Genomic DNA, 72,089 nt, shown 5'->3' on the forward strand with positions numbered 1-72,089 from the left:
CAGAAGACTGCCTCTAGTGCTTATTTCCTCACCTCCCTGGGGGCAGGGTTGAGCATCATCTTCCAAATTCCCACAAGTCCCCCCTCACATCTTCCACTGCAGTCACAGAACTCTGGATATTTGCTTATGTATTTGTTTTTCTAGGTTGACTTGGGATGCTTAAGAGCAGAGATCACGTTTTAGTTTCTTGACTTATTTGGCCTCTCATTTTCACTGCCTGTAACATAATAGTTAAATAAGTTAAATAAGCAGGGTGACAATATACAGCCTTGACGCACTCCTTTTCCTATTTGGAACCAGTCTGTTGTTCCATGTACATTTCTGACTGTTGCTTCCTGACCTGCATACAGGTTTCTCAAGAGGCAGGTCAGGTGGTCTGGTATGCCCATCTCTTTCAGAATGTTCCACAGTTTATTGTGATCCACACAGTCAAAGGCTTTGGCATAGTCAATGAAGCAGAAACAGATTCTCTTCTGGAACTCTCTTGCTTTCTCCATGATCCAGCAGATGTTGGCAATTTGATCTCTGGTGCCTCTGCCTTTTCTAAAACCTGCTTGAACATCTGGGAGTTCACGGTTCACATATTGCTGAAGCCTGGCTTGGAGAATTTTGAGCATGACTTTACTAGCGTGTGAGATGAGTGCAATTGTGCGGTAGTTTGAGCATTCTTTGGCATTGCCTTTCTTTGGGATTGGAATGAAGACTGACCTTTTCCAGTCCTGTGGCCACTGCTGAGTTTTCCAAATTTGCTGGCATATTGCGTGCAGCACTTTCACAGCATCATCTTTCAAGATTTGAAATAGCTCAACTGGAATTCCATCACCTCCACTAGCTTTGTTCGTAGTGATGCTTTCTAAGGCCCACTTGACTTCACATTCCAAGATGTCTGGCTCTAGGTCAGTGATCACGTTATTGTGATTATCTGGGTCATGAAGATCTTTTTTGTACAGTTCTTCTGTGTATTCTTGCCACCTCTTCTTAATATCTTCTGCTTCTGTTAGGTCGATACCATTTCCATCCCTTATCAAGCCCATCTTTGCATGAAATGTTCCCTTGGAATCTCTAATTTTCTTGAAGAGATCTCTTGTTTTTCCTATTCTGTTGTTTTCCTCTATTTCTTTGCATTGATCACTGAGGAAGGCTTTCTTATCTCTCCTTGCTATTCTTTGGAACTCTGCATTCAAATGCTTATATCTTTCCTTTTCTCCTTTGCTTTTCACTTCTCTTCTTTTTACAGCTATTTGTAAGGCCTCCTCAGACAGCCATTTTGCTTTTTTGCATTTCTTTTCCATGTGGATGGTCTTGGTCCCTGTCTCCTTTACAATGTCACGAACCTCCGTCCAGAGTTCATCAGGCACTCTATCTATCAGATCTAGTCCCTTAAATCTATTCCTCACTTCCACTGTATAATCATAAGGGATTTGATTTAGGTCATATCTGAATGGTCTAGTGGTTTTCCCTACTTTCTTCAATTTCAGTCTGAATTTGGCAATAAGGAGTTCATGATCTGAGCCACAGTCAGCTCCTGGTCTTGTTTTTGCTGACTGTATACAGCTTCTCATTCTTTGGCTGCAAAGAATATAATCAATCTGATTTTGGTGTTGACCATCTGGTGATGTCCATGTGTGGAGTCTTCTCTTGTGTTGTTGGAAGAGGGTGTTTGCTATGACCAGTGCGTTCTCTCGGCAAAACTCTATTAGCCTTTGCCCTGCTTCATTCCGTGCTCCAAGGCCAAATTTGCCTGTTACTCCAGGTGTTTCTTGACTTCCTACTTTTGCATTCCAGTCCCCTGTAATGAAAAGGACATCTTTTTTGGGTGTTAGTTCTAAAAGATCTTGTAGGTCTTCATAGAACTGTTCAACTTCAGCTTCTTCAGCGTTACTGGTTGGGGCATAGGCCTGGATTACTGTAATATTGAATGGTTTGCCTTGGAAACGAACAGAAATCATTCTGTCGTTTTTAAGATTGCATCCAAGTACTGCATTTCGGACTCTTTCGTTGACCATGATGGCTACTCCATTTCTTCTAAGGGATTCCTGCCCACAGTAGTAGATATAATGGTCATCTGAATTCAGTTCACCCATTCCAGTCCATTTTAATTCACTGATTCCTAGAATGTCTATGTTTACTCTTGCCATCTCCTGTTTGACCACTTCCAATTTGCCTTGATTCATGGACCTAACATTCCAGGTTCCTATGCAATATTGCTCTTTACAGCACCGGACCTTGCTTCTATCATCGGTCACATCCACAACTGGGTATTGGATTTGCTTTTGCTCCATCCCTTTATTCCTTCGAGAGTTACTTCTCCACTGATCACCAGTAGCATACTGGGCACCTACTGACCTGGGGAATTTCTCATTTAGTATCCTATCATTTTTCCCTTTGATACTGTTCATGGGGTTCTCAAGGCAAGTATACTGAAGTGGTTTGCCATTCCCTTCTCCAGTGGACCACATTCGGCTGTGGTCCATGTGATCAGATCAACTAGTTTCCTGTGATTATGATCTCAGTGTGTCTGCCCTCTGATGCCCCCTCGCAATACCTACCGTCTTATTTGGGTTTCTCTTACCTTGGTCGTGGAAAATCTCTTCACAGCCGCTCCAGCAAAGTGCAGCCGCTGTACCTTACCTTGGACGAGGGGTGTCTCCTCAAGGCCGCCCCTCCTGACCTTGAAGGTGGTGGGGCAGCTCCTCTCGGCCGCTGGCCCTGGCCTCAGGCGTGGGGTAGCTCCTCACGGCCACGCCTCTTTGCGTGGTTCCTTGCGCTGGGGCCGGCGTCTCTCGCGTCTGCACCGCCGGGGGCCGGCGTCTCTAACTTATATGCAGAGTACATCATGAGGAATGCTGGGCTGGAAGAAGCACAAGCTGGAATCAAGATTGCCGGGAGAAATATCAATAACCTCAGATATGCAGATGACACCACCCTTATGGCAGAAAGTGAAGAGCTACTCAAAAGCCTCTTGATGAAAGTGAAAGAGGAGAGTGAAAAGGTTGGCTTGAAGCTCAACATTCAGAAAACAAAGATCATGGCATCTGGTCCCATCACTTCATGGGAAATCGATGGAAAAACAGTGGAAACAGTGTCAGACTTTATTTTTTTGGGCTCCAAAATCACTGCGGATGCTGATTGCAGCCATGAAATTAAAAGACGCTTACTCCTTGGAAGGAAAGTTATGACCAACCTTGATAATATATTAAAAAGCAGAGACATTACTTTGCTAACCAAGGTCCATCTAGTCAAGGCTATGGTTTTTCCCGTGGTCATGTATGGATGTGAGAGTTGGACTGTGAAGAAGGCTGATCGCCGAAAAATTGATGCTTTTGAACTGTGGTGTTGGAGAAGACTCTTGAGAGTCCCTTGTACCGCAAGGAGATCCAACCAGTCCATTCTAAGGGAGATCGATCCTGGGTTTTCATTGGAGGGACTGATGCTGAAGCTGAAACTGCAGTACTTTGGCCACCTCATGCGACGAGTTGACTCACTGGAAAAGACTCTGATGCTGGGAAAGGTTGGGGGCAGGAGAAGAAGGGGACGACCGAGAATGAGATGGCTGGATGGCATCTTTGACTCTGTGGACGTGGGTTTGAGTGAGCTCTGGGAGTTGGTGATAGACAGGGAGGCCTGGCGTGCTGTGATTCATGGGGTCGCGGAGAGTCGGACACGACTGAGCGACTGAACTGAACTGAACTGAACATAATAGTTAATAGGAGTTGCAAAATGGCAAAGTGCATGGGGATTTCCAGAATTAAAAGGCAGGGGAGATTCATGTGAGTGACTCTCTTGTGTCTACATATCGGGGTGAGATAATATGTACCTTTGGGCAGGGGCACGCATGATTTGTGCCTCTTCTTTAAAAAAATATTTCCCCCAAATATCACTGACTTGTCTTGAATCAAATCTCAAGTTCAAGAACCAGGAATGCATGCTTTCACCATGGGTGTAGTGTGAGCCTGGAGGACTTCAGCTCTAGCAGAGCCCTGCAAAGGGACAACGTGCACATGTTGGAGAGGTCTTGGCATCTGGAACTGTGCTGTGGCGCTGAAGATTCATCTCAGCCTCCCTGAACTGTGGGGAGGCCACGTCCTCAGTGTACGTTGTTTGGTATGAGTAAGCTGAGTTTGGTATGAGCCACAGATAAACCTGACAAGCCAGCAGCCACAGCGAAACAAATTGCCTCAGATACACACACATTGTCTCTCTGCAGAGTTAGCCTCCCTCTTTAAGCCCGAAGGACAAGGCAGTCCTTGTAGACAAGCACTGCTACATCCGAGAAGAAGAAAGAATCCCTCCCTTGAGGATTCTCCCCAAACATGTTAAGTCTGTGGCTCCACTCTGGCTCACTGCCCCGGGGACCCTGGCGAGTTTCGATCCCCAAAAGAGAACTGGATTCCAGCAAGTGTCCAGCGCCCGGGGGGAGCGATGCTCCTGCCTGCCTACACCTGCCAAGATGGCGAAGCCGGGGTCACATCCTGCTGCCTGTGTGCTCCCAGGAGTGGGAGGAGAGAAAGTGTCTGCCTCAAACTCAATGTGTGTTACACACAACTTGACCCATGCATACAGGAAGGAGAGAATAAAGAAGGGAATGGATGCTTAAAACACACACAGATACACAGATACCGTGCTGACCGTGCATTCACCTGTGGGGTGATTGAACAAGTGGTGTCCTGGTAGTCTTTCTGGTCAGTTCAGCCATTCAGTAGAGACATTGAACATTTTAGTCACTTTATCCCAGATTCTCTATTTCTTCCCCACCATCCTCTTTCTCTTCTTCCTTATCAATATCATACATCTGAATGGTCCCATAGCCTTTGTCCATCATAATTTCCCATGCCATTAAAAACTCTGCAATTTTTATGGCTAGCCTGGCGTGCTGTGATTCCTGGGGTCGCGGAGAGTCGGACACGACTGAGCGACTGAACTGAACTGAACTGAACCTGCCATAATTTAGATTGCCATGCCTTTGTTCTTGGCACTTCAGATTTTTCACCAGTTTTTGCCATAGTAGCTATCATTGTAACTATATTTACCATTGTAATTATCAATTCTCTGATGTCTTCATTCTTAATTTTTTTGTCTTCATCTGAGATTATTTCTCAGGATATTTTCCTATGAGGTTGACAGCATCAAATTCTGTCCGTAATGCAATCTGTTAATTGTTCTTCCCTAGCTCTAAGGATTGTCCATTTCACATTTACTTGAGCACCGAATAAGCATCTTAGCTTTCAAAATGTCTCCCAAGCTTCTAAGTGAGAAATGATATATTGAATTCATTTAGTTTCTGCTATATGAACATTTGAATTTCCTTTTGTGATTACCAATGCAAAACTTTTGAGCATCTTTTGTGGAGGTCTTTCTGGATTTCTTATTTAGGAGATCTCTTTCTGTATTAAGAATTTAATAAAAATATTATCTCCAAATTACCACTTCCCTTTTAACACTGTGGTCATTAATCCACAGAGAACTTACTTAGGTGTTAAGTCATGAACCAGAAATCCAGCTTTGTTTCATACTAAATGATCATCTGGTCTTCGTATCTGTTGAATTATCCACTTTTATCACAAACTATCCCTGGGTTTAACTGGGCTTCCCAGGTGGCACTAGTGGTAGAGAACGTGCCTGTCAAAGATGTATTATATTCTTGAACAAGAAAGCATGATGCAGCAAAATTATCAAGACTTCTAAAATTGAACTACACATTTAATGAAATTCCCACAGAAATCCTAACATGAGGTTTTTGAGACATAAGAGATGCAGGTTCGATCCCTGGATCAGAAAGATCCCCTGGAGGAGGGCATGGCAACCCACTCCAGTGTTCTTGCCTGGAGAATCCCATGGACAGAGGAGCCCGGTGGGCTACAGTCCATGAGGTCGCAGAATCGGACACGACTGAAGCAACTCAGCACACAGCACGTTCCTGGGTTTGTTTCTAAATTTTCCTTCTGTCCCTGTGATCTCTTTGATTGTTTCTAGATGGGAACAGACTGTTTTGATTTCGTGTTCATGTTTTGTGGAGGTAATCCACACTTGTGCTGTTACCTCCCTCCCTCCCTCCCTCCCTCCTTCCTTTCTTCCCTCCCTCTATGTCTTTCCATCTCTTCCCATTTTCCTCCCTATCTCCCCCTCCTCCCATCTCCTAACTTTAAGGCTGATCTTATGCACTTATTCTTCTTGATAAACTCTAGAATCATGTTATCAAGCTTCAGAAAAACCCCATGTTAGGATTTCTGTGGGAATTTCATTAAACATGTAGTTCAATTTTAGAAGTCATGATAGCTTTGCTGCATCATGCTTTCTTGTTCAAGAATATAATACATCTTCCTATTTCTTCATCTTCTGTGTTTCTCAGTAAAGCTTTAAAATATTTTTATGAAGTCTTAGACATTTGTTGTCGAGATTATCCTGAGATATATTTTGTGGCTTTTATACATGGAATCTTTATTATATTTTTATCACTGGTTATTATGTGGATTTATTTATTAACAAGTCACTTAGTAATCTCTCTTCAATACCTCAGTAACTTTTTAGATGATTTTCCTTTGTTTTCCAGGTCGACTTTTTGAGTTTTAAGTATGAAAATAATGATCTTTGTCTCTAACTTTACAACAGATCATTTTAGAATGTTTAATTACTTTTCATAGAACAGTGATAAGTGCAAAGATGGTGAGGATTTTTGCCTTTTTATAGACATAAATGAAATGCTGTAAGTATTTTACTGTTCTGTGTGATATTACATGAAGATAATTATTCTTTACCATGACAGCAAATTTCCTTCTGATTTGATTTTACTAAAAAGTTTTTGTCAGAAAATGAACGTTGAATTTCCTTAGATGCCTTTCTATGCCCACATCCATGTAGGAGTCAATGATAAGATTTTCTCAGTTAACCTCATAAAATACCTTACTCTAAATATATAAGTACTTTTTATTTTATTTTTTTAATTAATTTATTTTAATTGGAGGCTAATTACTTTACATTATTGTATTGGTTTTGCCATATGTTGACATGAATCTGCCCCGGGTGTACATGTGTTCCCCATCTTGAACCCCCCTCCCATCTCCCTCCCCATCCCATCCCTCTGGTTCATCCCAGTACACCAGCCCCGAGCATCCTGTATCATGCATCGAACCTGGACTGGCGATTCATTTCACATATGATAATATACATGTTTCAATGCCATTCTCCCAAATCATCCCACCCTCTCCCTCTCCCACAGAGTCCAAAAGACTGTTCTATACAGCTGTGTCTCTTTTGCTGTCTCACCATTAACTTTTCTTTGTCACTTTGCTGGTGTGTCTTTTGTAGACATGCTTGGATATGGGTTTACCAATATGAGGTATTTTATCGCAATGCAAAGTTTAACCCATTTACTTTTTGGTTATAATAGATATGACATTCTTTTCTTTTCTTCATCCTGTTTTCTGTATTTATGCTTCCTTGTTTTCTTTGCTACATGGGTTATATTGTCTTTAATCATTTTGTTAAGTGATCTTGAAGATTTGACCTGATTTTTGTTGCCATTAATAGTTGCCTTTAAGTGTTAAAAGAAACACCAAAACATACATTTCTGTAGTTACTAATGTCAAGAAGGACAAATATCCATTGTGTCCCCTTCACACAATAAAAGGAATATATCCAGTTAAGGAAAGTTTGGCTGAAAGAAACAGAAGCCACACTCACTGTGGCTTAAATAACTGAGGGTTTGTTTTTCTTAAAAGATGAGAAGCCTGAGATAGGCAGTTCTAAGCATTGGTTCAGTAGCTCAACAGTGTCAGAGCTAAGATCTCTGCCAGTCTCCTCTTCATAGTGACAACATGGCTGCCACAGCTCCAGTCATCGTATCAACATTCAAGGCAGTAAGAATAAGGCAAGGTTTTTCTAGCTGTTTCTGTCTCAGAAGTCCTAACACCTATGACTCTGATTAATATCTCTCATTGGCTGTAACTGACATGTGTCCTTATCACCTGAGCACAAAGGATGTTTGGGGAGAGAGCATCTCTCCTGCCCAGGTCAGGTAGGTGGCAAGGAAGAAGGTATGTCAGCCTCAGATTAATTTATACACTTGTTTCCTCCCATCATAATACCCTCTCTGGGGACCTTCCCACCAAATGAATATTTTCTTTTATAAGTTGCATTAAACAATTGTCAGTTAAAATGAAGGATGACTTAAAATTTTCCCAACCCACAGTCAGTGGTTAAAACCCAATAGTTGAGCCATCTTTTCTAGCCTATTCACAAATCACCTTCGTTTAAGTGGCTTTGCTTAAATTGCCAAATTCCATATCCTTTATTCTATGATCTCATTTTTTATCTCCATTTCATTCCAACATTATTGCCATTTTTATTCCAAGTAATAACAAAATACATTTTCTTCCAAATAATTTGTATTGGGTTATCTATGAGAAAAGCTCCTTCAATAAAAAACACACATAACAAATACTGTCACCAGCATCAGGAAAAAACAAACAGATATCTATCTCTGCCCACACTGCTCTCTGATGTTATAATGCATTCATGTTTAGATACGCGGTCTGTCTTGGTTAACTCCTTTATGGTTTTAGAGCCTGTCTGGTTTAACACTGGGACTTGAGGGGACAGGGTGTTGAGTGCAGATATCTGTTCCCACTCCTTGGACCACTCAAGTCAGGAAGAGTCTTACTTTAAGGCTAGATGTTTCTCTGCAGAATTTGGCATGTTTATGTGTGTACTGTAAATTTTCAGTTCAGTTGAGTTGTTCAGTCATGTCCAACTCTTTGCAACCCCATGAACCGCAGCACGCCAGGCCTCCCTGTCCATCACCAACTCCCGGAGTCCACCCAAACCCATGTTCACTGAGTCGGTGATGCCATCCAAACATCTCATCCTCTGTGGGCCCTGTCTCCTCCTGCCCTCAATCTTTCCCAGCATCAGGGTCTTTTCCAATGAGTCAGCTCTTCACGTCAGGTAGCCAAAGTATTGGAGTTTCAGCTTCAACATCAGTCCTTCCAATGAACAGCCAGGACTGCTCTCCTTTAGGATGGACTGGTTAGATCTCCTTACAGTCCAAGGGACTCTCAAGAGTCTTCTCCAGCACCACAGTTCAAAAGCATCAGTTCTTCTGTGCTTAACTTTCTTTATAGTCCAACTCTCACATCCATACATGACCACTGGAAAAACCATAGCCTTGAATAAACAGACCATTGTTGGCAAAGTAATGTCTCTGCTTTTTAATATGCTGTCTAGATTGGTCATAACTTTCCTTCCAAGGAGTAAGCATCTTTTAATTTCATGGCTGCAGTCTCCATCTGCAGTGATTTTGGAGCTCCCCCCAAAATAAAGTCTGACACTGTTTCTACTGTTTCCCCATCTATTTGCCATGAAGTTATGGAACTGGATGCCATGATCTTAGTTTTCTGAAAATTGAGCTTTAAACCAACTTTTTTACTCTCCTCGTTCACTTTCATCCAGAGGCTCTTTAGTTCTTCATTTTCTGCCATAAGGGTGGTGTGATCTGCATATCTGAGTTTATTGATATTTCTCCTGGGAATCTTGATTCCAGCTTGTGCTTCTTCCAGCCCAGCGTTCCTCATGATGCATATAAGTTAAATAAGCAAGGTGACAATATACAGCCTTGATGTACTCCTTTTCCTATTTGGAACCAGTCTGTTGTTCCATGTCCAGTTCTAACTGTTGCTTCCTGACTTGCATACAGATCTCTATGTATAATTAATTCCATGTGTGTGCTTGTGTATGCTCAATTGTATCCAGCTCTTTGCAAGCCCATGGACTATATAGCTCACCAGGTTCCTCTGTCCATGGGGTTTTTCAGGCAAGCATGCTGGAATGGGTGGCCATTTCCTTTTCCAGTGATCTTCCTGACCCAAGGATTGAACCTGAGTCTTCTGCATCGCAGGTAGATTGTTTCCTGTCTGAGCCACCAGGGAAGCCCAGTTGTAAATTAAATGGGCACAAATCAGTTGAAGGATGGTTTAAAAAGAAAAAAATAAAGAAGAAGAAGGAAAGCCACAAGGTATGCTGTGTCTCTGTGGTACCTGAGATGAGCTTCAGTTGAGACTACCTGCAGGGCCCCATCCTTGCCCTTCGAACCTGCCTCAGCGGCAAGGTAGCCTGTTCCTCTCGCCCTCTGACCTACAACTGGGGAGGTCCTGGCAGACTTGCCTATTGGGCAGCGATGTGGGGAACAAGCCCAGGTAAATTTTAACGTGAACCATGAAGCCACAGAGGGGGAGATGTGAACAAGTAAGCCTCTTGACTTTGCCCATGCAGGGGACACCTGGTCTGAGAGACTGGCTTACAAGAATATGCTTTTGTGCTACAGCTGCCAGGCAGAGTGGACGCCCATGTGGCCTGCTGAGCACAGCCATCCTGGTCCCACATTTGGCTCTGCAGCCCAGAAGCAGATTTTCAGACCCTGCAATAAAACATAGTAATTCCCTGAGTGCCAACCCCAGGGTGTGCCCTGAGCCCTGGGGTCTGCCCTGAGCCCTGGCAACATCTGTGCTGAGCGTGTTCCTTCCAAGACTGCAGCTTTCTGCTGCTTGGTGCTCACATCTACTGTCACCAGTCAGCTCTGGTGACAAACAGTCACACTCCAGTGGTTTCCCCCTATATTTCCTGGGACATCTTCAGAGTGAAAGGGAGTCTCCAATTATGTGCTCCTATTTTTTTTTTTCTTTCCCAATCAAGACAATGTTCAGCAATTAATGGCATATTTTAAATATGCCAGGAAGATCTGCAGTTTTCTCCAAGGAAGAACGAAGTGACATCACCTGCTTAAACAGGAGTCCAAATGCAGCCTCCTTCCGGGTGGTAATTGGTGGACCTGCTGTGCAGGATTGCAGGGTATTTTGCCCTGCTGAGAAAAACCCTTTTTGTTTGGGTTGGGTGGGACTTTTTAACAGTGTGTGCTGCTGCAGAGGCATCTCGGCAATGCCTTTGTTAAGATGTATTTCTCAGCGTTTATTAGTGAGATTTGGTTCAGGAAGACTGTCTTCTGGAGAGTTAAAACCCTAGCTAGGAAGGCCGTGTTTAAGAGTCGGCGGGGATTTGGTGACAAGTGATTCAGCAGCTGGTACCAGGGTCTTCTGCAAGGAGGCTGGTTGTTGGGGGAGGGAACAACTGGGTGGATGGTCCTGCAAGAGTGGTTAGCAAGGTTAGCAAGAAACAAACATTGCACACTTTCACTGGGTCCATTGGGGTCTACCTTTCCCTACCCTGTGATTCCCCCAGAGTCTCCATAGATGTCCCAAATGAGAATGTAGCCTTCTTTTTACTAAAAAAATTATTTGGCTGCACTGGGTTTTAGTTGTGGCACACAGGGTCTTCCATTGTAGCATTCAAACTCTTAATTGTGGCATGTGGGATCTAGTTCCCTGACCAGAGATCAAACCCGGGCCCCCTGCATTGGACTGTGGAGTGTTAGCCACTGGACCACTAGGAAAGTCCCAAGAATGTAGTCTCTGAAGCTAAGAAAGCTTGGGTTTAGGGGGTTCCTGGTGGAGACTTTCCTAGCTTGTGACCTTGGGCAACCTCTGTCCCCCATCTGTAGTGTGAGGGCCTTGTTGCAGGATTTGGTGGGGATTCAATGGGAACATCCCGGACAGAGCTGGCCAGCAGTGCGGGGCAGGTTCAACACACCCTACTCCGGCTGGTTGAATGGGGCTTAGGCAGGTATCCTCTCAGGTCTATTAATCTTTAGTCTTCCCTGGAGGCTGTGCATGCGGCCCTTTTATCCTGGAATGAGGTTTCCCGGCTGGCTGACTGTCTCTCCATGTTTGATAAAAGCCACTCCAGTACTCTTGCCTAGAAAATCCCATGGATAGAGGAGCCTGGTGGGCTGCAGTACGTGGGGTCGCTAAGGGTTGGACACGACTGAGCGACTTCACTTTCACTTTTCACTTTCACACATTGGAGAAGGAAATGGCCACCCACTCCAGTGTTCTTGCCTGGAGAATCCCAAGGACGGAGGAGCCTGGTGGGCTTCTGTCTATGGGGTCACACAGAGTCGGACACGACTGAAGTGACTTAGCAGCAGCAGCAGCAGCAACCCATAGACTGTTCACAGGAGCATCACTTAGAAAAATCCAAAGTGGAAACAGCAAATGTCCACCAGCTGGCGAGTAAATTGACAAAATGTGGTCTATCCATACCTTGAGGGTGTTAAGGAGCTCTGATAGACACTACCTCATGGATGAGTCCCAAAATATGATGCAAAGGGAAAGAAGCCAATCACAAAATGTTGCATTGTGTATAATTCCATTTATATGATGGGCTGGGGGAGGGAGGGTTGGGGAGTGACTGCTGATGAGTGCGTGGTTTGTTTTTGGGGTGATGACAGTGATCTAAAATCAGATTATGATGGTGGTTTCACAGTTGTCTACGGGCATGCCTCATTTTATTGTGCTTTACTTTAGTAAGCTTCACTGATACTGCATTTTTTAAAAATAAATATAAATTTTGTGGCAACTCTGCTTGAAACAAGTCTATTAGTGTCATTTTCCAAGTGTCATTTTTAAAATTAAGGTCTGTATATTGTTTTCTTAAGATACAGTGTTATCACATATTTAATAGACTGCACTATAGTGTAAACATTACTTTTATAAGCACTGGAAAACCAAAAAATTCCTGTGTCTTGCTTTATTGTGATCATCATTTAGTTCTGTAACTGAGTCTAAAATATCTCCAAGATACGTATGTAAATATAAAAATAATTGAATTGTATATTTTAAATAGGTAAAGCTGTGAGTTGTATAAATTAAATCTTAAAGCTGCTAATTTAATAGAAAATGAATTACTGTCCTTCAGGGTCTGTTTTGTTTGCATGGTATACCACTCATACTTTTGTATACAATGTATACATTTATAGCCCTGTACACAATGCATATATTTATGTGTAAGACAGAAAATTATTAGAGAGAAGCTTATACTGTGTCGTACTTAATCAAGTTAGATTAATGCAATGGTTCTCAAACACTGATTCATGGATTAGTGTTATTTAGTTATGAAATATTAAAAAAATAAGACAAAGTAGGTAATAGTACTTTATCAATACTTTGGCCACCTGATGCAAAGAGTTAGTTCATTGGAAAAGACCCTGATGCTATGAAAGATTGAGGGCATGAGGAGAAGGGGGCAACAGAGGATGAGATGGTCAGATGGCATCGTTGACTCATTGGCATTAGTTTGAGCAAACTTCGGGGGATGATGAAGGACAGGGAAGCCTGGTGTGCTGTAGTCCATGGGGTCGTGATGAGTTGGACATGACTGAGCAACTGAACAACAACGAAGGATAATTTTTTAGTTTTGACAAATGTTTTATGTTTATAAGATGCCATCATTGCAAGAAGCTGGGTGAAGGGTATATAGGAACTCTGCCCTATTTTTGCAACTTTTCTGTAAATATAAAAATTCTCCAGAATGGAAGTTTACTTAAATAACCCCTCCCTCCAAGCAACAACAAGCAACAAAATAAGGATGATGGTAATGACTTTAGGACACACTCAAGCCTAGAAGACTCTCCTTTATTCTAAAATTATACTCTTCCAACCTTTTGCTGTTAAAGTGTCCTTTTATGAAGTGGCATTAGATGGAAATTGTATTTGTTTCCCACTTGAGTACATAAAAAAATGACAATTCTAGGTGAGTTCTCCAGGGTTGTAACAGATGCTGTTGCGGTCCTGTCCCCATTGTCAGCCTTCAGCCTTGCCTGCATGGCTGGAGTCTCCGAGACTCGCTGTCCACACTGGCCCCTAAGGCCCCAGTGAGACTGAGCCCCCTTGGTCCACACAGGCACCCTGCCCTTTGATGTGCATCATCATATTGGCTCCTTCCTTCCCTGACTCACCTCCCCATCCCCAGTGGTGTTTGCTGGGATCACTTGAATTTCCTGCTCTCAGAGCCTTGGTCTTCTCCTGGGGTAGCCAAATGAAGTCACTTGAGGCTTGTGAATTCCAAGCCCTGGGGACCACAGACTAAAAGTTAGGCAGAGGCGTGGACTAATGTATATGGCCCTCAGGATGGCTGTTAGCAACAGCCAAGCTCAGTGACGGACCTACCTTAGATTCCTGAAGCTGCCACCAAAACGTCCCAACAATTGAGTGACGTATGTAGCAGAAATCTAAGTCTCACGTTTCTGCAGGCTCAAAGTCTGAAACTGAGGCACTGGAGGGGCCCTGCTCCCTGTGAAGTCTCGGGGAGCTTCAGCCCTGGCCTTGTCTGGCTTCCCGCTGCGGCTGGCCAGCCGTGCCTCTCCTTGGCTCGTTCCGCACCACTCTCACCCCGACTCTGTCTTACGTGCATCTCTGCTTTCCTCTCCTCGTCTCATACTCCAGTCGTGTTGCACTAAGGGCCACCTTACCCCACTGTGTATCCAAATAAGGTCACATCCTGTGATCCTGCAAGAACACGGCTCTTTGAGGGACTGCACCCAACCCCAGGCAGGATGCAGAGAGAAAGCAGACGAGACCTGCCTCAAGATACTCTGATGTGCGTGGGCCTTGTGGGGGTGGGGAGATTTTAACTGAACGAAAACACTCATCAATGAATAACCACAAAGGTGAAGACTTTCCAGGGCTTCCCTGGTGACCGATTGGTGAAGAATCCACCTGCCAATGCAGGAGATGTGGGTTCGATCTGTGGCTGGGGAAGATCACCTGCAGAAGTAAATGGCTACACACTCCTGTGTTCTTGCCTGGGAAATCCCATGGACGGAGGAGCCTGGCAGGCTTACAGTCCATGAGGTCGCAAAGCGTCAGACATGACTGAGGGACTAAGCACACAGTGGCTTTGCTAGCAGGGCCCACACTTGCCGGCTTCATACCACAGCAGCGGTTACACCCAGAAAAACCACACTCAGCACTGGCTTCCAACATAAGTGGCCTAAGTAATTGCATCTAAAGCCCCATTTGCAGAAAGGAGCTGACTGACAGTTCATTCTCTCTGAGACATTGAGATTGATTACCTAAGAAAGACAAGGAAATCGCACAGGAAGCCCCATTATTGGGGCAAAGGGTGTAACTCTGTAACTCACTGCCTGCACTGCGTCCACAGAGCAGGGGGTTTGACGCTGGCTCTCTGGGAAGGTCTCAACATGAAATGACTTTGCATGCTGCAGCTCTGATGCTAAAAGCGCAATACTCAGGACTACATGATTCAGTGAGAAAATATAAATGGAAAATTACTGGAGCTGAAATTTTATTGCCAAGTTATTTATCTTTGTTATTACTTTCCGAATCCTTTTGTGCGTTTTGTTCACGGCGATGGATAGAGGCTCTCTTACTTACACTTTAAACAGAGATTAGGAGGGAAAAATATTCCTCACGACACCACAAAATACCAGATTAAGTCTCAGCCAGGCCTGTGACTTCTCTCATTACAATGACATATCTAGACACTGAAGCAACAATAATAGTAATAAAAAAAAAAGTTCTGCAGTTCTTTTCACAGACAGTTCATGTGGCTTCCTATTGATGCCACTTAGCATTTCTTATTAGAACAATAATGTGAGAACAGGGCTCCCAAAGACATGGATTGGGATTTCCTAATTTCCTAATTCCAGCCTCCAGCTCATCAGGCAGGTATTCTGGACCACTTCCAGGAGCGGATGGGTGACAGTGACTTAGGTGAACCAGACCAGTAAGATAATATCAATATTAATCACAATAATAATCTGCCTTTTACTCCTACAGAGCTCTGTTTACATTTTTTTATTTAATGAAATATTGCATACGATTTTATTAAATTGAAACTGATTTTCTTTGTAAAATAAAAAAAGACCCTTAAAACATATGATACATAAACATACATATTTATATGTTCTAGCAGAAGTTCACATTTTTTTTTTGCATTCATTCTTTGTGCAATGATTTCCTGCCACATTCAGAGAAAAAAGAATACGCTTTTTGCTTTTGGTTCTCTTACTTGATTTTTTACAGTAACGCAGCATGGGCAGTGGGGCAGTGTCACCACTCTGACACCAGAGCCTAGGGCTGTTCAGAGGCAGGCTGTGGACCAGCAGTGCTGAGGCTGGTACCTGGCAGCTTGTGAGAAATGATAGAGATGCTGACCCTAAGCCCAGGCCTGGACCTGAGAGTTGGGGCCCCGGAATCTGTGTGAACAGCACTCCAGGTGACTCTCAGGAGGGCTTTTGAGGTACAGAAGCTGGTTCCTTTATGGCATCGCAGTTGGATGGCCATAAGTACATTGTTGTATGAGGTTAATTCCCCTGGGTTCAAATCTCTGATTCAGCACTCCATCAGTGCCCTCTAGGACATCAGAAGAGTCAGTTCTTCACTTGCCTTCCTAAAACTAGACGCATTCTTATAGTGAGGGTCAGGTGCAGGATGTTTTCATTGGTCTGCACCCTCATTCTTCATGTAACCTTCCTAGCCTCCCCACACAGCCAGATAGATGTGATATACCTTCAAGGAAGAAGGGGGCCGAGTTTTCACATGGGCGAATCACATTCGCAAGCTGCTGGTCTGAGTGTCCATCAGAGTCATGCATGCTGCTGACAGAATGAGTTCTGCTGCCCCAGAAACCGGATAGAGTCTACGGCTGGGCTGGAGGAAGTGGGGGACCACACCATCAGGAGGTGTGGTGGGGAGAAGCATCGGCTAATGTGGAAGCGGAGTTCAGGAAACAGAGAGGCAGCAGATTCTGCAGACTGCAGATTCCACACGAGACCATGGCGATATCCCCTTACCCCACAAGTTCTTACAGAACCCTGCCCCGCCCCCTCCAAGGTCTGAGTCTCTGCCCCTGTTCTTTTTGTTTTAACTTATTACATCTAATATTAACTTTTATTTATTTTTAAAAATTTCTTTATTTTAATTGTAGGCTAATTACTTTACATTATTGTATTGGTTTTGCCATACATTGATGTGAATCTGCCCCGGGTGTACATATGTTCCCCATCTTGAACCCCCCTCCCACCTCCTTCCCCCGCCCATCCCTCTGGTTCATCCCAGTACACCAGTCCCTATTCTTTGTGTTGGCTGTATTGGGTAGAGGTGGTGGGAATGAGGCTGTGTGGCTTCTGGGGCTCTGTTGGAAAAAGTGAGGCAGGGTTCCTTTGGCTCCGTCTCTCTCTGGACAAACCCCCTGTGGAGCTCTGAGCTGCTGGGCTGGGATTCCTCCCACCTGCAGTCACCATGTCGTGGACAGGTATACAGGGAGAGCGAGCGATATCCCACCTTGGCAGTGTGGCATGGAGTCAGACAGGGTCTATCTGCTATCAGAAAGTAGGGAGCTGGTAGCCAAAAAGCACCGATTACATCCGAGGGGAGCTGTTTTCTGTGAATTTGTGTTTTAACATGAGAAACAGGGGTTGGGGTGCATGTCAAATAGAAGAGGAGAGAGTGGTGGATGTCAGGATTATCCCAACATCTTGGATATATTTTGGGAAAGGAGCTGAAGAGATGGTAAAGACTTCTAGAGTAGCGCGCTGGGAAACCTGTGGTGGGCCAAGTATTGGCTCCCAAAGATGTCTGCTTTAGTCCCCGGTAGCTGGTGATGGACAGGAAAGCCTGGCGTGCCATAGCCCATGGGGTCGCAGAGAGTCGGACATGACTGAATGACCGAACTGAGTCCCTGGGACCTGTAAATAACTCACCTTACATGGCAAAGTGCCACTGGAGATGTGGTGACATTAAGGACCTTGGAATCGGAGATCATCGTGGATTATCAGGTGGCTCTGTGCAATCTCGCGAATTCTTACATACGTGGAAGAGGAAGGCAGAGGAGTGTTCAGACATGAGAGAGGGCCTCCACCCACTACTGCAGCGCTGAAGGTGCAGGCGGGGAGCTAGGAGCCCAGGAATGTATGTGGTGATACCGAGGAGCTGGGCAGGGCCCTCAGCTGGCAACCAGCATGCAACTGGGGCCTCGGCACCCTAGCAGCAAGGAAGGGCATGCTGCCCTCACTGTGAATGAGCAGGAATGCTTTTCCTTTGAGGCCAGTGCAAACTTCTGCCTTCAGACTGGGGAAGTAGCAAGTGATGCCTAGTCACTGCATCTGTGATCCTTTGATATAGCTGCTTAGTCACTCAGTCATGTCTGACTCTTTGTGACCCCACGGACTGCAGCCTGCCAGGCTCCTCTGTCCATGGGGATTCTCCGGGAAAGAATACTGGAGTGGGTTGCCATGCCCTCCTCACAGAAGTAGCCACAGAAAAGGGATAAGGAAAAGAGCTGTGTTGTATCACATCAACAGACCTGAGCTCAGCGCAAATTCTGGCTCATCCTCTTAACTACGACCTTGACCTCTTAGAGACTGAGCCTCCCTGCCTCTTACAAAGAAAGAATAGAATGACCCACCTCTGGGGGTTGTGTGTTAATTGGCTGAGATTATCCTTGAGGGCAGTTAGCATAGTAATACCTAACTCCCCTCAATGCTCAATGACTGTGGGATTGAGAAATGAGGGAAAGAGAGCTCCTGAATAGTTTCAGGATTTTTTTTAAATAGATAAACTAGGTCAAGAAGAAATATAGCTTGAATATATGTTGCAGGTTAATTCAATTTTGAAGTCTTTTGAGAGCTTCAGTATTTTCAGCACTCTGAAATTGTAGAGTGCTGAAAATACTCCCAATACATTGAAATTTCATTAGAAGGTAATGCACAAAGCCACACCTTATTTTTCTCAAAAGAAAAAGGATGTGAAGGGAAGGAAGAAAGAACACATCATTTTAAAATTCCACTTCCAAATGCATCCATTTTGTGACATTTAAAATAGCAATCAGATCCATATGCCTCAGCTATAGTGTCTCAGAGAGTTGAAAACCAACCACACAAACATGGGATTATTTCTGTCTGTAAAGGTTAATCTCTGTAAAGAGAGCAAATGTGCATGTCCCCCATTTCATATGGCCTAATGTGGGGTTTCTCTTTCGAATTTTTTTTCCCTTACACACATCCACACGCGTGTGTGCGCCCGCGCACACACACACACACATCCTTACACAGTCCTTTACCCAACTCATTTATTTGTATCTTTCTGGAAGGACTATTAATAGAAGCTTGGGGTTTTGGGGTTCAAGTCCTAGCTCCACCACCTGCCAGGGCTTGGGATTGGGTTGGTTTCTTGTCAGCTGCGTCTCCGAGCCTGTAAGCCCATGCCTGTGACATGAAGACTGTGGGGGTAACTGTGTGACATCTGGGGCTCCTGGAGGGGGGAAACGAGAATTCTTGTGGGGCACTTAGCAGAGGTGGTGCCTCGGGTCCTCAGGCTCTAGTTGTTTCTCTTGTGTTCACTCACCCAGGCAGGCCAGTGTCTGACCATGCTGGAGTTTTCCAACTCTAGCATCTCAGAAGTTAACGAAAGCTCCAGGACTGGGCATGTCATCAGCCTGTCCTTCACTTTTCAGCTCCTGGGTGTTCTACCGATGACTTTGCTGCTGTTGTTCTGATGAGTGCGGTGTGCACTTAAATATATTCACCATCCTCCACCCTGCGTCCTCCCCCACCTCACGGTGTGAATATCCAGACTGAACCCTTGTCCTCAAGTGACCCGGCTGGGCCAGCCTCACACACATGCAGTGACAGAATCGGTCTTGCTCACTGGTTTATTAACATAAAATCACTTTCTAACTCACCATTACAATAACAATGATTATTGCAATTGAATTGCAATTCAAGGAGCCTTGCGGTGGTACAATGATTATTTTTATCTTGCCATTACTGATGTTGTTAATAACTCATGAGAGTTATATTCATCATCCACTCCGATTAGTGTCACATCACCCGCAGTGGAAGCAGGCACCCTTATTAGAGCCCTGTCCAAGGTGCCTGTCCTTGTTGACATCCTCGTCAGCTTCTGTTTGACCCCTGGACTGTCCCCGGCTTCCACCTGTCCAGTGGTCTCCGTGGAATTCTCGGGCATGGCAGCATCTCAGACTTGTTCCCCAAAACACGTTTTTCAATTCAGGGGGTGTTTATGCAGCCCATTTGCAGGATGCCATGATGGAAACTCATTCTTGTCGCCTTCTAGCTGGGGGGCAGAGGGAGGGCGGGTTTGCCCACAGATGCTGGGCAAGAGCCGCCGTGAGAGGAGTGCAGGCCCTGGGCTGCCACTTTTCTTAGGGAAAGGGTGGGCATGGGGCCAGGCATTCACCCCGAGACCAAATGGTGCTGCCTGGCACGAAGTGGGGGCATCTCTGTTTTAGAAAATGGCAGGAAACAGGACTGCCTGGGCAGCAGAGTGCTTGGTCCATTGTGATCAGACCAGGTGAGAACTATGACTCATGAGGGAATCCTGAGGTATTGCTGGGAGTCATGCTTTCCAGTGTCTCCTTGAGGCTGAGGTCAGGGAGGGGCTGGGGCTCTGTGGGGAGAACTGTTTATCTGAAGTGGGAAGTCTGCAAACCCACCCCCTGTGGAAGGGGGTGTGACTGTGGGGCACCGAGTGGTGATGCCAAGGACGTTGGGGTTGGCAGAGTGAGATGACTACAGACACGGAAAATGAAGGAGGATGAAGGCTCCCAGGAACTCAAAAACGCACCAAAGGGGTGTCGTGTGTAGGTCTGCCAGGGGGCAGCTTCCCAGTCTGCTGGGAAGCTCTGTGCAGGGGGCCATCAGGGTGGCCTCGAGCTCCAGTGAGTGCTGTGGAATCTCCACGAGCACCAGGGAGGTTGAGTAGGGCACTGACCACGGCGTGTTAGGCTTTTATATTTTAATAATGTTTTTCTGTCTGTTTGCAGAGCCTTTCTGCATGGGAAAGGCTGTGCTTTGGGGGCAGGGGTGCAACTCAGGGTCCTGTCAAAACTGCAGACACATCCCGGTGACCCACACCCTTTACTGGCCCTTGCCCATCTCTTCAACCAGTATTTCTGAGCAGCTTTTAAAGTACCAGACAGCAGGCTAGGGCTGCGAGCAAAACTATGAAGTCCCTGCCCTCACGGGTCTCCTGTTCTGGCCCAGAGACAGGCAGGAAGTACGTAAGTAGTCATGTGGCTTGTCCTGGGGTGCGTGGGCGGGGGGGGGGGGTCATGCTGCAAAGTGAAACAAGCTGAGAGCTGGAGAGATGGCTGGAGACTCCACTGGGAAAGGTCTTCCTGGAAAGATGTGGGGGTCGGGGGGACAAGTGCAGCCAGAAGTAAGGGACCAGCGACGAGAACTCCCTGGGGGCAGAGCTGTGCTTGGTCTCACAGTGTCTTTGCAGAAAAACAGGGGGTGGGGTGGGGGAGGGTAGCTGGGGAGGGGGCAGACCACCAGAGAAGCACAACCTGGGAGCCTGGGGAGGTGTGCTGAGACTGATGCACGAAGCATTCTGTGGGGCAGAAGGGTAGGGGTGCGTATCCAGGTCATTCAGGGGATCTGAGTAATCCACTCAAATTTAGCCTCTGTGTTTTCTGATGACCCTCAGGTAGAACTGTAGACAAAGTGTGTGTAGTCCTCGGTCATGCTCACAGTGGGACCCAGCAGTGGTATCGGTGGGGATGGAACAAACAGGTGGATGGCTCAGCTAGCTCTTAGCTCTTCTCAACCAGGGGTGATTCTGCTCCCAGGAATTGCCCGAGACTCTCTGGTTAGAGCAAGACTGAAAGTGACACTTGGCAGGTCCCAGAGAACTTGCATTTCAAACAAGGAGAGTTTCTTCATGTATTCAGTTGCAACATCTGCCGAACATCTATCCATCCATGTGCAGGACACCCTGCGGTTTGCTCCATCTCCCAGGAAATCATTCAGAATGTTTGCATTACTGCCCCCTGCTCATCAGAAACAGACCTTCTGCCACGCAGCGGGGAGCCACGGCGGTGCCACATCAGAATCCAGGAAACTGATTCAGCCACCAGGTGCACTGCTCGACTCACGATTAACCTGGAAACTGCAGGTTCCAAATGTCATGAGTGCCCCTCCCAGGATCTCTGATTGGTAGAATGTGCCCATGAGGGTCCCTTCTCCCCACTGCTGCCCATGGAGCCCCTCCTGGTAAAGGCCTCTGGATCTGATCTGCCTTGCTCTGAGCTGTCTGCAGGTGGGGCCTTCTGCTCCACAGGCATTGGTGCTGTTTGCTGAATGAACGAAGGAAAGCGTGGTCGTGGTGTAGTGCATGTCACTCAGCCCCATCTGACTCTGTGGCCTCGTGGACTATAGCCCATCAGGCTCCTCTGTCCATGGGATTTCTCAGGCAAGTATTCTGGAGTGGGTTGCTATTTCCTCCTCCAGAGGACCTTCTCAACCCAGTGATCAAACCAGAGTCTCCTGCATCTCCTGCATTGGCAGGCCATTTCTTTTTCCCACTGAGCCACAGTGGAAGCCCAGCTGCGGTATAGGGGGTTCAGTGAAGCTCACTGCAGGGGAAGCCATGAGTCCATGTCCAGCACCTTTCTTGCAGAAAGCAGGGACTCTGAGTGCCCAGAACCAGCCTTACCCACTCCTGGGGGTTCCGAGACCAGGATGGTGATTATTAGCATGTGCACACTAGCCAGGGACCCGCATGAGCCGGCGGAGTGGCTGGAGAAGGAGGAGGGATTAACTCAGGAGCAAAGTGAGACCCCGCCTGCAAGATACACTGGAGTCCAAGGCGGATGTTGTTAGGATTTTCAGCTGCAGAACATCCCCCTCCTCCTGCATTAGAGGAGAAGCCCAAGGGTGTTCCCTCCACACCTCAGATCCTTCTGGAAACCACCAGGACCTTGGACAGGAAGATCACGAAGATTTTCTGCAGCAACAAAAATGAAACCCAGAACGAATCTATTTTTACCACTTGCAGTGTGGGCTCACCTGACCTGTAATTGTGATGTTCAAGCTGGTTTTGCCTCTCCGCCCCTACCTATCGATTTGATTTGGGAGATAAATATGCTGTGGCATCATTGAGAGAGAAATACACCTCAGAGAGTGGAGTTGGGGGTGCTCGGAGGGCGCTGAGTGAAATTTTAATCAGTTTTCTCTGGTCTCTACCTGCTCATGTAACTAATCACATACACGTGTCCAGAGGGCAGAGCTTGGCACAATGTTTCCATTAACAAATCACTCCTTAATCAGCCTCCCCCTCCCAGGGCAGCTCAGGGAGCAAGAGGTGGTCTTTCTGTGACTTGGGACGCTTGGTGGGACACAGCCTGATCTTTGTGTGTGGCGGGCATCCCGTGCGTGACCTTTCACTGACTCAGCTTCTGCGTTTCTTGGCCCCATGGTTGGGTCCACAGGGACCTTGCCTGCACGGACTCTCCTCCTCCTCTCCTGCTTCATGACCTCAGGGCCTGCTTCAGCCTAGACTCTTTAGTCAGTGGCTGATGGCCACTCACTCTCATTCCCACCTTGGGGAGCGGTCTTCTTATTGGGAAAATCATTTTCCTTTAATGTGTCAATACTTGATTCCAGCAAATTCTGTCCCTCCTGCTGGAAGTCCAGACCACCCGCTCAGCCAGAGTAGCAGGTGCACCATGTGCTGTGGGGTCCAGGTGCACCGCAGTAACCCTGAACTCGCCCCTGTAGCTGTACTTACCCCGTCTCCAGTGAGACCACCTGCTTTCCTGCCCTCACACCCAACACAACCCAGGGGACGAGTAAAACCTCTTGATAGTGGTTCCTAAGAGTTCTCGTTACCAAGAAAATCCATGCAAGTAATAGAAACTGCTGTTTGGGTTTTTATTTTTTTAAGAGGACAAAAATCAGGGTTAAGCCTGGGTTTCAGTCTCCTGCCAAAATGTACTAGACAAAAATGGAGGGTTTTGTGAAAGGAAATACACATAGGATCACAGGAAAGGCTTAATAGCTGGATTTTACCTGACAGAGGCTGTGTCCACTGTGAGATCAGCTTATCTCTTTGTCTCTCCCTCTTTCACCCTCCATGGCTTTCTTATCAGTAAAATGAGGTTAGAGAAAATAGACTGTCTCATAGGATTGGAGATACTGCTTGTAAAGTGCTTATTAGCACAGGGCCTGGCACACAGCAAGTGCCCAATAAATGCTTGGCTGTTAGAATGGAATTACTATGCTTATTGGCAATCAATCAATCAAAAATATGAAAGTCAGGCCATTCCTCAGTGATTAGCCAGTGCGTAGGGAAAGGGCAGAAAAGAGTTTGGGATTTTCTTTCCAGAATCTCTGTTCTATCTTCTTTTCCTATATCTAGCTCACTTCTCTTCATTAGTCATTAGCTGCTCTTTGTTGAGTGTTTACTGTAGTCCTGGTGCCTTTCACAGGCTGTCCTTTTGAATCCTGAGTTCTCTGTGACCTCCCCACCTTGCACTCCCTGTGTGTGTAGATCCAGTGTGATAAAGTTAAGTGTGTTGCTGAATGTTCCAGCCCCTGGGTGGTGTGACTGGGATTTGAATCCAAATGGGTGACTCTGAGTTCCTTCTCCTGACTGATACAGGGTAATGAGGCATCATCGCAGTGAAGGTGCTCCATATAGCCCGGGGTTTACATCTTCCTAGGTCTCTCCTGAAACTCATTCCTGGCCTTCCCAGGTGGTGCAGTGGTGAAGAATCTGCCTTTGAGTGCAGGGGATGCAGGAGATGTAGGTTTGATCCCTGGGTCCGGAAGTTCCCTTGCAGAACAAAATGGCAATCAGCTCCAGTATTCTTGCCTGGAGAATCCCATGGCTAGAGGAATCTGACGGGCAACAGTCCATGAAGTTGCAAAGAGTTGGACATGACTGAACATGCAGGCATGTTGAAAGTCTATAAAGAAAAAAAAAATCCAGAATGAAACTTATGCTACTGACCAACATATAATAGTAAGGATTCTCATGTGCAGCCTCTAGCAGGGAGCTTCACTGTGTCCATTTCTGCCAATGCACCGAGGATGTTCTTGGTGTCCCCCTGGAACCTTCTGGAAATAATGCTTGTCATTGCAGCAGCTACCCAAAGTAGAGAGAGTTAAGTTTGCAGCAATGTCAGAAACCACCCACCCAATCCATTTTTCTTTGCTTGCAGTTCATTTTGTATTTTCTTCTCCTATCTCCATCATCTTTTTTCCTCCATGTGACAAGATTCACATCTAATCCTCTATTTAACATACCAATGCTTCTTGCAGAAACTATTATCTACTGTTCCTTAGAGTGTGGTTCATTAGCCTTTGCTTGAGAGGTTCTGTGTACTGTCTCTTCTCTGCCTGCTTTTGTAGGTTTTAGATTAATTCCTGCTGTGGTCATGTTCATTGGGATAGTTTTATCAAGATTTCCTTTCTCTTGTGTTATTACTTGCTTTCTTGGTTACTTTATTAGATTCTAAAATATCTTATTAAAGCCACTTATTTGCTTCTGATGAAAGTATGACTTTTCCAACTTTGCTCTTAAAAACTTGTAGACCAAACTCTTATTAGGGCCTCCCTAGAAGAGTCGGAGAAGGCAATGGCAAGCCACTCCAGTACTCTTGCCTAGAAAATCCCATGGATGGAGGAGCCTGGTAGGCTGCAGTCCGTGGGGTCGCTAGGGGTCGGACACGACGGAGCGACTTTACTTTCACTTTTCACTTTCCCACATTGGAGAAGGAAATGGCCACCCACTCCAGTGTTCTTGCCTGGAGAATCCCAGGGACGGGGGACCCTTGTGGGCTTCTGTCTATGGGGTCACACAGAGTCGGACACGACTGAAGTGACTTAGCAGCAGCAGCAGCAGAAGAGTGGAGCAGGGCTGGGTGGGAAGGTTGGTGAGAGAAGACTTTTACCTTTTAATATAAATGGTTCTGTATGGCTTTATTTATAAGCATCAGAAACTCTTTTGTTGAATTATTTTAGTCAATAAAAGAAGGTATTTAGACTTGGGAATGTTAATGTTTTTTCCTTATAACCTTTCAAAAAAGAGCAGTTCTGCTTTCCAAGATATAGAAATTTAACAAGTGTGCTGTGAAATAAATTTTAAGAACTGGATGTTAAAAAAATTGACGGCTGTCCATCCGGTGAAAATAATGGCACCACAGCTGGATGCAGCTCAGGAAAATGCCTTTCTTACATTCACTTCAATGCATTTGTTTGGCTGCATCAGGTCTTGGTTGTGTCCTGCAGGATCTTTCACTGCAGGGCACAGACTCTCTTGCTGTGGCAGGCTCAGTGGTTGGGGCACTCGGGCTCCAGAAGTCACAGTGTACAGGCTTAGTCGCTCGGCGGCATGTGGTATCTTAGTTTTCAGGCAAGGGATTGCAAGCGGGCCATGGGTTGGTTGCCTTCTTAACCACTGGACCACCAGGGAAGTCTCGGGAATATGGCTTAATAGAGACATTTAAGGCCACTCGGTCTAACTGCAGCTTACTGTTCAGGTGCTCAGGTACCGGGCTTTGCTGGGATGTCCAATGTGCAGAGGTGTAGCTGCATCCACCACGTTCACACCACGGAGTGATACCTGATGAAGACAAATGATTTCCATCTGGGCCTTCATGGAAAACCACGTGTTCAGTCGCTAAATCGTATCTGACTCTTTGCGACCCCATGGACTGCAGTACACTAGGCTTCCCTGTCCTTTTTCTATCTCCCAGAGTTTGCTCAAACTCATGTCCAGTGAGTTGGTGATGCCATCCAACCACCTCATCCTCTTTTGCCCCCTTCTCCTTTTGCCTTCAATCTTTCCCAGCACCAGGATCTTTTCCAGTGAGTTGGCTTCTTTGCATCAGGTGGCCAAAGGATTGGAGCTTCAGCTTCAGCACAAGTCCTTCCAATGAATATTCAAGGTTGATTTCCTTTAGGATTGACTGGTTTGATCTCCTTGCAGTCTGAGGGAGTCTCAAGAGTCTCTTCCAGCATCACAGTTTGAAAGCATCAGTTCTTTGGCAAAACCCACATGGATTGGCAGTTGATGATGACTGGGAGGTGTTTAGTGATTTAGATGATGACAGGCTTTTTGAAAAATGGCCAACAGAACAAGGAGAGAGAGAACACCCCATATTTTGTCTTCATCAAGAGTTAAGTCCTTACCTGGGCAGGTGTTTGCTTCTTGCCTGCAGACAGGTAAGCTGGTTAACTTGTCATGCAGGCAGGATGCCTGTGGATGGAAAATGAGCTGGGCTTGGAGAGCAACCCCGATGGACAGAGAGCCTGCCTGCACTTGGCCGACATCCCTGGCAGGGAGCCAACCTCCTCCCCTAACAGATATCCTGCAGGCACCTCCTCCCTAGCCTTTACCTCTCCCTGCCTCTCTCTCCCAGTCAGCCAAATAGAAACGCTTTTCCGAAGCTACAGTAGCCAACAAATTACCAGTCCTCTCTCTCTCCATCCCCCCACAGACTCCCCCACTCACATGTGAGATGTGTTACTTAGATACGAATCTAAAATTAATGTATTCAAGTTTGGTTCTTTGGGGAAAAGGGGGATAATCAGCAAATGTCAAAATGTTTCCTTCAGATTTCTAAATGAGTGTAAAATAAAACAATAGAGATCCCCCCCTCCCCCTGGGAATTACTTGGCCATCCATTTTCCCATAGACACAAGGCATCTATTTGCTGTTTCCTAGAGTGAATCCAGTTGGGAATACTTTATGCTGAAGATCTCAGAGCTCTGAGGGAGATGCCACCCTTTCATAAGAGGGGTGCTGAGTCCCAGGGATCTAAGGTGGCACCCTTGGACACCAGGTGAATCACTCAGCCATGCCTTCAAGACTATCGTGTCTCTGTACGTCTAGGAGACCCTAGCCACACACCCAGAGTGGGCGCCTTCTCTGGAGAGCTCCGGTAACCTCTAGAATCTCGTATAACTGGAAATCTTTATTGGAATTATCCAAGCCATTACCCCGCTCACTGTATTAGCTCTGCCCTCGAGCACTCTTGACTGCGTATCATGGGGATGGAGTGCTTTGTCAATTGGAACTCAAGCCTCCTGATCTTAATTAGAGATGTGCCAAAGTACCTGAATTTAATGGAGAAGGTTGGCAGACAGTTCTCTCTCCACCCCTCTTGCATTTAATGACTTCATTACTGATTACTGTCCACAGCCATGCAGAAATTAGACATGCTTTGCAGAAAAGCACCAAGGCTGACATGCAGCTACATCGACACGGTGAGTTTCACGTGGCACTCTGCACATTTTGCAAAATGGGGAGGGCCAAAATGTCAACATGTTCCCTATCCCCCTGTCCGTACTCAGCCCAGCAGGCCTGGGAGGGGACGCTACCTGAGGTGGGGCGATGCATTATTCATGTGCTATCTCCCAGGCACAGATAATTCAATATTCTGCTCTCAATAATCTTTTCCAGTGTTATCTGTATTCATCCTCTCCTTTTGTAAAGAAGGCTGCTAAGTAATTGTTAAATATCTCTCGTGTTCCCTGAATAAATTGGAGATACAGAAAAATAATAGGGATATGATTGCAGCAGATTCATTTGGTCGTGCTTGCCCTGATTCAGAAGGGCAGCATGGCAGCAAAAGCTGCAGCATCCCTGAACCACCAAGAAGAGCTGGAGTCACAGCTCTTTTTCCAACAGAAAGACTTGTCCTGACACCCGTGGTCCTTAGCACTCCCTAATCATACATCACCAGCTCCTATGAGTATGAGGGGGCCAGCTGGTACCATCGGCAGCTTCCTCTCCACCCAAGAGCCAGGCAGTGATCCCAGTCCTGTGGATATCCTGCCAGCCTCATTCTCTTGTTTAAGCTAAACATTTCCCTCTGAGGCAGGAACATTGTAACTATTACATCCGTCTGCTCTACAAAGTGAATTCACAGGTTCAGATTTTCCCAGTCCAAGCAAAGGCTTGTAAGCACAGTAAATACAGCTGGAGGAGACTGTTTCTGTAACACTTGATTGGAAGGAATAAATAGCAGTGGGTTCTGAAAAGAAAGGTAGAATGTTCCTAGAGCTGCCATGAGGAGAGTGGAGACAGAAAGAGAGTGACTCTGTTTCCAGGAAAATCCACCCAGCGAAGGCATGGTTGCTCTAGCTTTTACATGGAAAGAAAACAGCCAGGGAGTGTGATCTTGGGCACAGACTTTGGGCTTGATCATTCTTCCTCAGGGAACCATGGGCTGGCTAAACTCAGGGGCTGGTCAGGTGGTGTGTCCCCTTCCTCTGAGCACTGGGAATCCCAACAGGAAGGAAAGGAGGTGCCTTTGGAGAAGAGCTCCTGGCTTGGGGGGCCTTTTGGGCTTTGAAGGTGGATCATGGGAGGTAGGGCCAGTGATGGGCACAGGTAACCCTCGGTTTAGTGCAATACTAGTAGCCTGCTTCAGGTCTGGGCTTCACTCTCATGGGGGCTCTTATGAGCTCCTCTTGCCGTTGCTTTGAGCTGCATCGATCTGCTCAGGCACTTGACACTGTATACTGAGAATGGAATCTAAGACCACATGGTCACAGGTATTTATAAACATGTGTCTACCAAGTAGCTACTCACCAAGGCTAGTCTCTCTTGCTGTCAAATCTGCCTTGATATTCCTGGCTTTTTGGTCATGTTCAATGTATAATTTGTCCACATTTTCTCCTGTCCACTGGGATGCCATCCTGTGCTGCCCTCCTCCTCTGCTGGGGCAAATTTGTTTTTCCCAATACCATCTCTCTCTTCCTGGTGTCTGGCCAGAGCTCCTGGCACGTGCCCCCTCCCTTCCTCTGGTCACTACTCACAGCTCAGATTTGTGTCCTGCTCTTCAGGAAGGACCTACTCCCTTGACATATTCTTGTTTTGGAGCTTGTCACATCAGTCATTAGAAAAGACCCTGAAGCTGGGGAAGATTGAAGGTAAAAGGAGAAGCGGGCAGCAGAGGATGAGATGGTTGGATGGCATGACTGACTCAGTGGACATGAATCTGAGCAAACTCCAGGAGATAGTGAAAGACAGGGAAGCCTGGTGTGCTGTAGTCCATGGGGTCGCAAGTTAGATACAACTTAGGGAATGAACAACAGCAACACATAAGTCCAGACCCAAACCTCCAGAAGATTTTGCACAGGGGTAGACACTCCAAACTCACATACTCTAACACATGGGATCTGCCTGCTGCCAAATTCCTTTCTCCTCCAACTTCTGAGGCCTTTAAATAGAACCCCACCCTGCTTTCACACTCTCCACTGTCTGGGAGAGGGATTTTTCCCAAGGCAATTTGTCCATGTGGGGTTGTAAATGGGCCTGTGTTATCAACGCCTTTGAAGCTGCAGTCTTCTACTCTGTTCTGAAGTGTCATGTGTCGACGGCATTAGTAGGGTTTGGAATCCAGAACTGAAGGTGTTATCTGCTGGATAGACTGCGTAGGCCCACACAGCCCTTATTTGATGCTGGACTCGCCAGTCCCCAGCTCTGTGACCTGGGCCAGTTAGTTCACTTCTCTGGGCTGATATTGTCACCTGTAAGAGGCACTGGGTCCTTAGGGTGCAGACTCTAATGTGTACTGGCTGGTGCTGCCTGCTTCCCATTGCTTTCTTCTTGGCTAGTGGGGCCCCCATTCCCCAGGGAGTACATTTGATCCAGAGCAATCTCCCAATCCTCCCTTAGGGATGGACACATGGAACAAGCCAATCAGCTCAGGATGCTCGCATGATCTGGACTAACCAGTCAGCTCTGGGATGCACACCTGACCAGGTAGCCCTGGTCCTCTCCTTGGATTATCAGCTGGTGTCCTCTTAAGATGGAGGCTGGACTCAAGGGAATTCTCAAACACATAGACTTAGATAGGCCTGCAGTCCCAGAGTTTTCTGGCCATTTGAGTTTATTTCCTCTGTCCCTGCTAGTTTGATTGAGAGTTCCTGTGACTGGCAGCTGATGAATGGTGCACAGTGTCTGGCACAAGGTGGATGTTGAGCATTTCAGAATAGGAGCTGCACCCCAGCCTGTGGAAAGACAAGCAAGTGGGTTTTGCTCCCATGCAGGGCCTGGTAGCAGGTGGCTGAGCACAGGAAGAATGACCTTTTATGGTTGTTGGAAAGGCCACTTGCTTTGGAAATATCTGGGAGAAACAAAAGGCACCTCTTTAAGCCCTAAACACTCAGCCTCTTAGCAGAATGGAGAGCTCCCATCCTTAGAATGGACAGTGAATGAAAATGTATTTCTTCAGTGTGACTCCAATAGACATTTCCTGCTCAACCGGTAATTCCCCAGCATCCGAGAGAGGCTAATGAAAATGCACTTTCATTCCCAATTCCTGCTGTAATTCGTTCCTTTTCAGCAATGGACAGTATGGCATTTTATCCATGGGTTGCAGGCAGAGGAAAGCTTTGCTTTTCTGGAAAAGAAACTGTGATACTCTTTTGTATATGATTAAATCTTGATGTAACTTGAGTCAACATTTTGGGGTCAAAGCGTATTGAATTCCTCCAAGCATCAGTCTTGGAGGCAGAAGCCGTCTTTCTGATGAGCTAAACCAAAGTTAAGCTAGTTAAGGCCCTTGTTGAATAAGTGACAATCGGTAATCTCTCAGAATTTCAGGGACCTAAATAAATCGAGGGAAGTACACGAGAGTTCAAGTGGAGTCTTGTCTCATAGAGCCTGACAGTTGAGCATCATGTAACTAGGACTGACAGTACCAAGCCATGAATTATTCCTGAATAATGATGCCCTTCCAGTTGAAGACAAAAGCTGTCATTACTTCATCACTCGGCTGTGTTTTATTTATTCTGGGGCTGCTCTGCACGATCCATGAGAAAACATTTTCTTTTTCCCCCATAGAGGACTGCTGCCTCCGTCGGGTGAAAATAGTCCTCTTCTAATCAAAGAACTCACAGTTGATTATCCCCAGAGTGATGAAAGTTCCTGGAGATCACTGTAGGGGGATCAGAAGGAAGGAAATATGCCATCTCTCCTTGGTTCACTAGCTCTGCTTTTGCACCTTGCTGGAGGGTGTCCAACCTCTTTCCGAGAAGTGACTCCTGATTTCTCCAGTCTTGTGACTGTTGATGAAAAAAGTCAGAGACCCATCAACCAAGGGCACCGCTTCTAATTCGTTTTGAGGGGCAGTCAAAGGCATTGCCTCTAGGTCATTGGGGGCCTTCTGAGAGGAGACTCTGGCTGTGGGAGCACCTTTGGAGGTTCACAGGTGACAACCTGGGGACCCGGCCATGGCAGGGTTGGCTTGGCCCCTCCTTCTGGGGCCCCTCAACATGATGTGTTACTTGGCTTCTGTTCGTTTTGGTAGACTCAGCGTGTGAAGGGAACTTGCAGGTTTACACCCTGGCTGTGCATTTTGTCAGTGAGGCAAATTAACTGCTTCTTAGGTGGGTGTTTTAGGATGAGCACTGGAGACTCCTGGGTCCCCTAGTAAGTGAAATTGCTCCTGACTGACTGGTGCCTTTCTGCTTCTGCTTCTCGCTGGCTAGGGGCTTGATGTCTTAGTCCATTCAGGCTACTATCACAAAATACCAGACCGGATTATAAACAACAACCAGTATTTCTAATAGTTCTGAAGTCTAGGAAGTCCAAGATCAAGGTGCCTGCAGGTTTGGTATCTGGCAAGAACCCCCTTCCTGGTTCATAGGTGACTGTCTTTTCATTGTGCCCTCATGTGGAGGAAGGGGTTCGTGAGCTCTCTGGAGTTCTACTATAAGTGCACTAATCCCATTCAGGAGTGTGCCACCCTCCTGAACTAATCATCCCAAAGTCCCCACCTCCTGATGCTTTAGTTCAGTAATGTTAACATAGGAATTTGGGGGGAAATAAGCATTCAGACTAAAGGCCCTGGGAACGTTATCAACTCTCCCTGTGGCAGGAAGGTGATACTATCCACATCCTAGTGCTATTGTGGGGAGCCAGCAATTTAACACATAAAAGATGCACAATGCTGGCACAGTCAGAAACTCTGGCCTTTGTTTTTCATAGGTCATTGGGCTAAAACATTGAAGTCTTGACAGAGGAAAAAAATACTCTCCTATTTTAGGAACTATCCTATTGTTGCTAGGCACCAAAAATTAATGTGCATTTTACCTCCAGTGATGGTGCAAGTCCATGGACAATGATGACTTGATGTACCCAGACTTTGCACTTGCCCGCATCTTCAGGTTAATCCACTTGCACACAGTGGGGTCCTTCACAAGTGAGCCCTTGGCTCTAGAGAGACAATTGTTGTTCAATTGCTAAGGTGTGTCTGACTCTTTGTGACCCCATGGACTGCAGCATGCCAGGCTTCCCTGTCGTCCACTATCTCCTGGAAGCTAATGAGAACTGAAAGTGTTAGTCGCTCAGTTGTGTCTGACTCTTTGTGACCCTGTGGACCGTAGCCTGCCAGGCTCCTCTGTCCATGAAATTCTCTAGGCCAGAATACTAGAGTGGGTTGCCATTCTCTTCTTCAGGGGATCTTCCTGACCAAGGGATTTAACCTAGGTCTTCTGCACTGCATGCAGATTATTTATAATCTGAGCCACCAGGGAAGCCTACTATTTCCTGGAGTTTGCTCAGGCTCGTGTCTTTTGAGTTGGTGATGCTATCTAACCATCTCATCCTCTGATGACCCCCTTCTCCTTTTGCCTTCAGTCTTTCCCAGCATCAGGGTCTTTTCCAATGAGTCATTTCTTCACATCAATTGGCCTAAGTATTGGAGCTTTAGCTTCAGCATCAGTTCTTTCAACAAATATTCAGGAAGAGTGAGAGTTGCACAATAAAGGCTGAGTGCTGAGGAATTGATGCTTTCGAACTGTGATGCTGTAGAAGACTCTTTAGAGAGACAGTTGCAGCTTAGAAATTGTTAGTCCAACCTAGTCCAAATTCCCTCATGGAGAGTTCAGAAGGTGGAGAGTAAGTGACTCTTGTAATCTTGTGATCTAGTAAATACAGTGGTTCCTTAGAATGGTTGCTGCACTGTTGAATAGGATATTGGATTTAATGACAGCCGTGGCATGAAGAAGCATTGATTTCTTTAGACATAGATTCCAGAATGTCCCTTGTGGGCTGATTAGTAATGACATACAGGATCTTTATTGGGAGAAGGCTGGAGTAGCATTAACTTAAAAACAAACAAAAACATCTCACATTTGGGAACCAAGATGCCAGCTGGGCAAACTGGAGCATGTAAGGTGTTTCAGTGTTTAGAAGCCAGAGATTTAGGCTAATCTTATTGAAAACTCACCCAACTCTCAATCCTGCTTGGTGGAACCCTTGAAAAGGTTATACCTTAAGAATTGATGACATTATTATTCCAAATTTCAAAGCTATGGTTCATATCCCAGGAACACAGTGTTGCAGTGACCTAGATAACTTGGGCCCAAGTATCTGTGAGGCGTCACTAAAGGGTGGAGCTTGCCAGGACATGGGAGAATCAGAGAGAGAGAGACAGGTGCTAAACTGCAGATGTGGGAAGCCAGCCTAGCTGAGGAAGAAGGCAAAAGTGAGTGATTTAGGAGAATTTTAAAAGAATAGATTCCAAGGAAAATGAGAGATTGTCAATGGAAAGGAAAAGAAATCAAGATACTGGTTTACCTCTTTCCTGGTGATTCTATTTTTCACAGAAAAAAATATAAGATTATAGTCATTGCTTGGGAACTTTGACTGAGGTTGGGCATGTCTGTCTGGGAAGGGAGCACATTTGAAGGATAAGATTTTGGTAAGGAATGTGATTTTGTTTCTTCTAACATAGCACCTTTCTTAAAGCCACCAATCTCCTATTTTCTGAACAGATTAGGGTTTGTTGTTGTTTAGTCACTCAGTTCGGAGAAGGCAATGGCAGCCCACTCCAGTACTCTTGCCTAGAAAATCCCATGGATGGAGGAGCCTGGTAAGCTGCAGTCCGTGGGGTCGCTAAGGGTCGGACATGATTGAGCGACTTCACTTTCCACTTTCACACATTGGAGAAGGAAATGGCAGCCCGCTCCGGTGTTCTTGCCTGGAGAATCCCAGGGACGGGGGAGCCTGGTGGGCTTCCGTCTATGGGGTCACACAGAGTCGGACACGACTGAAGTGACTTAGCAGCAGCAGCAGCAGCAGCAGTCACTCAGTTATGTCTGACAGAATCCCTCTGTCCATGTGATTATCCAAGCAAGAATACTGGAGTGGGTTACCATTTCCTTCTCCAAGGGATCTTCCTGACCCAGAGTTAGAACCCGAGTCTCCACATGGATGGGGATGGTTTGTGATTCACATATTAACTGTGAGGTGCTCCTGGAATACATGAGAACTATGCTTAACAAAAGGGCTGAGTAGTCTCAGCATTGCTTTGATTCAGTTGCAAAGCAATTGACGTAGGCCATCAATTGCCTTAGCCAGCACCGTCTGCCCCGCACCACGCACACATACTTTATAAGGAAGTTAACTTTGCGACCTGCAGGTGTGGAGTATCACAGGTGGAATGTGGTGGTTTCTGTATAATATTTGCCTTCCGGTGCCCTTGTGAAAATTGCTAAAAATAAGGACCTTTGGAAAGAGAAATCACCAACGGGGGAGCCGAGGACTGGAAGTGACCTCAGAACCCAGGAAGATAAGCTTTCCTGTGGACTGAGGCCACTGGAAACCTATGAGGAATTTCCAAGAAGTTAATTTCTGCACAGTTCTTACGTTACCTAGACTGTAATTTATTTAACTGCTGCTGGCCATTAAGAATTGTTTCCTTACTGAAACATAACCAGCATTTGCAGTAGCAATTTGCAGTCTTCACAGCTTTTTGATACACACGATGCACACACAAACCGGGAGGCAGAGGGAACAAGTTTTGTTTTTCTGGAAAACAGAGATAGGTGAAGCCGGGACTCAGATCCAGTCTTCTGACCATCCAGTGCCTATAACCCCCCACCTCTCATTGGCATAACTGGATCCTGTGTTTTCCAGTGTCAGCTTAAAGAAAAACACTCCATGAGAGCTGAGGATTTGAGTTTTATTTGGGTTCTCACTGAGGACTCTAGTCTGGGAGACAGCCAGTCAGGAGCTCTGAATACCATGCTCTGAAGAGGTAGGGGAGAAGACAGGATGTGTAGGAATTTGTTGGCTGGGGTACACTCAGTAGAGCTTACGTCTTGGCAAAAAGAGTATTATTTATCACATGAAACAGACAAGCCAAGATAATGATTTTAGTGCTTTTCTCTGTATGGGAAGATCTGGATCATTGAAATTCATCCTGAAATGTATGTCTTAACTGTTGAGGGGCCTGTTAGTCCAGTCTTCCATCCTGTGTTCCCCTCAGGGTGTACTGTCCGTGGGTGAACAGGGTCAGCCACGTTCTTGTTTTATTATTTTGTGCACCAGTCACGAGAGAGGTCCTGTATTCTGTAGTCCGTGGTCCTTACTGGGAGAACCTCTCGTGCCTGAGCTGTTTGTCAGGCCTCCTCAGACAACCACTCTGCCTTCCTGCATTTCTTTTTCTTAGGGATGATTTTGGTCACAGCCTCCTGTACAGTGTTATGAACCACTGTCCAAAGTTCTTTAGGCACTCTTGTCTACCAGATCTAATCCCTTGAATCTATTTGTCATCCCCACTGTATAATCATAAGGGGTTTGATTTAGGTCATACCTGAATGGTCTGGTGGTTTTCCCTACATTCTTCAATTTAAGCCTGAATTTTGCAATAAGGAGCTCATGATTTAACATATCTCAGCAACCTCAGATATGCAGAAAATACCACTCCAGTGGCAGAAATCAAAGAGGAACTAAAGAGCCTCTTGATGAAGGTGAAAGAAGAGAGTGAGAAAACTGGCTTAACACTCAATATTCAAAAAACTAAAATCATGGCAACCAGTCCCATCACTTCATGGCTAATAGATGGGGGAAAAGTAGAAACAGTGACAGATTTTATTTTCTTGGGCTCTAAAATCACTGTGGAGGGTGACTACAGCCATGAAATTAAAAGATGTTTGCTCTTTGGAAGAAAAGCTATGACAAACCTAGGCAGCATGTGGAAAAGCAGAAACATCATTTGCTGACAAAGGCCCACCTAGTCAAAGCTATGATTTTTCCAGTAGTCATACACAGATGGGAGACTTGGATCATAAAGAAGGCCGAGCACTGAAGAACTGATGCTTTTGAATTGTGATGCTGGAGAAGATTCTTTGAGAGTCCCTTGGACAGCAAAGAGATCAAACCAGTCAACCCCAAAGGAAATCAACCCTGAATATTCATTGGAAGGACTGATGCTGAAGCTGAAGTGCCAATACTTTGGCCACGTGATGTGAAGAGCTGGCTCATTGGAAAAGACGCTGATGCTGGGAAAGATTGAGGGCAGGAGGAGAAGGGCTCAGTCAAGTCCGACACTTTGTGACCCCATGGAGTGCAGCCTGCCAGGCTTCTCTGTCCATGGACTTCTCCAGGCAAGAATACTGTAGTGGGTTGCCATTTCCTCCTCCAGAGGATCTTCCAGATCCATGGGTCAAACCCAGCTCTCCTGCATTGCAGGCAGATTCTTTACCCTCTGAGCCACCAAGGAAACTCTCCTTACAGCAAAATTTATGACTGCCATTGGGGCATTTCTTTGGGAAATTGGAAAAGAAGAAACAAGCCCACACAGAATGATATATATATATATGTATTTTATAGATCTTGCCTTTTTGAGAACAACAATAAGAGTGGCCACCATGTACACTTTTCCTTTTAACTTAAATGTACAGCTGGAAGGCAGGAGAAGGGGACAACAGAGGACCAAATGGTTGGATGGCATCATCGACTCAATGGACATGAGTTTGAGCAAACTCTGGGAAGTGGTGGAGGATAGGGAAGCCAGGTGTGCTGCATTCCATGGGTCTGCAAAGAGTCGGACACGACTGAGCAACTGAGTCACATGGCACCATAACCTCCAAACTACAGTCCCCAAGTGGCTCGATCCCTGAGCAAATGGATGGGCAAAGGACACCCCGCCAGTGCTGTCCTTGTCATGGCTGAGTTATAGGTGAGGAGAACCATCTGGTCTTGCCTGAAACTCTTTCCTTCCTGTTATTAAGAGATTACATTAGAAAGAGACACTTGCTGTTTGGGGCGCTATTGATAACTTCCCATTTGTGGCATCACCCAGATCCCCAGAGAAATGCAGCATTTCAGTTACTGCACTGTCACCAAACTCTGGCTGGATTGGGTGGATAGACGGACAGGTTCAAATGGGCACTGGGGCTGCCGGTACAGGGGGCAGTGAGGAAGGGGGTGCTTCGATATCATGTCAGGATGGCATTCGAATAGGAGAGAGATTCATCATGGCAGGAAGCAAAGGCTTCTCTGGCTCATGAAAGTATTAAATATAATTCACCGTGGAATGCTCAGGCTATATTTAGCTGGATATTGGAAAGAGTGGAAGAAGGATGTGTTTAAATAAAGGTTTGGACAGCTTGTCGTATACAAACTCATCACACTCCATGTACACATATCTCTGCAAGTTAAGAAAAAGCCAAGCTGCCATCTGATGGCTCCCCACCATGGTGGTTTCTGCTCCTGTTCTGATCTCAGAAACTCTGAACGCAGCAGTTCTCATTAACGCTGATCTTAATGGGAGATATTTGTCTGCTCTGCTCGGTCGTTTCTACTTGTATGAGATTGCCATTTACAACAACAAGTGTAATAGCATCTTTGAGCTTTTTAATTAAAAATTAATTAGGAGATTTAAGAACAAACTCATTGGGGGTTACTGTACAATAACATGTTTACAAAATTAGGTCTGGGCTCTTTGTTCCAGCCAAGTATTTCCATCAATTCTCTGTCTATTAAATGTAATTACGTATGATGCGTCCTCAAAATTATAATGTAGCATTTAAAAAGCAGCTGGGAAAAGTCTATAATTTTAAGTTTGGAATTAGGGTAACTATTAAAATGCAAATAAAGGCAATCATGGTTGGTTGGTTGGGGAGTGAGGGGCAAGTGTCTTAAAAACAAAGTTTCAGCCTCGAGGTCCTTTTAGAATGACTTTCTCTCTGTTGGTCTTACCTTCTTACTTCAGCTGGGATGTTTCCTTGGGGAAGCCAGTCTGCACAATACAAAGTGATGAGAACAACGAGTGGCGGAAATAAATGTTCTGTATGCGCCGTTGGCATGCATTCTAGCACTTACTACTCTTTAATGAGAGACTGTTGGTGATTAAATGTTTGCTCTGGACTTATATGTGTGTGCTTCTGGAACACTCTTCATTCTCTTATCAGAAATGGTGCTGTTAGTCACTTTGGAAGCAGGTTCAATAATTTTTTTTTTTTTTCTGAGTGAATCTCTTCCACAGGTAGTCAGTTATATGATGAGAGTGTTTTAGTGTCTTCTCAGGCAGGGGCTTAGGCTTCAGGACATCAGCGTTCTTTCTCATCTCCTTGTTACCAGAGATCTGAGGCAGGGGCTTCACATGACATGGTGCATAGACCCCCATCCGCTTGATCAGTTCAGTTCAGTTCAGTTGCTCAGTCATGTCCGACTCTCCGCGACTCCATGAATCACAGCACGCCAGTCCTCCCTGTCCATCACCAACTCCCGGAGTTCACTCAAACTCATGTCCACAGAGTCATCCAGCCATCTCATTCTCTGTCGTCCCCTTCTCCTCCAGCCCCCAACCTTTCCCAGCATCAGAGTCTTTTCCAGTGAGTCAACTCGTCACATGAGGTGGCCTGGATAACTTTTGTTAAATGGATGGAACTGTGTAACAACTCAAAATTATATGAAATAAGTAAAAATTAGTGCCTCTCAGAGAAGAACACAGGGTGTGGTTCTGCCACCATCTTCCTTTTCCGAACTCCATGGGAGAGGTTAGTCAGAACTGGACTTTTAGATTTACCTTTATAGCAATCAGGAACATTGAGCACAAATTGGGCAACTATTCCGTAGGTAGGGCTTCACGTTTCCAAGCATTGTGGGCTCTTGTGGGCTTTTTAGGAAACATTGTAAACACAAAACAGGGACTAGTTATTCTGAAGATAACTGATGCACCCTTACAAGAAAAATAAACCATCCTTATATAAGTGAGCATTTGGCTTGAAATGTAGTTTCTAGAAACATTTTCATATATGAAGTCAAAAAGCGCTCAATTGCCAGCATCTGAGATGAAAGACAAAATGCTGTCCTCTGAAAAACTGTATCACATGATTCATACGGTAGCCCTAGAGATAGAGAGTCAAGAGGTAAAAGACAAGGACTTTGAGTAAACTTATCAAATGTGAGACTGAAAAATGAATGTTTCCAAATTAGCATTCTCTATTTGATTCAAGTACACATATGTGCTTAAGCTAATTACTTAAACATTATTAATAGTCATTGGGATTTTCATCTTATTCCAGGAGTTTTTCTACCCAAGTTGGTCAAACTGTGCTTGGGAATAACCTCTTATTAGAGAAATAGGGAATCCCTTTACACTGGGGGCACACATTTATCTTTGTGTCATTTTTCAAACCTGGAACCAGAATTGATGATGGGAATGATCAATGGAGGTGGAAAGAGCTTGTCACTGAACACCTGTGCATTATGCAAGGGCCAGGTTAACAAAATTCTGATTGAAGTCAACTAATCTTTGACTTGGAGAGAGTAATGTGTGGTAATGTTCTCAATGTGTGGTAAACATCAGGCTGGCCTGTGGCGTTTATTAAAAAACACACATTTTTGGTTACCATCTCCCAGAGGGCTAGAGTGGGACCAGAAATATGTACTTGGAAGGTGCATTTCAGATTAATTATGATGGAGGGCGACTGAGGCACCCATTTGAGAAATGTGTGTCCTGGGATCGGGTGGCTTGTCTGAGGAAGCAGCCATCACGCTGAAGCCTGCAGAGGGGTCCCGGGGAGGTGATGTGCGTGTGATGACCCAGCATCCCGGGAAAGCCTGGGTGACAAACACCAGTCAGAGGTCAGAGTGAAGGACCTACACTTATGTGTGAGGTTAAGAGAACTTTGAGCAAAGAGGGATCTGGCCTTTGACCTTGGATACTGGAGGTGACCCCCCAGGCCTCTGAGACATCCTGCCCATTGGGAGCATATTTGTTTGCTGGACCTTTGGCCACCAAACAGCCCCATGGTGTGATGCATGCTGGGGCCTTTGGGGTGCACTGAATCAGCTCCTACCTCTGGGGGACTGAAGACTGAAAGTGTCAGCCTGGGCCTTCAGGAGGGGTTGAGACTAAAGTCAGCTGTGCCGACAGTCTGGTCAGGGATCAGCAAGGACTCTGGACACTGGGGCTGGGTGACCGTCCCCCCTTGGCTGTATTCTGGAGTATCATTGTACGTCAAAGCTGGAGATGGTAACTGTGCAGAACCCCGTGGGGAGAAGACAGCCAGAGGCTTCCTATGTGGGCCCTCCCAGACTTTGCCTCTCTCCCTTTGGCTGGTTTTCATTCCTTCCTTTTGCTACAATAAAACTGTAATTGTAAATATAGTGCTTTCCCAAGTTCTATGAGATGTTCCAATTAGTTATCAAATGGGAGGAATTCTTGGGAAGCCCAGGACTTGCAGCAGATGATCAGAGTGAGGGAGGCCCTTGGAACCTTGAACCTGAGACTGGCATCTGAAGTCATGGGCCAGCTTGTCAGTCTAAAGGTTCATGCCTCACCTGAAACTTGGCCAGCTCCCCTGCAATATGTGTCAGCTTAGACCAGCCTCAAAACACACAAGGTTGAGAGAAAATCAAGCTCCAAAAGTCAGTACAGTATGATACCATTTATGCCAATTAAAAAAAATAAAACAATACCATGTACTTTTAATCAATTTATATGTACACATATACACAGAATCTGCACTTTAATATATTTACAAACTTGTAAAGTGCATGGGCTTCCCTGGTGGTTCAAGCAGTAAAGAATCTGCCTGTAATGAAAGAGACCAAGGTTTGATATCTCTATCAGGAAGATCCCCTGGAGGAGGGCATGGCAACCCACTCCAATATTCTTGCTTGGAGAATCCCATGGACAGAGGATCCTGTCAGGCTACAGTCTATGGGTTGCAAAGAGTTGGACACCACTGAACGACTAACACTTTCACTTTTCAAAGTGCATGGGTAAATGCATATACTATATAGTTTATATATACACACATATATTTTCTCATGTTTATTTATATGCAAAGTATTGCAATATTGAATTGAAAGATGCACGCCACTTCCATAATAGTGGCTGTGTCTGGGATGAGAAAACCAGAGTGACAGACTATTAATATTTGTTGATTCCGGGTCATGATCATGCGATGCCTGTACTCTTACTCTGTACGATTTCCTGTACTAAAAATAAATGCAGGAAAAAGAAACCAAGGCAAGGGAGACAGAAGTGATTTTAGTGCACTGTGAGGAAGCCTAGTGGGTGGAACCCAGAGGCAGGGACACCTGGAAAACAAGGTGTGTGGGTGCTTTATGGAGTTTCTCCCACGCCGAGCTCTCCAAGGACAACCAGCGTAAGAGAATTCTCTATCTGCCTGCCCTGCACAAAAAGGGGTTCAGGAGTTGCCTGTCTTTGGAAGGTTGCCAGGGAGGGCACAGCTGTGGGACCCCAGACATCAGATTAAACTGCACCTGCCAGCTCCCTGTGGGGGAGCTGTCCTAACTGGTGACCTGTCCATGGTCCTGGAGCCTTCTCCTGTGACTCACGGTGCACACTGGACTGAGGAGTCACCCTGGCCACCTGGGGCCTTCGGGTCTGCCCCTAACTGAGAGTACCTGCAGTCTCCTCTCCTGGGCCCCCTGCTTCCCTGCCTGCTGTCTGGCTCCTCCCATAATTGTGGTTTCTTTCCTCCTTTGTCTAATTATGCTCAGCAGTGGCACAAGTCAATAAAAATCCCATCTGGCTCTCACATCACAGAGACTGTATATGCCTTGAGTTCACTTGTGCTGAGCTGAGCACATGCTTCTAAATCACAGGTGCCACCAGAGTCAAGGTGACATGGCAGGAAAAGGAAAAAACCAGCCACTGGAACCGCAGCGCCAAAGGGCAATATTTCACCCTTAGTCAGGGGGAGAATGAAGGCTGCTTTCTGGTCGTTCAGGTGATCAGAGGGACTGAGGAAGCTTTACAGGTACCTATGCAGATCCGTGTGTTTTGGGCCCTGTGGGCATTTCACCCAGAATATGTCACTGACCTGCAAATTGCACTTAGTGCTGTTTGATATACTTGGGGACCCAGTGAACTGGCACCAAGAATCACAGATTCACCATCTCAGAACCTACAGGTGTTTTGACAGCTGTCTCCCCCCCCCCAAAAAAAAGAAGAAACCCCACAGTGATGCTGGGACAATGTCAAACCACAGGTGGACACTGCTCCTCCCAACTCCAGAGGGTCCTGGGACCCTTCCTGACACAATAGGTTTTCCAGGTGAGAGGACATCTCAGGCTGAACAGCAGGGCTGGGGGAGCCTGGGTTACCAGAGTGGACACGAACCTGATGCCCTGATGCACGTGAAGTGGGGAGTAGTCCCTGAGGATGGGGTGTGTGGTGAGCCCTGCGGGGTGAGAGACAGGCGCAGGTGATGCGCTCCAAGGTCAGAGGACGTGGTCATGTGAAGAGTGTGAGAGGCTGCTGAGTGGACACTGGGTAGACTGAAGGGCCTTGGGAGGGATGGACGTCAGCCAACGTGGACAGAGGCGTGGGTAGGGGAGACAGCAGTGGGAAAGGAGGCTGGAGAGACAGGCAGTGTTACAGGATTGCAGACAGTAAGGATTTGATACTCATCAGGGTGGAGTGGGAGGTGGAGGAGGAGCGAGAGAGAGCCAGAGGCAGGTAGAGATACACAGAACCAGAGAGGAGAGGAAGGGGAGAAAGAACTGGAGAGGAGAGAAGGATGGGGGAAGATGGAGGCAAGAGGAAAGGAGGGTGGGAGGGGAGGAGGGAAAAAGGAAAGAGAGAAAAGGAAAGGAAGCATGAAGGGATGACTGTCAGCTGTCCAGGGCTGCAATGCAGCTGCCCGTCTTCCCAGTCACCGCCCCATTGGCAACCACGAGTCTCCCGGAGCTGCAGTGTTCCAAGCCCTGGCCCCAGAAACCGCTGGCTCATATCTGACTCTTGTGTTCTCCCTTTGACACCATCTCTATCGCCTCCAACTTCCTGCTTCTGTGGCCCCAGCCTGGTTCCCCACCTCTGGCCCAGGACTGGATGTTTCCTTAGACTGTGTATCCAGTGACTGAGCCTTGGTGTCTTCCAGCAGCTCGGGTCTGGGGTCCCCTCCTGGGCCAGCCCTGCTCTTGCTCTGGCAGTGCCTCTCGCCCCACCTGCCTGCCCCCAGGAGGGTGAGCAGTTGCTGACACGGTCCTGCAGGGGCCAACCTCAGGAGGCCTTGTTGTAGCCCTGTGTTCGGAGGCCCAAGAAATCATCCATCTCAGTGGAGGGAATACATTTCTTGGCAACTAGAACTGGTGGGCAGTGTCTGCCCGTGGGTTACATGCTGTAACGTCAGGGCAGCTGCCTGAGAGAGTGAATGAAAGGCTTGTTCTAGTGACAAATGTGACCCCAGTCCCATGTCCCTTGCAGAATTCTAATTATGAACTTTGTCGATAATTCTAATAAAAACTTGTGATAATTAAATTAGAATCAGCCTATAGGTTTTTAACATGAAAGGAGAAACAATTTGCCGAGATAAGGCAATTTGGAAAAAAAATGAAACTGCTTGTACTATGTATTTATGAAGTAGAAATTCATTTTCCCATCCAATTTTCACTGGCTGTTTCATGTTGGGTAATAGGTCTGTCTGACAACAATAACAAGCTCTGATGGAAATGTGGGCACCCTCTTACTATCAGGTTCCATTTTAGAGCAGGTCAGTGATCACACATGGTCATTAAGGTTTGGAGGTCTCATTTGACTGACCCAGGCTAATTACAGTGGGAGCAGGTTTGCCAGGGAATTCCCTGGCTTCCCGCTTTCCTGGGGCTTCCCACCTTCCTGGGGCTTCCCAGGTGGCTCATTGGGTAAAGAATCTGCCTGCAAGGAGACTCAGGAGACACAATTTCGATCCCTGAGTTGGGAAGATACCCCGCAGGAGGGCATTGTGACCCACTCACGTATTCTTGCCTGGGAAATCCCATGGACAGAGAAGCCTGGCGGGCTGCAGTCCATGGGTCACAAAGAGTTGACTGAAGTGACTTAGCATGCATGAGATCAAGGTGAGATAAATAGAGGTGAAGGTGTGGTGCAGGTTTTGTAATGTGGCAAGCAGTTAGTGGTTAGACATCAGTGGTTAGTAGATCTTTATTTCTTTGTCCTCTCTCTCCTGGTCTCACGTTTGTGCCTTGCACCCACCTGTCGTGCGTGCCCTTGTGGAAAAGACCATGTCTCATATGGTCCAGAGCTTGAATAAGGTGCTTGGCGGGAGCTCAGTGAGGCCAGCAGGTTGGTGGGTCCATCCCATTACCCAGCAGGCTGTCTCTCTTCTGTGCTACCCTGGATCATGAAGACTGGTTCTAACAGGGCTGCTCAGAGGAGTGCCCTGTGGTCAGCAGTGCACCCCATGGGGCTCCTCTCTGGCTGTGCTGACCCATGTCTGAGCTTCTGACCCTGACTGCCAGAGTCTCAGGAGCGGGTGAGCATCTGCCCATTTTGCTCACCCCTCAGAAACAGCTTGGGCACAAATGGGCTCTCCCGTGAAGAATCATAAATTCGTAATCACATTTAATTCCCCAACAACAAAGACACACATTTGTCTAAAGGCTAAATACTGAAAAATGCATAGAGCAAGGAGAAGGTCGTCAACAAAGATTTAACTTCAAGCCCCATGACTAATGATTTATTTAGGGTGTTGTGTGTTCTGGCTTGATCACAGCTGACCATGTTTGAAAACAACCAGATTGTGTGGTAGGCACAGCAGGGGTGCCCTCGGGAGAGCATGAGCTGGGCAGGTGGATGGGAAACCCATGTTTGTGAGCCCAGGGATTTCAGCAATAAGACCATCTCCCCGGACCTCAGTTTCCCCACTTGCACAAGAGGAGCTGAGCTTCCTTGTGCGAAAGGACCTATACCAAGTGGAGAGCCTGGCACCTTGGCTGCTGTCAATGTTATTTGTGTATTTAGGAATATGAATGGGCTTCCCTGGTGGCTCAGCAGTCAAGAATCTTCCTGCAATGCAGAAGACACAGGAAATGTGAGTTTGATCCCTGGGTTGGAAAGATCCCCTGGAGGAGGTTATGGGAACCCTCTCCAGTATTGCCTGGAGAATCCCATGGACAGAGGAGCCTAGAGGGCTACTGTCAGAGTTGGACATGACTGAAGTGCCTGAGTACACACACCCAGGAATACGAATGCAAATACAATTTGTTCTTCCTGAAAAAAATCGTATCTTAATTTTTTGTACTCTGAAGTGAGATAAATATTTTAATTGACTGATAGAACATGTTCTGCATCTGACATCCTAATGAACGGTGAACACATTTCCATTTATGAGTGGTCTTGAAAGAACCGGAGATTTTGTTTTGCGAAAAGATGTATCTCTGCCACCAGCAGACCTGTCATTCATTACTGCAGACTTAGTGGGCTTTCAGCTATTTGAATGTGTGTCTCCAACACAATGTAAAGGAAGTTGTATGACCTTGAATATCTGTTTTAGAACCACAGATTGCCGTGAACATGAGCTCCTGCACAAAAGCTAAGAGCTTAAAGGGCACACGTAAGACCAGTTAATTTCAAGCTTGTACCTTCTCAGTTGCAGGAGTTTTACAGAGAGAGAAATGGAGCCAGGGAGACAGTGAATTTGATGAGAGACCCCACAATCTGTGATGCAGACGCACTGCCTCTTCTTTCTGGCTATTTTAAGATAAATAGCCTGAGAAGTGTAAATATTGACTGAACTTGATCCAATAGTGATGCAAAGAAGATACAGCCCAGAAAATAAGAAGCAAAGAGAAAGCTGTCAGAGGTTTGCTGGTTGGTGGGTGTTTGGTGTTTCCACCCACTGGTACCAAAGCCCAGAGCTGAGCATTTACCCCTCGGTTTCTGCAGCCTCTTTGATCCTTAAAGAACAACAAGGATCCCCTGGGTCTCAGTTTTCCTCCTCAGAGGAACAAGAAGCCACTGAAGGATTGTAGACAGAGGGATGAGATGATGAGGTTGAATTTTAGAAAGCTTGCGTTGCCTGCTGTGTGCAGAGGGGGTTTTAACAGGACACAGACGCCAGTGAGACGGTTCCGAGGCCAGGAGGGCAGAAGTGATGGAGTGGTGTGATGAATGATGATGGATGGAAGTTCCCAGATGTGCTCCTCTTCTGTGGCTTTTCTGGCAGGCAGCTTTAGAGCTGGACTTTTAACCAGTTTCTCCCTTGAGCAGAAAGGAACTGCCCCTAGCCCATCACCTTCTTCCACTGGGAAATCCAGCGGAAAGGAGGGACCTCACTTTTGGCACACACAGCCGCCTGCAGCAAAGGTTAAACAGCAGAGGCAATGCTTGGACCTGTACCTTCATCCTTTAAAAATGGAACTTTGAGAGGAAGGTTAACGTCAAATGGAACAATATTTGCTGTAAACGGTGAATGCCACAGATACGGAAAGATAACTTTTTTGATGTTGGCTCTTTCTTTGAACTTTGAAGAGCCCACTCTTCAGCTTGCTTCTTTCAAGCCATCCACCCTTTCCACTGTCACTGCCACTACACAGATTAAAGCCCTCTGCACCAGCCTTTCTTGGCAGTGCTCCCTGCATAGGTTAGATGAAAGTTGATGCAAACAGCAGCATCATTTCCATGAGTTAAGAAGAGAAATTAACTGAACTGTGGGGCTCTGGAGAGAGGGGCCCTGATAAACAAGCCTGGCATGGAGATACAACTCATGGGGAGAGAACTGGGGTTCAAGGCTTCCTGTTTGGGGTAGAGCACATGGAGTCCTGGACCAACATTTCAAGGGCATAACATTGTCAATTTCTTAAGCTTATTTGTCACACTCTTATGGATGCCATAATTAGTTATTTAATTATGATGTGTAAAACAAGAAATTAGTGGGGATACAAATGATGAAATTTAATTATTTTGCCACCCCAAGGTGATGAACTTCCATGTCGACCTGATGTTGGGACTGGAACACAGGTTCCCATAAAACAACTCTTGGTGGGCAGGATTCAAGATGCAGGGAATAATCATCACACCTTCTGCATGTTGTCAGGGGCTGGAGGCAGACAATACGCCTGGTGCAGGACAGTGACTGTGATCAAACCCTCGGGAAGGGGCCACTCCTCCTGCCCTCCTGGGACTCAGCTCTGTCATCGGCTTCGTCACAGCTGGGGAACTGGAGGTGGAGGATGCCAGGGAGCTTGTCAGGAGTGATACCTCTGGACGGTGGTGGAGACGGGTCTCCAATCCAGATCACGCCTGTGGGATCACTCTCTGCTCTCCTGACATTACAGCTTGTCCGGGTCTGTGTGGACGAGAGATGGTCACGGACACCAGAATCAGGAGGTTCATGGCTAAACTGCACAAGTGCTCTCCCTCGGCCCACAGCCAGGGACGTGCCACATCCACAGCTCCCAAGTGTTCTGTGTAAGCTAATTGCAGATGGCATTTACTCCATTGTACACACAATTTAACAGTCTCATGCTTTTAAGATACTGCCATAGACTATTTTTGTTCCCCAGATTCAAATGTTGAAGCCTCATCCCCACTGGGATGGTTGTAGGAGGTATATACCTCTGGGAGGTGACGAGATCCTGAGGGTTCAACCTCATGATGGGATTAATGCCTTTGTTAAAGAGACCCCTCAGAGCTCCCACCACGTGAGGACACAGTGGGAAGACAACTTTCTATGAACAGAAAGTGGGTCTACAGCAAACACCAGATCTGCTCACGCCCTGATCTCGGACCTCTAGCCTCCAAAACTGTAAGAAATACATTCCTGTTGTTTGTAAACTGCCCAGTCTGTGGTACAGTTAGAGCAGCCTGATCTGATTAAGAGGAATACTGAATTCTTCGAGAAAGCAACTTGCAGGTATCTGGGACTGAACACCATATCTATCTATCTATCTATATTTGGAATATATTGATGACAGGTTTGGATGAGACTGCTTCTTACTCATGTGCATGGAAATAGCCAAGTGAGATTAGAATAATTTGTTGTGGCTGATGTAACAGTAACCACAAATTTGATGGCTTAATGCAATCGCTACTTCTTCCCTCGCAGTTCTGGAGGTGGAGGTTCAAAACCGAGGTGTCCGCAGAGTCATGCTCCCTCTGATGCTCCAGGAAAGGACCCTTCCTGCCTCTTCTGGCTTCTGGAGGCTCCAGGTTCTGGCATCACTCTTTCCTGGCCTCATCTTCACATCATCTCCTATGTGTCTGCATCTTCTCTTCCATCTTCTATCAGGACCCATACCATTGACTGCAGGACCCACCCAGGTAATCCATGAAGAGTTCATCTCGAGACCCTTAGCATAACTACGCCTACAGAGACCCTTCCCCAAACAAGGGGAATGCTCATAGGTTCCAGGATCTGAACATGTTTTGGGGGCTTGCTGCTCAACCTTGGAGTGATCGTTTGTTCAAAGTACTTAGAAAAATGCCTGGCACCAGTGAAAGGTCCAGGAGTGTTAGCAGTTGCTATCACATTAATAGTGATTGTTTCCTAGGGGAGGGATCCCCTGGCCCTTTAGTTAAACTGGACTCATGAGAAAGGAGAGCAGGCATAGTGGGGTGAGGGAAGAGAGTATGGGGGCTCCATTCTCACCCAGCATTGCTGCCTGTGGGAGTCCCCTGCCTTGGACCCCACTATCCTAGGGAGAGCTTGTCTCTTGGCTTCTGCTTCTTTGTTTGCTCGGAGCAGATGTTCTAAAAGTATCACATGCTTTCCCTCCTGTGGAGCTCGGCTCTGAAGCCCCGCCCAGAGCACTTGTGCCATCCCTAACCTCAGAGCTACTGGTCACCTGCCCTCATGGGAGTTGCAGGTGGGCCCACTGAGCTCCTCATGCACGGCCTCTCTCGGAGCTGCTCTGGGCACTGAATGGATGGATATGATGTTTGTGAGGCTGTTTGAGCCCAGCCGAGTCTCCCTCTCCTCTGAGCCCTTCCATTCACTGAACTGACCACGTGCAGACAGCTCGGCTGCCGGAGGACCAGGGTGGAAGCACTGGGCTCCTGACTTGCTGCTGGCGCTCCAGATCGGACATTGGTCCTCAGGCACCTCATTCACCTCCTTCTCACCCAAGTCTCCCGCCCTCCTGACCTCATCAACTCTGGAGTCTGCCTGCTTGAGCTGCCTCCCATCCCATTTGTTCACCACCTGCCCACCTCACACTAGGAGAATAGCACTGCCTTTAAGCCGCTTACAGCCTGGCATTTGAGATCGACTGGGGAAGAAGTGACCCTCTCACCTGCCTCCATCGGCCAATTTCTAGTATCACAGACTCTTCAGGAAGACCCATCTCACGACTGCTCCCCACACTCACGTGCTTCCCCAGGCTGTGAGTTACACACTCACCGAGTTGTTTCTAGTTCTCAAGTCTGTTGGTTAGCCCCGCTAGCTGGTGCAATTATACCATGTAATTAACTAGTACACAAAACAATGCCATCTGAGTGCAAACAGGAAGAAGGCTGTTGTTTTTATGAAAACAGTTGAATTTTTGGAAAGACTCAAAAAAGGCAAGGTACTAAAAATCTTCCCTTCAAATTGTTTCTATGAGACAGCAAGAACGGATTGAAGGAAAAAAAGTCACAATTCCAAAAATGACTGAACCTGCTGTTGCTTCGGATTTCCTGTGAGTTCTCATGCCTAGTTAAGCAAACCGGAAATGACATTGTGCTATAGTGGCTGCCAAGCCTGAAATCTAAAAGCAAACAGGGATTGTTTTCCCAAAAAGTCAGCAAATATGTAATTGAACATGACTCACTGGAAAAGACTCTGATGCTGGGAAGGGTTGGGGGCGGGAGGAGAAGGGGACGACGGAGAATGAGATGGCTGGATGGCATCACCGACTCTGTGGACATGAGTTTGAGTGTACTCCGGGAGTTGGTGATGGACAGGGAGGCCTGGCGTGCTGTGATTCATGGGGTCGCGGAGAGTCGGACATGACTGAGCGACTGAACTGAACTGAACTGAACATGTTTTATGTCCAAGTGTTTAAGGCATGTATCACGTTATGATTTTCTACTTTGTGTGACTTTTAAAATTCACTGTTGGATCCTTATGCTTTTGCCAGATAAGAGGATATCTGCTGAGAAGGTATCACGGTCGAGGGACCAGGTGCCCCATAGAGCTCATGGGAGGCTCAGATCACTCAGGTCCTGGTCTGTTGTCTGCAGTTTGGAGGCAGCAATCGTAACATCTGCCCCATGTTGCTGTTTGAGTACTGAATATGGCATGGAACGTTCCTAGTGGTGCCTGGCTCATACTAAGCACGAAGCACTTGGATTTTAATTGTTGTTATTATTCAGAGAGGAGGAAGTGTCCAGAAAGAGTGTTTATTTATTCTTTTAAGAACTTATGTGTGTGTGTGTGTGTGCACATGCCTGCTCAGTCATGTCTGACTCTTTGCAATCCCGTGGACTGCAGCTTGCCAGGTTCCTCTGTTCAGGGGACTCTCCAGGCAAGAATACTGGAGTGGGTTGCTGCTCTAGGGGATCTTCCTGACCCATGGACTGAACCCACCTCTCTTATGTCTCCTGCACTGGCAGATGGGTTCTTTACTACTAGCGCCACCTGGAGAGATTTACATGTGTATATATCTGTATTTCTCTCTGTGTTCCTTAGCGGGTAACTCCAGGAATGACTTGCCTTTCAGTCTGTTTTTAAAAATAATCCTGAAAACTCACTTCCTGAGAGAGAAAAAGGAAGTGCAGACAGAAGATGAAGTGTAAGCAGCAGTTACCTGCCTGTCAATCCTCAAAGTCCCTAGGATGACTGTCAGCTGGCTTCTTGGTGTGAAAATGCCATGTCCTGTGAGTGGAGGGGCCACCTGGACTCAGCTAGAGCCTCCATGTGTTTAACTTGCAGAACCTGTCTTACCTGGTGTCTAGTTAGAAGGCAGTATCTTTTAAAAGGTAAAATATAGCTCATGGAGATTATTTAACTTTTTTTAAGCTCCTTCTATAATAAAAAAGAAACATATAGCATGGAAATGAGCGATTTATGGAAACACATAAAGGAACACATTTTCCCAGCAAGTCACTGAAATTTAATTTAGAGATATAGACCCAGATGATGGGATGCATTTTAAAGTTGCTTGTTTCTCCTCCTCTGGGTGACTTTGACTTGCCTTTGTGAGAGCACCTGAATCTGGGAAACAACCCGCAGGATCTCCAGGATGGCCAGGCTCCCTGTGGACCAAGCGGGGATCACAGCTCAGTCAACAGGGAGGTGTAGATGATGGTTTCCCCTTATAGGACCACAGCCTAGAAGTCCACCCTGGCGTTGAAAGGTCCAGGGAGTGGGGTCTTCCTCCTTTCCTTTATTCCCACATCACTTGATACCTTTGGAAAATCATTCAACAGACATTCATTCAAAAGTGTTAGCTAAGTATGGTCATCCCTCAGGGGATTTGCTCCCTGAGGATTCCCAAATCTGAGAATGCTCATGTCCCTTATATAAAAAGATTTAGTATTTGCATGCAACCTACACACATTCTCCTATATACCTTAAATCATCTCTGATGACTTATAATAACCTAAAACCATGTAAATACTTGTAAGAAAAATCTAAATGCTGTGTAAACACAGCTGACCATTGAACAATATGCTCTTGAGCTGTGTGGGTCCATGTGTATTCAGATGCTTTTCAATAATGCACAATCTGCCCTCCGTACTTGGGGAATTCACATCTCATCTGTGGATTCAATCAGCCTCAGGTGGAAATTTCCATCCTCAGTTGAGTGTGGTTGGAAACCCTAGTACACTGAGGGGTGACTCATTGCCAGAGTTCAGCAAATTCAAGCATTGCTTTTTTGAATCTTCTGTAATTATTTGTTTCCCAAATATTTTTGAACCACCTTTTGTTGAATCCTCAGATGTGGAACCTGTAGGTACAGGGCTTCCCTGGTAGCTCACTGGTAAAGAGTCTGCCTGCAATGCAGGAGACCCAAGTTCAATCCCTGAATTGGGAAGATCCCCTGGAGAAGGAAATGGCAACCCACTCCAGTATTCTTGTCTGGGAAATGTCATGGAGAGAGGAGCCTGGTGGGCTATGGTCCATGGGGTCACATACAGTCGGACAAGGCCTAGCGACTAAACAACAGCAAAGCTCTTACTAGTTTCGTGGGCCCCAGCGTGGAGCTGCAGACTTTGTTTCTTCATTGTACCCCGTGGGGAGGGTGTCTTTACTCCCATCGGACAGATGAAACAGGCATGACGAGATGAAAAACTTATCCATGTCCTCAGAGTTGGTTGTCAGGGTGTGGGGTTTTATACTACCCACCCGGGCTCCCATGGTTCCTCAGTTTCATCTCCTGATCGTCTTTCCTTGGTTTCTCTTCAGCTTCTGCATCATCACTTCCCTCCTTTCCTCCCTTGGATTCCACAGCGTTTCACAGGGTCTTGCCGTTACATGCACTCTCAGCTGTTTCCCTTTCTCTTGGCCGCATTCACAGGGCAAAGCCCAGCTAGGTGAAACCCAGCCCATCTCTTCTTGCTGTGCTCAGGCAGGTGAATGTGTCTAAACAAACAAAATACAAACAAATAGACACAACCACTTGGTCCATGCTCTGTATTTATTTTTTAAATGCAGGACCACAGATGTCTTTCTTTCTGTCCATCAGTCCTATATTGTTTCTGCGGTCTGCCCACTCATCCACTCTGCGTGGTAACTGCTTCACACATTTTCTGCTTCTCAAGTCACCCATACCTCCTTCATTGTATCCACTCCCAGCTCTTGACCTTGTTCCCTGTTTCACTCAGAAAACAGAACCACTCCAAGGAAACTTCTTGTATTTCCCCATCGCCATGCACATCCACCAAAACCCTCTGGTCTCCAGCCTCAGCCTTTCTCCTGCCACTGCCAGCCTCCCCATCTGTCCACGAGAGCCAGCCCCTCTCACCTTCTCACACATGGCACTCCAGCAGCTTCTCTTTTACATTACTCAGCGTCACATTTCCCCTATCCGTGCAAATATGTTAATACATGCTTTCTCTCAGACAAATGCCAGAAAACCCTTCCCCTTTAGTCACTGTCCTATTTCTCTACATCCCTTTACAAAAAATGCATGGAAACAATGTCAGTTTTAATTCCCTCTGTTTTCTCCCCTCCCAGCCCCTCAGTGGCCTCTGAGATCATGCTTTCATTCCCACCCCTTGATGTAAACGGGTTTCATCACCATCTTCATGATCTATGCACTGCTAAAGCTAGGGAAATACTTTCAGTTGCATCAGGCATTAAATATTACTTTCTCCTTCTTGAAACCTCTCTTGACTTCTCTTTGGGGACATTATTTCCTCTTAGTTTTCTTCTAGCTCTATGGCTAGTTCTTCTAAGATGTTTCTTTTTGTCATCAGCTCCTTGTCATCTCCCAGACTTCTAAATATTAGAATGATCTGGTACTCTGTCTGTGGGCCTCTCCTCTATCTGCAGTAAACATCAGCCTTGCAGGAGAGTTTTGTTCAGGGTGAAGGTCTGCGGATTGTTGCACCAGGGAACTTACGGATGTATCAAGATGATGTCTGGGTTCCTTTATGTTTGGTCTGGTCAGACTCATGTGTGACGTTTGTGTGTCTCATTTCCTTTGAGTCTGAGCATTAAGCCAGAGGGCCAGGTGATTGGTTTTTGATTGTTTCATTCATTTAGCCATACTAATTGAGCATATACTGTATACCAGGCTCTGGGCTAGCCTCTGAGGGTGGACCAGACTGGCTTCCGGCATGCAATGGATTCACCGGTACTGAGGGTTTCCCAATACCGTGTCTCCAGAACAATCCTTGTGATACTGTGTCTTGCTGTCCCTCTTCACAAAGGTCCCTGCAGAGCTTCCCTCTGCAGCCACCTCCACGTGCACCCCACACCTGCGCGGGGGGTGGGGAGGTTTGAAAGCACCAGAGATATCTGATCAGAACAACCGAAACACACACACGTCTTTGAGCACTGCTGTTTCCGCTACCCATTTTGATGGTGACAAATATGAACCATCGTTAAATCCATGTCGATGGCATAACTGCTCACAGCTGAATGGAGAATGTGGCTGAAAATGACAACTTTTGTCATAGGGCTGCCTCGTGTTCTTTAAAACCGCCACATTATCCAGGAAAGAAGGAAGAAAGAGCCAATCCCTGGCCGGAATTATTCCTAAAATGGTCTAGTCTTTTGTATCCATTATTCAGCCCTTCAAAAGTACGCTGCTTCCCTGGAGAGAAAGCATATTGACACAGTTCCCAATCTCTCCACCCAAACAGTGGTCCCGTGCTGAGGAGGAGGATATGATGTACACTGCTCCCTTGCGTGCTTAGTCACTTAGTTGCATCCAGCTCTTTGCGACCCCTTGGACTGTAGCCCACCAGGCTCCTCTGTTCAAGGCATTCTCCAGGCAAGAATACTGGAGTGAGTTGCCATTTCCTTCTCCAGGGGATTTTCCTGACACAGGGGTTGAACCCAGGTCTCCTGCATTGCAGGCAGATTCTTTACTCTCTGAGCCACTAGGAAAGCTCTACATACACTGCAATTAAGCCCAATTATATTGAAAACTAACAGCCAGGTTTCTCTGTCCCTGCAGTTTCCAGAATGTGAAGTGAGAAGGAACAAATAGAACAACAACAAAAAAAAAACCAGGGACAGAGCCTTGATGATGAGAGTGTGAATGCGCCCTGCCTTAAGTTCTCACCGTTTCCTTTCTTGTTAGGCCAGGGATGGGGGAGGGTCTCTGCAGAGAATGGCCGCACATGGTGGTTCTGGCCCTTCCACCCACTGCCCTTAGTAAAAGGTGCTGCTGCGTGTCACCCTGCCTCTCTGCTTGGCTCTGCTTACTTCGAAACACATTTTTGGAGGAAATGACCTGGAGAGTCTCCAGGTTCCTCATCCTCTTTCTCTTCAGTAACTAACTTTCTTGAGTTCCCCCTCCAGAATGAACAGTAGCCGGAATTCATTCCAGATAAAAATTGCACGGAAGAGAAACAAAAAACCAAAACCCAAATGGGAGTTGAAAATAAATAACATTGTGTTGCTTGATAAATGCATTTGCAGCCACAGCAGAGACTCCCACCTAAGGAGATATAATTATGAATCTGACCTGGTGAAACCGATGCAGCAGTCTGCACAGAAAAATGAATAGGCTAAGCAGGGCCTGGGGTGGGTTATTTCCATATATTTGTCCTGCAAAAGTTAATCAAAGTGAAGCAGAGATGGAGGAGCCAGAGTTATTCTGATAGTATTAAAAAAATTAAATTCCTCTTACCCCTTTGCAATCTAGTCACATCTCTCTTCTCTTTGTACTTCTCCATTGAATCTATGCCTACATGTGTAATTTCTTTGTGAAATGTATATCACTCTTTACTTTGTATAAAGGGCTATACAGTTGTCTTTGGGAAAGTGGGGAAGCAGGAAAGGTGATTGCAGGGCAAGAGCCAGTGTCTTCTCACATCCTCATCCTCCATCCTTAGGGATGCCTGAGAGGCCCCATAGGTACCATTTTTCCTGAACTAGGCATGGGCAAGGGTGTGGCTCCTGTGGTTTTAGCTGGTGTGTGTTTGCCTGATGCGTGTCTTCAGGAGCCTTAAGAGCATCTACATGTGAGTTCCTGAAAGCAGTGAAGGGACAGGTCAGATATCACAAATCCTCCTGCTCTCCTTGCCCTAAGCAGAGCACAGGGTGGAGACAGTGTTGTTCCTGATTCCACTTTCCAGGCCCAAGAAACAAGGGCTCAGTGGTGCTGCTCCAAGGTCAGTGAGCAGGCGGAGCCCCCTCTGCAGGTTGAGGTGGGAAAAGGGGTTCAGGGTGGAGAACTCAGATGCCCCTGTTTGTTACTGGAAGAGCTGGTGTGGGGCCCTGCCTGGCCCCAGGCTGTCTCCCCCAGCATGGTGCAGTGGGCTTGCCAGGCCAGCTCTGACCACTACAGTGGGAGACTAGAACTTTCTATGCACCCAGTTGCTATAGTATCAGGAGTCAGCAGGGCCTCTATCCCATGCAGGACCCTGGTTCTGGTGGGAGGTCCTCTTCCCCTTCCCTCCCACCCCCACCCCCATGCACTGGGTCCCAGATGGTTCACAGTGGAAGCGTCTTCCCAACCTCGGCCACTGCCTTCCTTCCTCGCTGGTTTTGGTGGAATATACTTGGCACCACACTCCACCCTCATGATTTTGCCGTCTCTAAATCACTTCTATTATTATTCACTTATTTTCTCCCGAGTTGACTTTATATACTTTATTTGTGAAAGCGGTTTAGATTCACAGCAAAATTGAGAGGAAGGTACAGAGACTTTCCACAGACTCAGCGTTCCCACCCCACAGCCTCCCCCATTATCTGCACCCCCACCAGACAGTGTATTTGTTATCACAGATGAACCTACATCAACATGTCATCATCACCCAAACTCCTTGGCTGACCTGAGGGCTCTCTCTTGATGTTGCCCATCCTCTGGGTCTGGGACAAATATAAAACAACATATATCCATCATTATTCTGTCATATAGAGTATTTTCACTGCCCTAAAAATCCTGTGTTTCATCTGTCCATCTCTTGTCCTTCCCCCAAACCCCAGCAACCAATGATCTTTTTTACTCCCTCCATAGTTCTTTCCTTTCCCAGAACGTCTTATCGGGGGAATCAACTTGATTTCTTTCACTTAGAGATATACATTTAAGCTAACTTAGTTAACTTTTAAACTGAAATAAATTTATTTTTGAGGGAACCAGGACTATAGATGGAAGGAAAACTAGTACCATTTGTATTAATAGGAGATCACAGAAAAAACGGATACAATATAAAGTGAATACATTTTAGCTAAATGTCATTAATTATCAAAGAATCAGAGCCCAAGATCTGTTTCCTTTATTGAAAAGATAAATGGGTAAATTGAGGTGTCAAAGACCCACTATCACAAAATAGAGATATTCTTCTTTATCAGAAGAATTGAGAAACAATTAAAAAGGAACAATACACATTGCTGTGTATATCAAATAAGTTGATGCTAGTACAATAGTGGCAGTGAGTTCACATTTGTAATTAATTTCGCATTTAATTTTACTCTGTGAGGAGGTTGAGGGCAGAAAGAGAAATGGGAGACAGAGAATGAGATGGTTGGATGGCATCACCCATTCAATGGACATGAGTTTGAGCAAGCTCCGGGAGATAGTGAAGGACAGGGAAGCCTGTCATGCTGCAGTCCATGGGGTCATAGAGTTGGATACAATTTAGCAACTGAACAATGACAATTTCTAGATTAAAGATGAAGAAATTGAGGCTCAGAGAGTTTAAATAATGTGCCAGATTGAGAAGGCGGTGGAGCCAGGATCTGAACCTGGGTTTTGGACCTCAGATCTCACATCCAGACACTGTGTTCTGTCTGGATGGGAGAGGATGTGGTTTGTGTAAAGGTTCCCAGTTCCTGGTGTTAGACTTATACGTGGGGTATACTGTATTTGCCTCACCAGGGTTTTGATCAAGAGAGAAATTTTCTTCTCTGACACTTATTCCTGAAGATCTCGGAGGAATCCGCTAGAGGTCCAGGGTGCTCTCTCTTCCCACTTTGGGATCAGCTGTCAACCATGGTGCGTGAGTGGCGCCTGCACTGCTGGGATTGTAGGTCTCATCAGAAGCTTCTCCCTTCATAAGCATCTTCCTTTCTCAAGTGCCTTTGACAGGGAATCATAAAGCAACATACAGTTGCCTTCCTGCACAAAGCACTACTTCCCAGCCCGGGGGTGTCTGTCTCCTTTAATGCCTGACATCTGGACAGATTAGGACCCAGGCTTGGAGTCAGTTTATCAGAGAGGCTCTCTGGTAGCCGCAAAGAACCTTTTTAACTACTCATTGATGAAGGATAGGAAGGGGTGAGTAGAATGCTTGTCCTGCAGTTGGACAGTTTTCTGACCAGTAACCTGGGGAAGTGACCTGCTGTGCTCACCAGACAGATAAGAGCTGTAAGCCCGTCACCTGTGAGCATCTGACAGGGGTTATTACATGTGCAAATTTTATGCATGAAATGCAGACATGGAAGGAGGTGCCCCCTAACTTTTATGACCTGCAGATAAGTTATGTGCTGAGCTATGCATCTGACTACTGTTCTGGCAGGTCTGGGTTTTCTGAGTTGGCCATGTCTTCGGTTTTGAGCAGGAAAATTGATGTCGCTGTAGGTTCTTGTTCTGAACCCTCCTTTCTTGCCTTCTCCCATCCGTGCTTTCACTCAACAAATATTATTAGTGAGGCTAGTACGTACCAGTCACTGTGCCTTGTGTAAGAGTTATCCTACCTGTGCATACCTGGGCAGGCCACCTTGTTCCACCCAGCCTCATCAGGAAGTAGAGATAATGAAGGTACTCACCTTCCAGGCTGTGGTTGTGATGACTGGATGCGCATATGTTTCAGGAAAGCAGGCACAATTATAGGGAGATGGGGAGTGGGCTTGCTGAGGTCTTTTTCCTCCCCATGATGGGGCTGTGTGGGAGGGAAAGATGGAAATGGGACCCATGTGGAAAACTGACTGTTGGAGGTTGTTGTTGTTCCATCATTGCTGTGTCTGACTCTTTGTGACCCCATGGGCTGCAGCACGCCAGGCTTCCCTGTCCTTCACTGTCTCGTGGAATTTGCTCAAACTCATGTCCATTGAGCCGGTGATGTCATCCAACCATCTCATTCTCTGTCACCCTCTTCTCCTCCTGCCCTCAATCTTTCCCAGCATCAGGGTATTTTTCAATGAGTTGGCTCTTCACATCAGGTGGCCAAAGTATTGGAGCTTCAGCTTTAACATCAGTCCTTCCAGCAAATATTCAGGGTTGATTTCCTTTAGGTTGACTGATTTGATCTGCTTGCTGTCCAAGGGACTCTCAAAAGTCTTCTCCAGCACTGTAGTTCGAAAGCATCAAAAAGAAGACTTTTACACTAATGAAAAAGTTCAGTTCAGTTCAGTCACTCAGTTGTGTCCGGCTCTTTGCAACTCCATGAATCACAACACGCTAGGCCTCCCTGTCCATCACCAACTCCCAGATTTCACTCAATCTTATGTCCATTGAGTCGGTTATGCCATCCAGCCATCTCATTCTCTGTCGTCCCCTTCTCCTCCTGCCCCCAATCCCTCCCAGCATCAGAGTCTTTTCCAGTGAGTCAACTCGTTGCATGAGGTGGCCAAAGTATTGGAGTTTCAGCTTTAGCATCAGTCCTTCCAATGAACACCCAGGACTGACTTCCTTTAGAATGGACTAGTTGGATCTCCTTGTAGTCCAAGGGACTCTCAAGAGTCTTCTCCACACCACAGTTCAAAAGCATCAATTCTTCGGCAATCAACTTTCTTCACAGTCCAACTGTCACATCCATACATGACCACTGGAAAAACCATAGCCTTGACTAGATGAACCTTTTGTTGGCAAAGTAATGTCTCTGCTTTTTAATATGCTATCTAGGTTGGTCATAACTTTCCTTCCAAGGAGTATGCGTCTTTTAAATTCATGGCAGCAATCAGCATCCGCAGTGATTTTGGAGCCCCCCCAAAATAAAGTCTGACACTGTTTCCACTTTCTCCCCATGTATTTGCCATGAAGTGATGGGACCAGATGCCATGATCTTTGTTTTCTGAATGTTGAGCTTCAAGCCAAACTTTTCACTCTCCTCTTTCACTTTCATCAAGAAGCTTTTAGTTCCTCTTCACTTTCTGCCATAGGGTGGTGTCATCTGCATATCTGAGGTTATTGATATTTCTCCCAGCAATCTTGATTCCAGCTTGTGCTTCCTCCAGCCCAGTGTTCCTCATGATGTACTCTGCATATAAGTTAAATAAGCAGAGTGACAATATACAGCCTTGACATACTCCTTTTCCTATTTGGAACCAGTCTGTTGTTCCATGTCCAGTTCTAACTATTGCTTCCTGACCTGCATACAGAATTCTCAAGAGGCAGGTCAGGTGGTCCAATATTCCTATCTCTTTCAGAATTTTCCACAGTTTATCATGATCCACACCGTCAAAGGCTTTGGCATAGTCAATGAAGCAGAAATAGCTGTTTTTCTGGAACTCTCTTGCTTTCTCCATGATCCAGCGGATGTTGGCAATTTGATCTCTGGTGCCTCTGCCTTTTCTAAAACCTGCTTGAACATCTGGGAGTTCATGGTTCACATAATGCTGAAGCCTGGCTTGGAGAATTTTGAGCATGACTTTACTAGCGTGTGAGATGAGTGCAATTGTGCGGTAGTTTGAGCATTCTTTGGCATTGCCTTTCTTTGGGATTGGAACGAAGACTGACCTTTTCCAGTCCTGTGGCCACTGCTGAGTTTTCCAAATTTGCTGGCATATTGAGTGCAGCACTTTCACAGCATCATCTTTCAGGATTTGAAATAGCTCAACTGGAATTCCATCTCCTCCACTAGCTTTGTTCATAGTGATGCTTTCTAAGGCCCATTTGACTTCACATTCCAAGATATCTGGCTCTAGGTGAGTGATCACACCATCGTGACTATCTTGCTTGTGAAGATCTTTTTTGTACAGTTCTTCACGTATTTTTGCCACCTCTTCTTAATATCTTCTGCTTCTGTTAGGTTCCTACCATTTCTGTCCTTTATTGAGCCCATCTTTGCATGAGATGTTCCCTTGGTATCTCTAATTTTCTTGAAGAGATCTCTAGTCTTTCCCATTCTGTTGCTTTCCTCTATATCTTTGCCTTGATCACTGAGGAAGGCTTTCTTATCCCTCCTTGCTATTCTTTGGAACTCTGCATTTCTTTTCTCCTTTGCTTTTCACTTCCCTTCTTTTCACAGCTATTTGTAAGGCCTCCTCAGACAGCCATTTTGCTTTTTTGCATTTCTTTTTCTTGGGGATGGTCTTGATTCCCGTCTCCTGTAGTGTCATGAACCTCCGTCCATAGTTCATCAGGCACTCTATCTATCTAGTCCCTTAAATCTATTTCTCACTTCCACTGTATAGTCATAAGGGATATGATTTAGGACACATTTTGCCGTATAAAAATTTTCAAATTTTATGTGGCCAAATATGACTGTCTTCTTTCTCTTTGTGTTTTAAACAGCATCTGAGTTTCCAGTTTTGGTCAGGGATGTTTCCCCTGCCGCTATACTCTAGACAGAATTTTTTAGATTTCCTCTGAGAAAACAGTCATACCCCTACACACATACGCCTGGTTGAGCCTTGTCTTTTTTGAACCTTTAATTAAATTTGAAATGGGAGAAATATGAACAGATAGGAACTTGTTGCTTCAATATTATTCTGTAATCCTGTATCAAGAGCCCTTTGAGACTTGCTGGGAAAGGAGTGTTTTGACAGAACTTTGGGCAAGAATTGGTTTGCTATGATTTCAGCAGTGGACCATTGTTTCTCATCCTTCCAGCACCAATCCCACGTCCCTGGCCAGTGGCATCCCAGGTTCTTTGGGGAGATTGTCTCCTGCCATTGGATGGATTCTGTCCTGCCTTCCAGCAGTGGTTGCAAGTTGAGTCCAACAGACTCGCCCTTCTGAGCTGAATGGAAGCCCAGGAGGGAGGGAAAGGGGTCCTAAGCCCCGGCCATGCTTTTCAGGCTCAGACACCTTTTGTGTGTTCCTCAGAAGCAATGTGGTGACCCTGTCTAAAGCATCTTCGATTCACACTCTTGGACTGTATCCTGTTCTGGATGTTTCCATGGCCCTGTCAGTCACCAGCACTTTGGAAATGTGTTAATGTTTCACATAGTCCATGTTTGCACAGCAGACCTGGGTCCAGGCTAAACACTTGGAAAGGCTTTGGCCTCCCACAGGAGCTTATTTGGCCGGAGCTCTAGAAAATACCCTGGTGGCTCAGACGATAAAGAATCCGCAGCAATGCAGGAGACCCAGGTTTGATCGCTGGCCCAGGAAAACTTCCTGGAGAAGAGAATGACTACTCATTCCAGTATTCTTGCCTGGAGAATCCCAGTGGATAGAGGAGCCTGGTGGGCTACAGTCCATGGGGTCACAAAGAGTTGGACATGACTGAAGTGACTAACACTTTCATTTTTTCACTTTCCAGAGGACGTGCATGACTCCAGGCTCATAGCAGACTTGGGGCAGGTAGTTAGGTTCCCGATGTTCAGCCAGGATCCTGGAGTGTCACACACAGAGCAGGGTGGGCACTGGCTGAAGAGCCCTTTCTCAGAGCTGTCTGCCTATGTAGTCAGGCAAGAGGCACATACCTGGTGGTCAGTGTGGAGCAGTGGCATCAGCTGGGGATGGAGCTTTGGAGTTGTGATCCAAGTGTCTGAGCTCCGGCACCAGGGAATCATTCCCAGGAAGTGGTGATGAAGCCTGTGTGCAGGGAGCAGGGAGCACCCAAACTCTCTGCATTCTGATGTTGGTTTTTCACATTCAGAGCTGTTTACAAGGCAAGTTCAGTCAGTCTAAATACTGTATTACCTGATGGTTCATGGATACAGTGCTGAAGTGTTTGGCTTAATTTTCCCAAATTCAACAACGTTATTCTAAAAGAAGTCAGTAGAGGCCCGAATTCCTGAAAACTGGGATTATGGATATTTTTGTAGGATGATTTAAGGCAGTTTGCCATATCCCAGCCACCCCATTAGAGTCCAGAGGAAACATACCGCTGGGAGGGGTGGTCTGAGTCTTGGCAGCATTCTTTTAGACCATTCTTTTGTTTACATGTTTGTCCATCAAAAAAATGTTGATTTCACTCTTCTTATATAGATTCCGGTTCGAACAGAACTAATGGTGGCCCCTGCCTGCCTTCAATGAGCCGAGATGTAATGGAGAGGACAGAAAACAGTTGTTTAAATTGTGTGCTGCTGTGCTGTGCTTAGTCACTCAGTCGTGTCTGACTCTTTGCAACCCCAAGGACTGTAGCCCACCCATGAGGATTCTCCAGACAAGCATATTAGAGTGGGTTGCTATACCCTCCTCCAGGGGATCTTCCCAACCCAGGGATTGAACCTAGGTCTGCCACATTGCAGGCAGATTTTTTACCATCTGAGCCCCCAGGGAAGCTCGAGACTACTGGAGTAGGTAGCCTATTGCTTCTCCAGAGGAATTTCCTGACCCAGGAATCTAACCGGGGTCTCCCGCATATGCAGGCAGATTCTTGACCAGCTGAGCTACCTGGGAAGCCCCCTTAAATTATATACCTTTGTGTAAAATTTCAGTGTGAATAAATGAGCACCAGGAAGGTGCAGGGCCAGGAGGAAGGTGCCTCCTGGTGCTGTGAGAGCAAATGATGGGAGGTTTTGAGCTGGTCTTGAGGGAAGCCTTCCTGAAAGAGGTGATGATTGCTCTGAGAGTGGAGAGAAAGAGGGAGAGCATGAGGGAGGGCCTTCTGGCAGGAAGGAGCTTAGAATTCCAGGGCCTGGAAGAAGGTCCTAGTGGCTCGGAGTCACGGAGTAAGGGGAAATAGCAAGAAATGAAGTTGGAGAGGTGGGTGGGGCCAACCCCACTGGGCCTGGTGCCAGGTATGAGAAACTCGGCTCACCTGCCCAGCTGCCCACGTGCCTGGGAGGCATCGGGGAGGCCGCATGGACACTGATCTCATGGCTGGTGTTTCCCAGACCTCGCCTCCATGCCCAGCGCGGCTCTCAGGCTGCGGTGTTTCCAGCCCTGGCTCATGCTCCTCCTGACACCTGCCCAGTGCTCACACCTCCAGTGGCCTCCCACTCTCATGTTCTGCTCACACACCCTTCTCTACAGCCTCCTTCCGCCTAGATCCCCTGCAGCTTCTGAGTGAAATGAGTCAAAGGACTGCCCAGATGTGAGCCATCGCCATGGTGATGGTGACGGTCTCTCTCCAACATCCGTCTTCCCCGCACAGACTGAAAACATCAAGCGGACAGGGCTCTGGTCTGGCTCCTGCCCTGTGGCAGCTCTCTTGCTGCTACCCACCTCCTGCACAAAGCTTCACCGAAGCTACCGGTGGGAAAGGAACAGCCTGGGGAGCTCTCCCCACCTCCAGATCCCCCAAGGGTGCCTGAGACAGAGGAGCTGTCTCTCCTGCAGATGCAGACAGACAGACTGCGGGGCGGCTGGCAGCCTGGGAGATGGTGAGAAACCAACTCCAGAAGCTTTCTGGCTGTCAGGACTTCACGCCCAGAGCTATTTTCAAATGCTAGTCACAGACTTTTTGAACCGCATTAGAATAAACAGAATTCGGAATTATCTTCTCAGCAGTACATGAAATAACTGTCTGTCACCCAAAAGGGAAGAAGAGAATGATGAATTTCTAAGGTAAAAATCCTAGAAGGGGAAAGATCCACAGGCAGTTCTGGAATCTTCTGCATACCAGATGGTTGCCGCTCCCTCTCCAGCCCCGATTGGACTTGGGTGCTTTGGGGGAGGAGCAACCATCAGGTCTGCAGGGGCTCAGGGTCATGAGCTGGGTTCTTGGAAATGGCTATGTATTTGCTCTCTTGGGGGCAGCAGGACAGGATAAAAGTTGGTCAGGCATCAAGGTAGAGTTTGGTGAATGACTCAGGAAGGAAATCCCAAGCTGACACCGAGGGGCTGACCACTGAACCATGCAACAGCCCACCACTCAGGTCTGCGCACCCAGCTCCCCATTCCTGATCAAGCCTGAACCAGGACTGATGTAAACACTTTTGTGGAAAGCTTGATAAGCACCTCAAGTGCCTTCCCTTTTATTCCCCAGGTATCCTGTCAAAGTTGGGCATCCACTGAGTGGCATCTGTATGCGTGGCCTCTGGAACCTCAGTCACAGTGAACCCCTCACCTGTGTCCCCCTTGCTCACTCCTGCCTGGTACTGTAGCCACCCTGTCTCCACCAGGTCCTTCAGTAAACCAAGGGCTGGCCCCTCCACCCGTACACCCCAGGGCCTTTGCACGGGTTCCCTGCCCGCCTGCCGGCGGGTCCTGCATGTCCACCTGGCGTCAGGTCTCAGCTTGGGTGTTGTTCTCTGTGTGAGTGTGTCCAGCCTATAGACCAGGCAGTGTCTTGGGAACACGAGTGCTCGGGCATTATTCTTGATAGATTCTGACTGCAGGGGCTGGATCAATGGATGACAATATGCTCTGTCAGGACCAATAAATACGATGAGTTCCTACCTGACGGATAGGTTGAGGGGCTTGTGACTCAGTGTGGATGCTGGTCGGTGGGCAGCCCTCTCACTCTGCCAGCTTGGGCCAGCCGTCCTGTAGGTCCACACCCATCCACACCTGCGTCTCCACATCCTTGGTCCAGTGGGCCTTGCACTTTGATAAGCTCTGTTTGTCTAGCCGTGATGGGCCTGAAGACTGGCAGTGGGACTGGCCATTTGACTTGTGTGTCTATGCCTTTGGTGTGTGTGCTAGGAGTTGAAGCGTCACTAGTCAGCTCCCTGGGGGGTGGGTGCTTGTGTGCTCCAGGCGGGAACTATCAGAGGGGTCATGGACAGCAGACGCTCTGGGCCTGCGGTATAGACACCAGGGCTTGATCTCTGATCCACAGCACCCTGTGTGCTTTTCTGTGTCTAGGAGCTGGGGTCCTGGCTGAGGGTGGTCACTCAGTAGTCACTTCCTTCCTTCCATGTGCCAGGTACTGTGTGTGTGTGTGTCTGTCGGGGGCACATGAAACCACACAGGATCAGGTATTGCATGGCTCCCATCTTAGTAGAGTTCAAAGTCTGTGGGACAGAAGGTCATGAAACCCTTGTACCCCATTATGCAGCAGATGTACCCCGAGGGTCCAGGGGAGGGTAAGGTGGGCAGAAACTGCAGCCGGGCAGCCTGGGGGTCTCCCCTCCCAGTGTCCTTTGTGACAGCCTCTGTCAGGCCACTGCCGGTCCACTGTTCTCCTCCATGGTCACAACCATGTTATAAGGGGAAACCAGCTCTTCTCTTTGAAGGGGGACCCCACACTTTGGAGGTGGGCCTGAGGGTGACATCCCCCACTGTGCAGATGGCGGGTTGTTTAGGTAACACTTGGCTGCATCCTGAGATATTCAGAGCACAGCCTCTACAGGTGTTCATGCCTTCACGCTCAAGCTGCTGGGAAAACAAAAATGCCATATAAATCTCCTGGCCCCTCCCAATAATCAGACTTTCCAGTGAGAACGGTCACTGCTCCTGTTCTCTGAAGACCAGACCAGCAAAGGACCTGGGTCCCTTTTTACAAAGAGAGTATGAAGTCAGCATAAACATGTATACTAAGGGGCTGATTCTCTCACTCTCTGGAGGAGGGAACACCGCAGTTTTCATTGGCGCACTGTATTGGGAGAAGGACTGGTGTCTCCAAGTTGAAAAAGAATCCTCTTGGCTTTGATATTTGGAGGAAGTGTCCAAACCATCATGCGTTCCTGCCTGCTGCTCCTTTCACTGCACCAGCTGGAGTCAACATTAAAGGGCCCTGTCTCCCATTTGCTGTGAAAGATGTTTAATTGAAAGGCTCTTCCTCGCATTTCGGCAGGCCTCAGTGCTCAGCACCAGGTCTACACAGGAATTCTGGGATGACGATCAAGAAGGGTGTGTGTGTGTGTGATTAGACCAGGCTGAGGGAGGATTGGGGAATCTGCCAGAGGAGGACACGGAAGCGTGCACCCCCTTCATCAAGGTCAGGTTGCCTGTGAGAATGGCTGGTCCAGTACCAGCACCTGGTGGCTCTCGGCAGAGCATGTGAGCTCAGCTCCCTGATCCAGCCCTTGCTGCCATCTGCCTCACCCACGGGTCCTCCTGTCTCTTCTGGGACCGTGAAAACTCTTCCCTCCCTCCAACCTCAGGACCTTTGCAGGTGCTGCTCCCAAAATGTTCCTCCACCGCTCCTCACCCATGTGATCCCTTCCCACCATTCTCCTTTCTGCTCAAACTCGCCTCCTCAGAGGCTTCCTCTGACCACCTTGTTTAGAGTAGCCCTCCCCATACCCCACCCAGTTATGTTCATCCCCTCCACAGTTTGGCCAGAGCTGGAGCTTCCCCGGATGTTGTTTATGTGTTGATCATTGTGCCCTCCAGTGGAATGTCCACCCCAGGGGAGTGAGGACCTGTTGGGCTCCACTACTGAGACCCTGATGTCTGCAGTAGGGATTCAGTCAGTATCTGCTGAAGAAATATTGGACAGATGAATCCTTCCAGATCCAGGTCTTGTGGGCTTTTATTAAAATTTACAAAGAATACAAAATCCCACAAACAAAATGAGTTAGGAAAGAGTTTCTTGCATGTATGTGAAGTTTCTTCAGTCATGTCCAATGCTTTGTGACCCTATGGACTGTAGCCCACCAGGCAGGCTCCTCTGTCCATAGGTAAGAATACTGGAGAGGGTTTCCATTTCCTTCTCCAAGGAAAGGGTTTATTTAAATGCTAAAAAGATGATGTATTTCAAAAAATTGAAAAATGTGTACAATTATTGAACATTTTTATTAATTGGCTTCCTGGTGATATAATACATTTTCTTCTGCATACTTTTTACCTCTTCGTGTGACAGAGATGTTGTGGCATTGTCTTCCACAGGGAGAATAGAAAGATTATCCAAGTCTCTCCTAGTGGGGTTGGGTAAAGTATTTTATTTTTTTATTACGGTTAGGTGACGGCTCACAGCATGCAGATTGACACCCAGACACACTCACTGTCGCCTTGTATGAGCTTTTGCCCTGTAGACACAAGACTTCTGATGAAATCTCTGTCACCCCATCAGGAAAATGAACGGAGTGTTGACACTTGCTTGTATGCAGCATGAATTCTGGGACAACGTGCGTTTTGACTGACTGCTGAGGAGTCCTCTTCTCAGAGTAACTTTTCTGTATTAGGAAGAATTTTCTACCATCTCTTGTCTGGCTCCGTGTGTTGCAAGCCTGTTTCTCCTATGTTGTCTATGGGGTGCTGGGAACCACGGGCAAGCTCATTTCATGATGGATGCACCGTCTGGTCCTGGACACTGGGGTGTTGGAGGAGCTGGTGAGGCAGCTGCTGGGGCTGGACGCTCCAGGGAGGCTGGCAGTGGCACGAAGCAGCTACCAAGCCCTCAAGGAACGCATCCCAAAGGTACCAAAGTCCTTCCAACCATCTGATGGGAGGCGAACACCTGGTAGAACAGTTGGTTGGTGGCCTGAACTGACCGAGGTTGAAATATCTTCCCCTTTCGAGCACCTCAGAGCCTGTGACCACAGGAGCACATGACTGGGATCTTCCAGGTCATGGAGGGAGGGCTGTATAAGTGAGGGGCTCACAGTGGGCCGGGCTCCAGTCCTGTTCATCTACAGTTCAGGGAAAAGGGACACCCCCTCCCCATTCCCCAGCCCCCTGCCCTAGGGGGCTCCTACCTCCATGGGCTGTGCCTGTCCCAGACAAGCTGCATCTGAATCAAGCCCCTTTCCCTCCCCACGGTCACCATCCAGGCTCCGATGGCATCTCCAGTCAGGACATGACATCAGACGTCACCTCTTGATGCTGCTGCCTCTGTGAAGTCCTTGGCAGCGTGGGCATAGAGAGCCATCCTGGAGTCTGTGTTTGGTAATTTTCACATAGTTTTGAAAAGAAAGTCCTGATGGAGGCAAACATAAGTGGGGAGCTGAAACCCTCAGCAGAAGTGGGCAGGGGGCGTGCGAGGCAGCTCCTGAGGCTTTCCTGGGGCAGGGGGGGAGTCCTCCAAGGTGAGGTGATGACAGGGCATCGGGTGGTGGGAGGGAGAGCCATGTGTACAGGGGTGCCTCCTGTGACAGAGCGCGTGTGTGACTGCCACTGTGCATTTGTGGTTCAGAATATTCTACACAGAGCGCCAGTCAAGGGAACACCCGTCCAAGCCTGGTTAGGAAGAAACTCTTCCGGAACTTTTGGAACTGCAAAAGGGAATCATTGAGAAAATACTGATTTACAAAAGAGAAGGCAACAGAGACCTCATCTTCAATTCAGTCTCCAGCTTGAATCCGGGTGACAGTTCTCTCGGGGAGCCAGCGAGCTTTAAGCAGTCTGGGAGCAGTGTGTGCTGAGCAGGGCTCCTAAACTCCGGCATGCACCAAGATGACAAAGAATACCCGAGCCCCCTCCACTCAGAGATACCGACTCAGCGGGTCTGGGTGCAGCCGGGGATCCTGCATTTCCAACCAACTCCCGAGCAAGGTAGCTGGCTCATGGGGTTGGTGACTTAGAAAGCTGGGTCTGGGCGGACCTCAGGTCTCAGCCTGGACTTCCCATGCCCAGTGGAGAGCTGTGTGGGCGACACTCAGGAAGCTGAATGTGACTTGTACAGGTTTGAGAGTGCGTTCTATGACTGTGGGGGAGTCTTGGCCCCCAGCAGTCCTGGGCTGGCCTGGGGGACTGGGGGCCACCGGGGCATAGGACCCACGTGAAGGAGGACTCACTGGACTGCTGGGGAGGCAGCATCCTGCCAACTCCCTGCCTACCACGCTGGGAGCCCAGCCACCTCCCATCTCGCCTCCCAGACCTTGCCCTTCCAACCGTATCAAGCTTTGAGGGGCAATTAGTGGATCAGTTGACATCTTCCCTGAGCATTCTCGGGTCACAAAAGCTAATTAACCTTTTTCTTGCCTTCCCAACAAAGTAACAGCAGCCAGAGCCAAGGCTCCTAGAGCAAAATGAGGAGGGGAGAGAAAGCAAGAAGACCCATCTCTGTTAAAGAAAAGATTGGCAGGGGATTTTTAGCATAAAATAAACACCGCACAAGCGGGCTGTGGGCGACATATTTCCTGGAGCAACTCCTCAAGCCCAGGACAGCTTCAGTCATTGCTGAGTCACCAAGTTGTGTCTGTCTCTTTGTGACCCCATGGACTGCAGCACACCAGGCCTCCCTGTCCTTCACTGTCCCCAGAGTGTGTTCAAACTCATGTCCATTGAGTTGATGATGCCATCCAACCATCTCATCCTCTGTCACCCCCTTCTCCCCCCGCCCTCAATCTTTTCTAGCATCAGAGTCTTTTCCAATTAGCTGTCAGCATCAGGTGGCCAAAGTATTGGAGCTTCAGCTTCAGCATCAGTCCTTCCAATGAATATTTAAGGATTATTTGATGTTATTTGTTATTCAATGAATATTTAGGATTGACTGGTTTGATCTCCTTGCAGTCCAAAGGACTCTCAAGAGTACAGCACCATAATTCGAAAGCAAAATTCTTTGGCACTCAGCCTTCTTTATGGTCCAACTCTCACATCTGTACATGACTACTGGAAAAAACATAACTTTGACTATACAGACCTTTGTTTGCGAAGTGATATCTCTGCTTTTTAATATGCTGTCTAGGTTTGCCACAGATTTTCTTCCAAGGAGCAAGTTTCAGTTTCTATGTTTGCTGCTATTTGTTCCTAGCTTGAAAACAGGTGGGTGAGTTTACCCCAGGGAAATCTACACTCCTGACAAGCTGGGGCTTCTTTAACCCCCTGGGGACCCCATTGTAAGACTTTCACAGCATCCTACTGTATGGCTAAGACTTTCTGAGCTACTATTTGCTCAACATTTTCTTCTGAAAATTTCACATTAAAAAAAATGAATTAGATTTAATTTACTTTAGACCAGGGACCAGCAAACTACAGCCTGTGGAACAAAGCTGGCCAGTAACCTGTTCCAAATACCAGGTTTTATAGGGGCCAGGCAAAGCTGTGCTCATTCCCTTACGTGTTGTCGATAGCTGTCTCAAACCCCAGGCAGAGTTGAGAAGCTCTATGGCCGCCAAAGCTAAATATTTACTCCCAGGCCATTTGCAGAAAGTTTGCCAACTCCCGCTTCTGACAGATGCTTCTCAAATGTTAATGGGCAGACAAAGCCCCAGCATCTGGTCTTGGCCACAACCTCACACCACAACTAAGTGTGAAGTCGGCAGTGCTGCCGTAAATAGCAGGCGCCTTGCGGCGGAGATGGAAGCAAATCTAGGCAATCTAGTGAAATTCTCTTCAGAATCTGCTGCTGCCAGCGGCTCTGAGTGTGGGGTCTCTCTTGGTCTGAAGACACCAGCAGGTGTCTGAGACGTGTGACAGATGTGCTGGCAGCAAAATACAACTCCGTTCTGCCTGAGAGAGGTTAAAAAATGCAAAGACATCGTTCCTTATTAAGGTGGTGAGGCTATTGGGCTAACGAATGGTTTTGTTTTGTTTTCTACACTGTTGGCCCACAGTACCACCTCCTTTTCCATATGTCTTGAACATCACTGAGGACCTAGCCTGGCTTTATGTGGAAAGTGGAAAAGCGACTAAACGTGATTGTAGATCATCTTTTACTAAGTTCCAATACTTTACACTTTAACGCCACATCTCTTGCTTTATTTTAAAACCGTCTGGCGTTTCTCTAAAACTAATGGTACAAACCACTGTGTGATAAATTAAAATACTTTCCTCTCTGTCACACTGCAAACAAGTAGCTACTCCCCAAGTCTTAAAAAAGTGCTCTTGAGATAAAATATGTACTTGTGGATTCTGCAGGTTTTAAAGAAAGTCCTGAATCTTCACAGATTTACTCGAGGGAGGGGTGTTTCATGTAAATTGTGTTTTCCTTGACAT

This window comes from Moschus berezovskii, chromosome 15 (genome assembly GCF_049115385.1).
Source record: "Moschus berezovskii isolate FMDL1 chromosome 15, NW_MosBer_1.0, whole genome shotgun sequence".
In the NCBI taxonomy this organism is placed as follows: Eukaryota; Metazoa; Chordata; class Mammalia; order Artiodactyla; family Moschidae; genus Moschus; species Moschus berezovskii.